This window comes from Alnus glutinosa, chromosome 6, assembly GCF_958979055.1.
Source record: "Alnus glutinosa chromosome 6, dhAlnGlut1.1, whole genome shotgun sequence".
NCBI lineage: Eukaryota > Viridiplantae > Streptophyta > Magnoliopsida > Fagales > Betulaceae > Alnus > Alnus glutinosa.
Window position 1 is genome coordinate 25,214,085 of NC_084891.1, and position 72,089 is coordinate 25,286,173.

At 35.9% G+C, this 72,089-nt stretch overlaps 4 protein-coding genes across 5 annotated transcripts; 1 reads left to right on the forward strand and 3 right to left on the reverse strand.

Moving 5' to 3' along the window:
- Nucleotides 1-542: 542 nt before the first annotated feature.
- On the reverse strand, nt 543-35,349 carry LOC133870421 (calcium-transporting ATPase 3, endoplasmic reticulum-type). 2 transcript variants are annotated; one of them, XM_062307542.1, is made up of 34 exons: nt 35,093-35,349; nt 34,719-34,769; nt 34,543-34,576; nt 34,098-34,115; nt 33,436-33,572; nt 32,839-32,913; nt 31,849-31,894; nt 31,100-31,159; nt 30,902-30,982; nt 27,219-27,304; nt 25,724-25,825; nt 24,305-24,358; nt 23,603-23,704; nt 21,364-21,422; nt 19,483-19,627; nt 17,517-17,624; nt 16,066-16,218; nt 15,819-15,923; nt 14,368-14,564; nt 13,789-13,900; nt 11,679-11,777; nt 11,444-11,589; nt 11,306-11,363; nt 10,529-10,621; nt 9,850-9,900; nt 9,414-9,545; nt 8,928-9,029; nt 7,957-8,011; nt 6,952-7,037; nt 6,297-6,445; nt 4,606-4,711; nt 4,420-4,473; nt 1,747-1,795; nt 543-962 (listed from the first exon to the last, which is right to left on the reverse strand). In XM_062307542.1, the coding sequence occupies exons 1-34, from the start codon at nt 35,123-35,125 to the stop codon at nt 895-897; spliced, it is 3,006 nt and encodes a 1,001-aa protein (XP_062163526.1). In that variant the 5' UTR covers nt 35,126-35,349; the 3' UTR covers nt 543-894. The 2 variants fall into 2 exon arrangements, with proteins under 2 accessions (XP_062163526.1, XP_062163527.1); XM_062307543.1 differs by lacking the exons at nt 543-962; nt 1,747-1,795; nt 4,420-4,473; nt 4,606-4,711; nt 6,297-6,445 and having other exon boundaries at nt 6,954-7,037; nt 8,933-9,029.
- Nucleotides 35,350-43,191: 7,842 nt separating this feature from the next.
- LOC133870644 (WD repeat-containing protein PCN) lies at nt 43,192-52,664 on the forward strand. Its single transcript, XM_062307809.1, has 11 exons — nt 43,192-43,525; nt 43,618-43,761; nt 44,245-44,548; nt 44,669-44,732; nt 44,892-45,005; nt 45,132-45,294; nt 47,924-48,077; nt 48,250-48,848; nt 50,172-50,353; nt 50,908-51,168; nt 52,197-52,664. Exons 1-11 carry the CDS (start codon nt 43,364-43,366, stop codon nt 52,507-52,509), a joined length of 2,460 nt encoding a protein of 819 aa, XP_062163793.1. The 5' UTR covers nt 43,192-43,363; the 3' UTR covers nt 52,510-52,664.
- Nucleotides 52,665-55,431: 2,767 nt separating this feature from the next.
- On the reverse strand, nt 55,432-56,882 carry LOC133872061 (protein SOB FIVE-LIKE 5-like). The gene is made up of 4 exons (XM_062309569.1): nt 56,319-56,882; nt 56,122-56,205; nt 55,953-56,028; nt 55,432-55,855 (listed from the first exon to the last, which is right to left on the reverse strand). The coding sequence occupies exons 1-4, from the start codon at nt 56,691-56,693 to the stop codon at nt 55,827-55,829; spliced, it is 564 nt and encodes a 187-aa protein (XP_062165553.1). The 5' UTR covers nt 56,694-56,882; the 3' UTR covers nt 55,432-55,826.
- A 7,857-nt stretch (nt 56,883-64,739) lies between these two features.
- On the reverse strand, nt 64,740-71,469 carry LOC133872060 (heptahelical transmembrane protein 4-like). Its single transcript, XM_062309568.1, has 4 exons — nt 71,096-71,469; nt 67,916-68,189; nt 66,984-67,281; nt 64,740-65,783 (listed from the first exon to the last, which is right to left on the reverse strand). Exons 2-4 carry the CDS (start codon nt 68,185-68,187, stop codon nt 65,130-65,132), a joined length of 1,224 nt encoding a protein of 407 aa, XP_062165552.1. The 5' UTR covers nt 68,188-68,189; nt 71,096-71,469; the 3' UTR covers nt 64,740-65,129.
- Nucleotides 71,470-72,089: the final 620 nt, after the last annotated feature.

Genomic DNA, 72,089 nt, shown 5'->3' on the forward strand with positions numbered 1-72,089 from the left:
TTTAAAAGTGATAACCATATTTTACGGATACAAATATTGCTAATAACCGTATCCGCATCCACATCCACATTTTCACCCATACATATAACCCTTTATACACCAAAAAGGTAGTTACATCAGCATGCTTTACACAAAAACTTGATGTATAACCCAATATAGATAGAGTTTCCAACAATTTTGATTTTCGGATTGCTAGCAATTCAGACAATAAATGAGACAGAACTCTTATGAGGCTCACCTGCCCCAGCAGGTTTCAAGCAGCGCACCCACCTGTTGGGATAGGCGGCCTCCCATGGGAGGTCTCTCATTTTTTGTCTAAATTGCAAGTTATCCGAACAACAAAATTGCCAAATATCCAAATCCCCCACTATTGTTATTTTGGGTCAAGGTTTCATACAGACCATCCAGCCTCAGTAGTCACTTCGACTAGATAAACCATAAACCCATGGAAATGTATCAAGTGATATCAATGGCATTCAACTAGTGAAACTTCTCATTTTCAAAAAAAAAAAAAAAAAAAACACTAACGAAACTTCTCGCTATTACTAATTTTGTAATAACTATATATATAAACCTATCATAAATAGCCTTTTTCCCCATTCAAAAAAAAAAAAAACCTATCATAAAATATACAAAGTACTTAGTGTACAACATATTATGGCATCTTGTGGATAAGAATGCTCACAAATTACAGAGATAAATGGGGATATCCTGGACATATGCGGCGTACGTCATCTTGTAACTCCATCTTTGCAGTGTGAATAAATAAATGAGAGATCATGATGAATGAAGTACTCTCCATGTTCGAGGGATGTCCATAGAGGGCATGAAAAGGATTCCATTCCCATTGTAATTAGGACTTTGTGTAAAATTTGGGTAAGAAGGTTCGATATCTTACTTATCACGAGATTCCCTTTTTGGAAGTAAATCTGGCCTTCTAAATCTGAAATTGAGCCTTATACCTACAACAAGAGGAACAGCCATCAATAAGATTATCTAATATATATCTATTGCTGTGATTGTTTGCATATATATATATATATATATGTGTGTGTGTGTACACATAATGCTTGGCTTGGATGCTATTCGAAAAGCATTGTTCCCGACCACTCCTACAAATGCTTTTTTAAGCCAATCTCTACTACTAATTAGTCCTAAAGCACCCTTCCTTAACAACTTTCTCCTCATAATAATTTACGAATTTCGTATATTTCCGTTTCTTGACAGTGAAGACTAGGATCATGAGCTTATTTTCCAAGTTCGAACAAGTTGAGAAGATCCCTTTTTTTTTTTGCCCCCATTTCATCACACGGGAGGACATGGGGACATAAGAAAGAAAATAGAGAGATGGGGCTTCTCTCGCTTTTGACATGGTGGGCCTTGGCATAAGGCCCACCTGACGGGCTATTAGCTCAGCTTTTCTCTCTCCAATTTCAAAATCTATCCTATAATTCTCCTTGTCCTCTCAGGTAACTAGCATTCTTTTTATTCATCCATGATGTAATACAATTTACTTTCAACTATTAACTTCTATTTTTCATTCAAGCTCATGCATTACATGTGCACTACGGGCTAGTTCCAGATGAAACCTGCTGAAGGCATTTTAGGAACAAACCCACTAAGCCATGTTGTTTAAAGATCATTATAAGAACATCAAAAGACCAAAATTCAAGTAAATGGACAATGAATTTGATGTCCCTAGCATTAACTGTAATAGTCAAGGCCGGATAAAAGAACAGACATTACCGTTGGAATTTCTTGAGAAGAACTTCAGCACCTCATCAATGATAATAACCTACAGCAGATTGAAAGTGAAGCTTTAGAATAGGCGGAAAGAATGTATATTGGCAGAAGAATTGCTTTATATAGAAGTTCTAGTTATAGAGCATTTAAAAGCGCTAACTATAGAGCATGAAGCTTTTTCTATGATATAAACAAAAATAATAATTTAATCAACCAATAATTTGTTTTTAACTTACATATACTAAGAATGTTCTACGTAAATATCCATACATAGAAGTGCAATTGGAACATATTCAACTGGGTTATATAATAGGCCTATTCTAGGGTAAGCCCTATTAGTTTTGCATTGTGGCCCGAACATAGATTATTTGATTTTTTTCTTTTTTGGATTTAGCTGCTATAATGGTCCTCTTCCTCTAATAATACCTCTATTTAAAAGTTTTGACTACAATTATTTTAGTAATTCGATTTGGGCCTTAACGATTTCGTGCATTTTATGAATAACTATTACCTATACTAAATGAACATTGCATTTTATGTCCAAATTCTGTAAGCTTTCATGATAAATATCATGAGGTATAAGTTCTTAAGATTTTTTACTTTTCAAATCCTTAAATTTATATTCAACACAAATCAGAAATGGTGAAAAGACTTTTTTAAAATATTAATCAATTGGCCTCTTACTTATCAAAAAAAAAATATTAATCAATTGGTCAGACCCAATATATGTAGAATTGGTTAAAGAACCCTAAAAGCCATCAGGACCTAGAATTAAAAGAAAGGAATACTAGAAAGTCGGGTCTATAGCCGCCCCTATTTCAGGTTGACACAATAACTCAATTGCATCAAAAAGCTGGCAATAAAGATTCTTTAATTTTTTGGCCAGTGTCAATGACATACTTAGAAATAAGATCGACAATTTTTTACATGACCCGCGAACTCGATACAAACCCAACACAAAATTAGCGGGTTAAGGTTGAAGGTATGGCTAGTTTAATTAAATAGGTCAAATTAGAATTGACCTATATAGTCTTATACTCATACCTCAACACAACCCGAACACGACATGCGACATTTAGAACATACAATTTTTAACACGACTCGCAAACCCGACATGAATCTATCACGAAATTAGCGGGTTAGGGTTGAGGGGTCTGACCCGTTTAATTAAATGGATCGAATTAGGGGTGACCTATATATTCTTGTACTCATGCCTCTACACAACTTGAACCCGACACGCGAACAAAAATTGCCACCCATACTTAGAAAGAAAGACCTTTGCTGACAAAAATTAAAAAATTAAAAAAAAAATAAAAGAGAAAAAAATAAAAGGAAGAAGAAGAAGAAAGAAAAAAAGGGTCTGAAACTGCTTCAAGTTTGAAGGTTAATTTGGCAAAATCAAATTTTATTCCTGTGGAGAATGTTGATCAAGTGGAAAGGCTAGCCAACATTATAGGGTGTGGGATTGCTTCTTTGCCGGCGAAGTATCTTGGTCTTCCTTTGGGGGCTTCCTATAAGTCCACTCATATTTGGGACAGGGTTATTGAGAAGATAGAGCATCGACTGGCTAGTTGGCAAGGTTATACCTCTCCAAGGGTAGTAAAGTCACCCTTATTAAGAGTACTCTTGTCAATGTGCCTACTTATTTTTTTGTCTATGTTCCCTATCCTGGGGAGTGTTGCTACTCGCTTAGAGAAGTTGCAACAGGATTTTCTTTGGGATGGAATGGGTGAAGAGTTGAAACTTCACTTGGTAAGTTGATCGAAGGTGTGTACCCCAATTTCAGAAGGGGGGCTGGGTATTCAAAATTTGTTGATGTTCAACCATGCTTTGTTAGGTAAATGGTTGTGTTTGTGGCGGTATGGAATTGAGAGAGATGCTTGGTGGAGAGCGGCGGTGAATTCCAAGTTTGGTAGTTTGTGGGGTGGGTGGTGCTCCCACAAGCCTGTAGGTCCCATTGGGATGGAACTGTGGAAGAATATCAGGAAAGGGTGGCGGATTTTCTCTGGTTTTACTAGATTTGAGGTAGGGGATGGGATTAGGACAAAATTTTGGCATGATCTGTAATGCGGGGATATGTTGTTGAAGGAAGCATTTCCTGTTCTTTTTGGTATTGCTCGGGTAAAGGATGCTTCCGTTGCGGATAATATGGAGGTTTTGGGTGGCTCTATTCAATGGAACATGAGCTTTGTTAGAGAGGCACATGATTGGGAAGTGGATGTCTTTGCCTCCTTCTTTTAGGTGGCTACATTAAGCCACGGAGGGGCGCCTTACGCTTTCAATAAAACTTTATTTACTTTTCAAAAAAAAATTCTTCACATCTAATACCCCAAAACTTACTGACCAAAAGCAAAGTAACCTTGTGCAGCAACTTGTTTTGACCATACAAGGAAAAGAAAGTTTACTTGAGTAGACAGGTAGCTAAGCTGAAAATGTTCTATTCCTAGTAACCTTGTGCAGCAACTTGTTTTGACCATACAAGGAAAAGAAAGTTTACTTAAGTAGACAGGTAGCTAAGCTGAAACTGTTATATTCCTAAAATTTGAAAGCAGATAATGCACCAGAATTTGAAAGCAGATAATGCACCAGAATAATAGCTCAAGTAAGGAAAGGTCCTAAGCCAATCATTTGCATAAAATAGTTAAAACATAGAGAACATGAAGATACAAGACATACAGGAAATGAAAGATAGAGGACAAGTCTCCACTCAGCCCAAGATAACGGTGTTACCTGCGACATAAAACATTTCAGTTCATCAAATTTACAAAAAACAGGAAGAAAAAAATAAAATAAAATAAAATAAACCAAAACCATCACTTAAAGAAAAACATAAGTGGATTGCGAATAAATGAAACAACTTACAGAGAAAAGAACCGAGAGCGGATGCACATACAAAATTAGTATGTGAAGGATCATAGTTAGGAAGATTGAGGCAACAAGCCATAAATTACTCCAGGGAGGAATAACACTAAAATTAAGCACAGTTAAAAAAAGGAGTTAGTTCTAATGCTTTTTTTTTTCCTCAGTAAAGCACATAATCCACAAATGGAAGCTAGAGAGAAAAGGAAGAACTTATTCTTTTGCATGCACAAAAAGCTGTAGAGTTAACTCAAGTGACTAGCAGGCACATACATATATAACTGCATGTGTGTGTGTGTGTGTGTGTGTGTGTGTGAGAGAGAGAGAGAGAGAGAGAGAGATTTCAGCATTGACACATTAGTTCTGGGTTGACAATTTTTAGGATCCAAGAGCTAACTGAAGGAAGGAGCAACGGCTAGGAGTTTTCAACTCCCCCACTCCCACTACTCATTTCTGCACCCCTCTTCCGAAACTAATCCCAAGGGTCTCCCTTACCTACACCAAAAACAAAAACAAAAAAAAAAAAAAATACAGAGATGTTCTTCTCGTAGTATCCTAGCCTAAGCAGAGTGCAGTCAGACCATGGGTTTGTCACTTCATACTTCAAATAATATTCAGAAAGTTCAATCTCTAAATCTCCCATAATAAAGAACTCACTAAAACCTTTTTTTTTTTCCACAGATTTAGTCAAAACTGGTTGAATTTGCTTTAACCCAGGTACCCAAACTCAACTTCAACTACAAACATCTTTGATGATCATGTCCTCAAAACTTCTTATTACACCCTTTTTGGCTGAGCGTTATGAAGACACTGGAACAGAAAAAGAAACTAAATTTTGAAAAAACAACCTCCAAACAAACTAAACATTTCAACTAAAACAAATTAAAAGAAACAAATATATAAAATCTGGAAAGTAAGATTTTTCAAGATTCCAACTGGGATGAAAATCTGAACAAGAAATTCAATTTTACTCACAGAGCCAGGTTATCTATTAAAAAAAATTGAAACCATGCTTCCTTCCCCATACATTTTCGTATTGCATAGAACATGGAAAGACATAAATTTAACAACACACACCTATGGCTAAGAGGTAGGACATAAGGATACTAATCAACATGGCTTATTTTATTCAAACCATCCAGTAAAATATAATCAGCAAGAAGTATGGGCGCTAAATTATAGTCTACCTCTGTTCAAAAGATGCAGCCAGCTGATTTAAAGTGTAGTATGCCACGAAATTCAAGTTAAAGAGAACAAGAACAAATCGGATCCACAGGATAAATTAAGCGAAAATAAACATGGTGATACTTGGTGGTCATATTTTTTCCTCTGATTTCAAAGAGAAATGCTACATGTACTTAAATTTTTACTAATAGAGCCTTACTAAGATGAAGTGAAGCTTATTTATTGGTACCCGTAGCATTTCTTTTTATTAATTGTTTTGATCATCTTTAATGAATAAGCTCCACATCAGTTAGTAAGGCTCTCTTTGTAACAGTTTAAGTACTTGTAGCATTTCTAGATTTCAAATGCTACCTTAGTGGGAAGAGCTAAAATACATTCAAAGCAGGAAAGTTCTTTTGGCTACTTGTTACATTAAATTATACATGTTTTCAGCAATCAAAATAATTGACCTGAGGCTGAGGCAGAAAGAAAAAAAAAATTAAATAAGAAAAACTAATTTAAATACTCACAGAAGAGATTGATTTTCACTGAGATTATTCAAAGCATTGAACATCTCAACGACAACGAGCACAGTCATGGACACAGTTGACGGATGTCGATCATCAAATATATTGCATGGATAAGTAGTCTCCCTCATTGCACAAGTGTCAAAATTCATCTGAAATCACAGATATAAGAGTTCAATAGCAGCAATTTCAATGAAAAGAACACTGTTACTCAATACACAGACCAGTAAAGAGCAACAGCTTTTAACATTTTTAAATAATTTACACTGCAGAACAGGAAGCAGGAAGCAGGAACCAACAAGAGATGAAGATAATCTTCCATTTGCTATTATGCTTAGTCTTTTATGAGATTGAAGAATATTAATCAAGTAACCCATAATCTAGTTTTTTTTTTTTTTCCTTTCTGGTCACATTGGCTCCAATATGAATGTGGAGGATGCATTATCCGGCTTATATCTCAAAACAATTACAGTTAACACAGAAAATTAAGGAGATCATAAAATTCAAACTTCTCAACGCAGATCGCTCCAAACTAGCTTAAGGAAGCCACAAACCAAACCAAGCGATACTTAACAAAACCACATAGGTCCATTTATGCCCCATTCCAATAAGCACAATTAACCAACAACTATATTCCCAACATATAATGAATTCTTACCAATTCACTGTATGGTAGTTTGGGGCCACTGTCAGCATAAACAAACCACCATATGAACCCCGCAATAGTGGCAAGGCCAACATAAGCTGCACCAACCATATTATAATTCATACACCTTCATCAGGACTCACATAAGAAAATAAACAACAGAGTAATATGCCGTAACCCTGAATAATGCCACACAATTGTCTAAAGAAATCGCATATTAAGAAAGTCCAAATGCTAAACCATTTATCTAATGAAAATTAGTTTTTCTTAATACAAACAAATTAGTAACCCCTACCCTCAGGATTGTTATACAACATAGCATCAAAAGGCAGTAATTATAGGATTAGTTTTGAGAAAAATTAAGTTATGAAAATATTCAATAAAATCTAGTTGTCTCTTACCTAACTCTCAGCTAGATGGTTATATGTTACCATATTTGCAATATTTTTTTCTAGAGTGCAACAAATAAAAATGTGAACCAATATACATCAACATATGCAGCCCAACATGACAATTTTTATCGGAAAAAATTTACCCACATATAAAGCAGATCAAACTGTTGATAAGTGGTAATTCCTTGTGGCTCACACAAACAAAAAATAAATAAATAAATTTAATTGGGGGAGAAAACACCAGCACAGGAAGAAAAGAAAAAAAAAGGAATTGAGTGTAATTGGTAAAGGGTAGCCAGCCTGAAGACATTTATGAAGAAAATGCAATTTGATTATAAAGAGGGAAGACCAATAATACATATGTCCGTGTATAAAGAGGAAAACTCAATAATACATGTCTGCACGTGTGTGTAGTATAACACCCCCACCCTAGTTTGATAATGTTGAACGCACCATTATACTGGAATATGGTAGGCCATTTAGAAACCGTAATTAAATAAGACAGAATGGCACATATAATCAGAAAAGATGTCATTTTATATAGACAGAGTCACAGAAAGGATGTCATTTTATATAGACAGAAAGGATGTCATTGCAAACAATGTGCTATGTCATTTATGACTACCTCCAATTACCAAATAACGGAAGAACAGCCATCCAGTGACAACGGCTTCATTTACCTGCACATTCCGAATTCACAGCGTTACACCTTGAGAGAAGTGTCTTAACATGAGAAGTAAGTCTATTTCTAATCATGTATGAAAAAAAAAAAAAAAAAAAAAAAACATTTAACATTCATAATAACTTAAATATATGGGCAAAGGAAAAAAGTCTAGTAACAAAAATAATACCCCCAATGCGTCTTGTCATATAATTTGCACAAAACAAAGACCTCACACACACAAAAACATATAAGAAATAAAGGAAACAGTAACAAACTGATCAGTTGTGACATCCCAAAAAGTTAGTTCCACATCGGATGAGTAAATTGTGATATGTTACATGGATGCTAAGTCCCATATTTGTTCTTTACTAAGTGAGACTGAACTTTATAAGAAATTTCAAGGAACTTCAATTGTAATATTAACTAGTCTTTTTGGAGTAATAGCATTGATGTGTCTTTCCTTAAGGCATAATAAATGGTATCAAAACAACCTAGTAACATCATGCGGTGTTGGGGCACTGCGATATGATGTGGGCTTTGACGAGGATGTTAGGGATTTGAGTGGGGAAAATTGCGACACCCCAGAAAGTTAGTTTCACATTGGTGGGTGGATTGTAATATGCTACATGGATGCCAAGTCCCACATTAGTTCATTACTAAGTGAGGCTAAACTTTATAAGTGATTATAGAGAGCTCTAATTGTAAAATTGCCTTTTGAAGTAATAGCGCAAATATGACCAACGCTTTTCCTGGGTCATGACATTAGTTGCAAATGTTGCACTATCAAAAACATGAAAAGCTCAAAGCCATTTTTAATTTCTCATCTTCTTGGCAACCAAATGGAGGCTAGAAACAAGTTAAAAGGGAAAATTGATAGAGGCAAATGAATAGATACAAATCAATAAACTCAACAACAATGAATAACACAACACCTTACGAGGTTTAGCCTTCATCACATCAGAGTCTTGCTTATTGAAACCAATAGCAGTGGCAGGCAGTCCATCAGTAACCAAATTGACCCAAAGCAATTGGACCTGGATTTAGTATTGGAGAGAAGAGGGAGATCAGATGTTCAAACCTTAACTCTATGCATTTAAGCAGAATATGAAAACTGGAAAACTGCAATGGGATTCAAAATTTCAAATGATTGCTTCCAACGAGGTGATAATTAACATCATTTTGCTATCTTGAAATAAAGAACAAATCAGTTCTCAAAATCACGCAGTAGTACTATGCATGACTCCTTCACTAAAATTTGAAATCTATACATGTTTTATGCACATATAACTATGAAGTCTCTACTTTTGCATTGAAAACCATTAAAATGGCAAAACTATACAAAAATAAGTAGTCCTTTAGATTTTTGAGATAAACCGATTTGACTATGAAGATTAAATCATGTACACTAATAAACTCACAGGGGCAAGAGTGTCAGGTATTCCAAGTACAGCTGCCACAAATATGCAAACTACTTCACCAATATTTGAAGAGATCATGTATCTAATGAACTGCTTAGTGTTGTTGTATATGGCCCTTCCCTCTGCAACAGCCTGCCCATGATTAAATAATTAGTGTCATTTTTTTTTTTTAACAAAATAATTAGTGTTATTGTATATGGCATTTCCCTCTACAGCAGCCTGTCCATAATTAAACAATTACAAAGTTGAATGGCATTATGATACTTTTTTTCTTTAAAAGAGAAATTAAAAAGAAAAAAAAAATAATAACTTGTTGATAAACAAGATTGTAAGGATAAAATGCATACAAGGAAAAGAAATAAATACAAAGGAAGAAAACAAATATAGAGAAGAAAATGGCGATATTTCTGATAAGGATGAAGAGAGACTGGCATACCGCAACAATTGTAGCAAAATTGTCATCAGCCAATACCATATCTGCAGCACTCTGAAAACCCAACAATAAAGACAATGAGAAAAATGAAAAAAGAACTACCTTTGGTAAATTTTCTAAAAGAAAACCAAGCATGGAACTAAGATTGGCTTACTATGCACATATACTGAGATTGAGGACAATACTTTTTTCTGGAAAAATAGGATAACATAATACTATTATAAACCCTAATGACTTTAGGACCAAAATTGCAGAATTAAAACCTAGGTTTAGATTGTCCATGAACAAAACAAGGATCAAATAAACATTAGGCAAATACCAAACTTAATGTTTCCTTCCGGCCTTCATATGTATATGAAACAGGTATTCTAAGCCAGAACACTATTTTTTAAATTTTCTTTTTATGAATAAAGCCACAACACTATTATGGCACTCAGCTTCTTCATCATCCTGGAAAGTTTACTTTTGTGGAGTCCTTCCCAAGAAATAGGATAGCAATGAGAGACTCCAGTTGGAAAAAGTTCTAGAGTTCAAAACTCTGAAGATTAATCCCACCGGCTAATGATATCTCTCTTACTTATCAAAAAAAAAAAGATTAATCCCACCGGCTGGATGGTGCTCATCCAGTGTGTGGTCTGGGCTTCTCTATCACTTTGCGCGCACACACACACAGAATTCATACCTTGGCAACAGCAGTTCCTGAGCCCATGGCAATTCCTATATCTGCTTTTTTTAGTGCAGGTGCATCATTGACACCATCACCGGTCATCGCAACCTAACAGATTCAAGTAATTGAGTCCAAATTTTCAGGGAAGTGAGTATAATAAATAGGATTAGTGACATATAATGCCAGATAAATTAATAGATACTGATATGAAGAGCTGCAAGATATGACCACTCAACTTTAAGAAAACCTTATCCAAACTATTTGGGTCAGTTGCAAGAATCTGGCCAAGCAGTCGCATCAACAAGAAATTTTAACAAATCAAAGCCAAAGCCAAAAAGAATAAACGATCTACCACATCTTTCCCTCCCAAAACTCCCTCTTCTGCACTTTTCCCTCTCTCTTCCAAATTTTCTCAATTTAATAACTCCACATTAACATCCATCTTAAGAAGCTTTTCCCAAAATTTCATATAGATGCAATAATAAACATGGTCAGCCTTGTTTCTTCCCAAGAAAGAGAGAAAAAAAAAAAAAAAAAAGATTCGCCTCAAGACAAAAGAAGACCTCCATCAATGGAGATTCAACAAATTATAGCACCTACACTGCAAAATGACTAAGCAACAACAAGCAGGCAAAGAGAAAATTCTACCCTTAAAACACTTATTCACTAACCTCTACACTCTCAAGTGAACAAAACAACTCAGGTACTGACAACAAGCAATAAATTGCACCAAGACCCGGCAATGAACAAGATATACATGTAATCACAAAATTATTTAGACGATAGACCCACCACTTCATTTTGGTGCTGTAATGCCTCGACCAGCATTCTTTTATGAGAAGGTTCAACCCTGCCAAATTGGAGGAAAATGTATATTGAATACCAAATCTCCCACTGGAATTTATGAAACATAGACAGCACAAGGTTTACCTGGTGAAGAGTGCCATACGTTGCAATGCCAGTGTTTGCTGCAGCGCTGGAAGTTCTTCAAACTCCGTAGCAGTGAAAGAGCGTCCAGAAAAGTCTACAAGGTGATCAAAAGCACCTATCTTTTGGCAAATTGATTCAGCTGTAGACTGAAATTGTGTCCCGAATCCCGAATTAATGAGGGAAGCATAAATATGAAAAGAATAACCCTATTTACAGGTCACCAATTTTGAGTTACCTTGTTATCCCCAGTGACAACTATAACACGTATGCCAGCTGTCATGCATGAAAGCATAGCATTTCTCACTTCCTCTCTGGGTGGATCGAGCATTCCAACCTTCAAAAAGGTAGAGACAAAATAATGGTCAATTAAATATTTTTCAACAAAATCTAAATCTAAAAAAAAAAAAGAAAAAGTACCACATGGTTCAACAGGAAACAAACTGCTACCAAAAGATCCGACAAACCAAAGTAAATATGAAAATAAATAGAAGATATGTAATAGAGATATATCAGTAAAAAATTGAAAAATGGTGTAGAAATAGATTGTTTCAGTTTTGTATCCATCACCAAAAGGGGGATCCAGAAACAAGTATTGTATGATTCTGAAAAATACACTTTTAGCAGTCAGATATTACACATGCCAAAAACAATTAACGATTCTATACAATCTTATTCTTCAAGGTTTCTAGAATGAGTTCAACAAAAATCCCAATATCCTAAAGTGAGGATGCCCATAAGGCCACCAAAAAAATATCACATCAAGCATATGAGACTCATGACTTAGTTATCTGTTGCATGGAAAAGAGTTCCTCCCGTCAGAAGCATGAAGAATTTTCTGATCCCTATGAATCACAAAGTAGATGATGAAAATGATTACGACGCATTCTCCTGTATATACTTTCCTTGATCCTAATCTTTTTTTTTATATATAAGTAATCACAGTTTACTAAAATGTGCAAAAGGCACAGTCTACTAACTCCCCACTCTTCTTACATATACAACATCAATCATCCACCATAACATGTCACTTTCTTAGATTATCCATAGTATCTTTCCTAGCACAGTCAACCAAGCAAAAAACGTTACTCTCAAAAGAGCTCTATTTCGCCAAGTAATCCTTCAAGGAAAATGAGTGCTATCATGGGGAGCAAAGACACTCTAGAATGATCTAACATCAAACAACTATTTTTTGGAAGATATTCAACAAAGCTTGTCTTCACCACCGTGTCTCAATCTAAAGGAGTACAACAAATTTTTTTTATTTTTTATTTTTTATTTTTATTTTTTGGAGTACAACAAATTGAAGATTGAGGTAAATACATCAACCTCCCAATCGTGAGCTACTCTGAGAAAATTAACATTCCACTGATGAGAGTCACTAGAGAACTCCAAATGATCTGCTACGGCTTATCCTTACTACGGGCCAAACTGAATAATTCCAGATAAGCTACCTTGAGGGCATGATCCTTGCACCACACGTCATGCCAGAATCTAATTTTGGAGCCATCACCGGTTACAAATCTAATATGACTAGAAAGCTCCCCTAGCCCCACCGGATATTCTTCCATAGCCCTATCCCATACAACCCATGAACCTCTTTTGAACAACACCCTCCCAACATACGCTAATCACTTGATCCAACACTAATCACCCTCCCACCGTCTTCTTCTTTTTTCCCTGTATTTCTCTTTTTCTTTGTATTTTGGGTCTTTTTCGACTTCCGTTGGCTTGGGTTGTGGGTCTCTATTGGTTTTGGGCCTGGTTATTTTTTGGGAGGGTTGTTCGGGCTTTCTGGTGGGTTCGGGGATTTGCTGAGTTGGGTTGGGTTAGTTTTGGGGCTGGTTTGGGTTGTTTGATGGAGGCTTCTACTGTATTTAGGGTGTTATGTGGGCTTTGGGTGTTGTGGGTCTTTGCGGGTTTTCTAGGGTTTTTTTTGTGGGCTAGCTGGGATGTTCCTCTATATACTACATGTGTACTTAGGGGCGCCTCAACACTTTTTGAATAAAATTCTCTTACTTATTAAAAAAAAACACACACACACATCTATAAAGCTGTGCTTTGAAATCACCCGATCCAAAATGTGGTTCACTTCAGTTCCAATACACTAATTTTGATTATTCGAAAATTCAGTTCATTTCCAATATACTAATTTTACTTCTCTTCACTTCAATTCACATTATAACTCATAGTGAAAATTTTACTTTGTATATAAGCCTACTCCTGTCATTAGGCCACGTTCACATCCCACTTCCACATACTAGAACGATCGATGTTCTAAGTAGCTTAGTGCAAGAATTTGATACACACACCATATGAGTTTTAAATGTTTTGAAAAGAAAGCATACCAACCCAATAAACGTAAGATCCTTCTCATCATCAAAGGAAAGAGTCTGCTGACCCATGGGCATCCATTTCAAGGCAAGAGCCAGGCATCTTAATGTCTCTTTTCCTGCAAAACTGACCGATAAATGTGTGTTCATACTACTAAAACATTTTTAAAAAAAAAATCCGAACACTTGACCAAATTATAATATCAAAAATTATGCATAAATTAATCCCATCCTAGAAAGTTTAGCCATAGTTGCAGTAACTCTGAAATAACCCACATTAGCATCAATGTTCAGCACCAATAATTGTCTTTGAACCTTCACTATAGAGGAAAGAATTTAAACAAAATTGACAAGATTAGGTTAATTGAACCCAAATATGCAATATGTGCAGAGAAGTTTAATGGCATTAAATCAAACTCATCTTTAGACAAAAATGTACTAACGTTAGTTTGATCTCATTTTTCTTTTTTTTAATCTTCAAAATTACTTAAGGTATATAAGAAACACAAACAAGCACAAAAAGAGTCAACAATGACAAGAACAATCAGGGAAAGATAGAAGTGGTGTAAGAGTGGTGCAAAAAATTAATCAAACCTGTGGAACCTTGATTCCAGCTCAGCTCGTATATCAGCAGTCAGTGGAACAGTCTGACCATCATCATTGCACAGAATATTTGTGCTTCTAGAAAGGATACTTTCTGGAGCACCTTTAGAAAACATAATATGCCTCTGCTTTCGGCTACAAATGACACTCATCATTTTACGATCCCGAGAAAAATCCAAAACAGATATCTACAAACATCATTATCTCAAATTTACATCAATAAGAAAATAGCACAATATTACATTAAATAGTAGATGCTTTGATAAAATATTCTGTATTGCACTAAATTTAAAGAAATCAATTCTATTTAAGACATCATATTTTATAACAATACAAACTAAACAGGAAAATTGTGAAGAAAAAAAAAAAGGTTTAACCATTGTAATATCTGGAAAAACAAAAAAATTTATAATACTCAGCTTTAACACTATAGAATATTCCTTCATCGAAAAAAACTCGGGGCTATTTGGAAAACTTTTTTTCAAAACTCTTTTCGCTTCTTAAATACTGAAAACTCTTCTCAAATATTAGTTATCCAAATGGATTTTCAGATGTGGCCCCCCATCACTAATACACTTTTCAAAACAAACCACAAAACTCTTCTCAAAACACAAAACACATTTTACAAAACATTTCTCAAAAAATAAAACACAAAACACTTCCCAAAAGATAATTACCATGAACTTCTGGTGGCCCCACAGTGACCGCCATGAACTTCTAGCAGCCCCGCAGTGGCCGCCCGATCTATCCGACGGCCCCACAATGGCCACTAGGACCGTCTGGCATGGACCCCGCAATGGCCACCACCAGGTTGCCACCATCGTGGAGTGTAAATTGCAATAGTGTTTCTTTTCTTTTTTTCTTTTTTTTTTTTCAAAACCACTTCTCAAAATTTGACCAAACAAATTTTGATTTGTGGACCCCACATACAACACTTTTTTCAAATGTAGCCCCCACCAAATCAATTCTCAATTTTTACACCCAAAACACTTCTCAAAACTTTACCCAACTGATCCCATATTCTTCATCTAAAACAAAGTGACTCATTATTGTATTGTTTCAACAATCCAATCAGGCAGTATGGTCTGGAATTTAAAACCCAAAAAAATTAAATTTTGGCAAGTGATGATTTCCCATCAAAAAGAAAAAGAAAATTAGACAAAAAAACCAGTATTGCTATGTACTTAGAAAACTATATCTTCCAAGGCCCCCTATATATGTTAAAGTCAAACGAATAACCAGAAGTTGATATGTAAACAGTGTAACAAAGGAAACTAACAATGACCATCAGTGGCAATCCAGTGACATGAATTAACATTAAAGTCAACCAAATCCACTAATTTTTAAGTCCAACTGGGTCAATATTAACATATATATATACACACACACATATGTGTATGTGCATAATTGCATAGCATGTAGGAACCAATTACAAAGCAAACCTTTTTAAATTGGTTCTCCCAGTAGTGATTACAGTAGGATGCACGCTCATGCCTGCTCAGCATATTCAGAGCAGAAGGCAAAGAGTCAAATCCAGGAAGGCCAACCTGAAAACATGAATCAACAAAAACAAACAAGTGCATGATAAAAAGGTGTACAGAAAAAGAGTAACAAAAATAAGAATAAGCAACAACCTCAGTAATTAGGCAAGCTGGATAGCTTTAATAAAGCTGAGATCAGAAGTCGAACCTTTTCTGTCAGGACTCGGAGGGCTACTTCAGTTGACTCGCCAATTTTTTCATAGTTCCCCTTGTCAGGATTATATTGTAAGACAGACTCGTTGCAAAGGGCTGAACACATTGCTATGTGCAGAAGACAAGGTAATTGAGCTGGAAATTCGAGCTGTAAAACAAGCCAACATCATATCGACGCATTACCAAAGAGGAGATCCTGTATGCATACACAAATATACTACCATTTCTATACTCAAATTCTATTTTTTATTGATAACCGGGGTGTCCGGGGCTTCGCCCCAACTAGATCCCCACAACACCGTGCAAAGCGCCCCCCCCCCCCCCCCCCCCCAAAAAATACTCATTTCTAAAAACTCTAATACCAATATATTTATTAATCCCTCCTATAATGGATGTCTTGAATTGAAATGGCACAATGTTTAATAAGAAAAGTATATTACTCTTAATTTCCCCAGATATGGGTACGACTTTTTAATGAGTATATTGGTTTTTCTTTTCTGAATAGCCATGGGCAAAATGGGTAGACATGGATATAAATTTAGCAACTTTTGAGAGTGGACACTCATTTTGGAAGAAAAAAAAAAAACACTCATTTTGATACAGAGGGAGTAATTGTTTACTTGGAAAAGAGAAAATGATTCAGTATAGTGATTCCGAAACATATATCTTTACTATTCTCCTCTCTTTTTTTAATAATATCTTTACTAATCCATTGGAAAAGCAATTCACCTTAATTTCCATGTGACACACTTACATCTAAGGTATTTGCAAGACACTAATGCTTGTGCATCCATGCAGTGAACCTGCTGGCCTTACAACCATTTAAAAATTATTTAGAGAGGGGGGGCTCAAGTTAATGAATCTAAGCATCCTATTAGCACATTCTTTATTATTCTTCACATACTTTGAGGCATCTTGACAACCCTGAAAATATCACTCAAATGCCAAAATATCTATTCTAGCTTATTTTTTATAACTTAAACCCCAGGTCACAATCATATCCTATTCTGCTGAGATGTAGTTCAACTGACAAATAACTACATAAGCTGAACTGATGGAGAGTCAAAACCATTTGCATATCTAGTGTACGGTATCAGAGATATAAGTTTCACCACGGGCTTGACCACTCCACATGAATCTTCACTAGTATCCCCCTATTAACTACGATTCTGTCACACTTATATCATGGATAAAAAAAAACACCATCTAACAGGAGCCATTTTGTAAACTAAGTTTCTGTTATAGAATGATCAGGTACAGAATTCACATAATCTACCATTCAAAAAAAAATGCACTCACCCCGAATCTTATAATTGAAATGAAAAAACAAAGTGTAATCCCAAAATGTATGAGTCAATTCTTCAAAGAGAAATAATCGTCACAAGTAGCAATCAAGGTACCTTGGACTATGTACATATATTGCAGGACATACAAAAAATAAATTACCTTCATCCCCGTGCTGTCAAAGATAATGCCTTCTGGTGCATATGTTGTCCCACTGACACTGTATTCAGAAACCACAGGACCACGCTCTACAGAACGAACCACACAAACCTGGCCAGACAGAGTAGCAGAGCCAAAATTTTTGCTTAAAAAGACAGCTTAAAAATTACACCACAGATAGTCATGCATCATCAACAAAATATGAATCAGAGATTTTCTATGTCAACTAAACAAGTTGTTAGGAAATAACCATAGTAAAACTTAATTTTATTTTATAATGAATTTTTTATTATGATAAATTAAACCAACCTTCCTCGACGGTTAAGAAAATGTTGGGACTTACCTCCTGTTTTTAGAAATGGCACTTCGCCTCCTGAGGCTGCAATTTTTTTTATTTTTTTTTTTTTTTTGTCTTGAGTTTCCTTGTCATATAATCAGCCTGGTTAATAATGATTATCTAGGATTACTTTGGATGGGAATTTAATTTGAAAAAGAAATATTTCAAATTATAAAAAAAAAAAAATAAGTGGCAAGTTCATGACATTTCCCCAAACCTCAAGAAAGATTAGTATAATTTATCCTTTTATTAATTAAAAAAAAAACTGCAGTAACTGGAGTGATGGGCTCATGCTTCTCAGTATTGACTCATATTGAATTAGCACGACCCAACAATTAAATTCTTGGTGGGAATCACCAACTTTATAATGTTTTAAAAACGGCTCACGCTTTTTCAATGATCTTGACAATGACATAATTTTTGTTTATAATGGCATCATAATATCAGATTGGAGGGAAGATTAGAATTAGAGATTGATAGAAAAGCAAGGATATGGGCTTGTGTGAGTAATCAAATATTTTTCCTCTAAATTACAGAAATGAAAATATAGGAATAATGGGTCACCATACTGCATAGTGAAAAGTATCTCTTATGATGACTTAAGAGAGACCTACATAAGTACTCGTGTATACATATATGTACATAGATGTTTATCTATGTATTTAAGCATAATTTTGTTTGTATGTTTGTATGCATGTATAATTTATATTTGAATGCATGCATGCGTGTGTGTAGAACAATACATTATTCAGTCTTTAAGCGAGGAAAAAAAAAGACAGACATTATTTTAGTCAGAAATGCCAAATCTAAAACAAACCGTGATGAAAGCCAACATATAGGAATGAGAATCACAGCTCAGTGATGGACAAAATATAGAAACTTGGCAATCATAGCATATGGAATATAAATCATCAAGGCACCAAAAGCTCTTAGCTAGATCACTTTTTTGCTGTCGAGTTTTAATCAAAGGCCAGCTATAACTCTTAGCATATGTGTGTATGTGCATACACATACAAAGGAAAATTACCACTTGGGCTGTAGGTTTTCACTGCGGCATATATTTAAAAAAAAAAAAAAAAAAAGGAAATGACAGTGGGAGTGATTTCTGTCAGAGCATGTGCCTGCATGCGTGCATTCATCTTTATATGTGTACATTACAAGATTTGATGAAGACAGCATGCTGCCTTGCAAACCAAGATGTAAAGAAAAAGAGATATGCTACCTCGCATTCTTTGGGCCATCCGCAGACCATCTCTTTTGCAAATCAACCATTGGATTTGTGAGACACACATGTGGGTCCCACAAATCCAATTGTTGATTTGCAAAAAAGTTGTATAGAGATGGACAGCAGATGGATCAAAGATGTAAAAAAAGCATTTCTCAAAGAAAAATCTTGAAAGTGCTCCAATTAAACAGTGCAGGTTTGTAAACATGAATTTTGTTTAAAATATTAATGAATGATAAAAAGCTTGGCATGAATTTTTCAATAATTCAAAGATCAGAGTAAGGTGCAAGGAGACATAACCAAACCCACCGTGGATTAAGAAATCCCTTGGCCTTAATGAAAAGGTTGGAAGGTACATAGATCAAAAAAGACAATTTGTTCAATTTTTTATGTCTGGGGAGAATTACCTTTGAGACAGACATCATATTGGTAGTCAGAGTTCCAGTCTTGTCACTGCAAATTACTGTGGTGCAGCCTAAAGTCTCCACAGATGGCAAAGACCGTACAATAGCATTCAACCGAGCCATTCGCTTTGTTCCAAGAGCCAAACACCTACAACACGTCGAAAAAAGACCATATGTGAAGCAGAAAAATTAGAAATATATGACTGGTCTTTTTTTTTTTAATATATAAGTAAAGGAAATTCATTAAAAGCACAAGAGGCGCAACCCAAGTACACAGGAAATATACAAAGAGAAACACCCAGCAATCATGAGCCAAAAAAACACAAAAAGAGAACACAAATCAGTATAGCTAGAGACATGGAGAAAGGCAGTAGCACACATCCACTCAAATAGGGATTTAAGAAAACAAGTTCGTAGATCCAAGCTCGTTCTCTCTCGATCATCGAAGCTTCGAGTGTTCCTTTCTCTCCAAATGCACTACATTAAAAATGAAGGAATTGTGTTCCAAACAATATTGATAACATTCCAGTCGACCCTTCTATTCCAACATGCCAAAAGATCTACCACAGGCATAACCCACTCTAGCCCAAACATCTGAAATATCAAGATCCATAGCTCTCCCACGACATCACAATGAAGAACAAGATGATCCGTGATTTCCCCACTCTTTTTACACATACAGCACCAATCTATCACGATAATGTGACACTTGCGGAGATTATCCAAAGTGAGAATTTTCCAAGGGAAGCTGTCCAAGTAAAGAAAACCAACCTCAAAGGAGCCTTAATCCTCCAAATGCTCTTCCAAGGGAAAGAGGAGCCAAAGTTAGGAAGAAGAACCTTGTAAAGGATTTGAACTCAAAAGGTCTTCTTTTTTGGGGCATCCAACAAAGCCTAGCATCGCCCTCCCAACCCACCCTAGCAGAATACAAAACATTGAACAAAAAGGAGACGGAGTCCACCTCCCAATCATGCACCAAGCTAGTGAAGTTAATGTCCCAATGAACCGTATCATTGTCAACACTCCTAAGGTCAGCCACCATTGCATCCCTATTCCTTGCAATGCAAAATAACTCCGGAATATAACACTAATAACTACTCTTATTAGGTAAGATGCACATTGAGTTGCTCCAAAAAATAACCTCAGAAAAGCCACATGAAAACAAATTTGAAAATAACATCATATTGTATTTCTCAAATCCGGGTATGTATATAATTAGATGGAAACTATCTCATAGAAAAAATAATGTAATGTTTAGACATATAATCAACATGCCACATTATAACACAATTTTAAGGTAAAGCATTCAAACCTCCCATCAGAAAAATAGTAAGAAATAATTTTATATCTTAATTACTTCAAAATAAAATGAAACAATTTTCAGTTCAAACAGAGCATAGAAAAAGAGGAAGAATAGAGAAAAGAATTATACAAATGAAAGCCATTTTCTAAAATTTCTGAAACAAAAAAGTTACAGCTAAACCTGTCCCCATACAAACATCACTCTTTTTTACATAGAAATATCAACTTACTGATGCAAATTTTCTGGGACTTCCTAAAATAAGAAATCTCGTACACAAGTTAATGATTATTTGAATTCCAAAAAAAGATGAAAAGTAGTTAGTAACCATTTGCACTCTATTCCATGGTTGAATTCAATAAGAAAGGGCCATGAGAACCCTCCATATTTGAGTAATGAAAACAGAGTGCAAATTTTGTATTGGCACCAAAACATGCTCTACTAAAATTGAGTTCTCGCATCTCTCCAGAAGTTTATTTGGTCTTGAGGCAGCTCTCATATCCACATAGGACAGATAACACTCCCATGTCAGAGTATCTTTTGCAACATAGTAGATGTGAACCAGAATAAGAGAAAGTACTCACGTTGTAACAACAGCAGGAAGCCCTTCAGGAATTGCTGCAACTGCAAGAGCAACTGCGATCTAGACAGGCACCCAATTTTTTTTTAAAATAGTGAAAACATGGGAAAAATAAAAAGAAATCAATGCAGCCATCTAAATCAAAACTCAACATACCAAAGTAGAACGTAAAATAACAAAACAAGAGACAAACATAACAATGGTGTTTTGTTTAGGATAAACAGACACTTAAACACCAAAACATTGAACATATGAAACTAAGTATCCATAGCATCAACAAATCCATGGCAGCCCCAATAAAAGATACGTGATGATGTGTATAAAGAATATCAAAAGCATTATTATCATACGATTCCACAAGGTATGAACACATTTACAGAGAAATTTAATGGATCGTTGTCTTCCATTAACATAACTTCTATACATAGCAAACCAAGTGGAATTTGAACTCCTCACCAATGCCACCCGAAAAAAGTCCCGCTACAACTTCTCTATGTGATTGGCAACACCAACCACTTGGGAACAAGAGACATGAAGTAAGCAGTTAGCTTAAGTACTTTTAAATAATCAAGGTAACCCTCCCACCCTTTGACAAATACATCCTCTTCCATCCAGCCAAAAAGCGTTCTATGGAATACCATTTTCAGCCTTGCAGGGTTGTCTTGGGTTATGCCTTGTCGGGTGGTAGACCTTTTCGCTTACTAGAAAGGGCAATTTGGTAGGCATCGGAATGCTGCAATGTGGAAGATGGTTCCGCCTAGCCTTATGTGGTGTCTTTGGAAGGAAAGAAATGACTGGTGTTTTGAAGACCGCAAACGAACGGTGGTGGATTAAAGGATTTTTTCTTCAAGACTCTTTACCACTAGACAATTGCTTTTAACTTAAATATTTCTAGCTTTTTTGATTTTCTTGATCCTATTTCTTCTTGAAGCTAGGTGAATCTTTTGTACACTTCTTGTCTACTTGGATTGCGCCTTTTGTGCTTTTTAATTAGGGTTAAATGCATTTCTCGTACTAGTGGTAAGGGTCATTATCAAACAGCTACTTCGGTTTCACAAAATACCACAGGCAGTACCTGTCGTAAACCGAAATACCGACTTCCAACTTCTATCCAGGTTCCCTCCATTTTTTTAACAGAGATCCACGTCAATGCGCTTAAAAACACAACACTTGTCCTAGATGAATTTTTAATATTAGACAAACATTAAAAAAAAAAAAAAAAATCTGTTTGCCAAAAATAAATAAAATCTTGTCTTTCATATGAGACTGCATGGGAAATTCCAAGATCTAGGTGTGGATATTCAGGGGCAAGGAGAAATACATCATAACGGATCTGTTATCTGAGTAATGAATTGTGTACTGTTACATGAAGAGTTAGATATTTTGATCTGGTTACTGCATGCAATGTCATTATATGAAAGTAAGGAATCTGGTTATTGCATGCAAATGATCATGCTAAATTGAGGCACCAGATCAAAATATCTAACTCTTCATGCAACAGTACACAATTCATTACTCAGATAAGAGATCCGTTATGATGTATTTCTCCTAGCCCCTGAATATCCACACCTAGATCTTGGAATTTTCCATGCAGTCTCATATGAAAGACAGGATTTTCTTTAATCCACTGATTTTCACTCAAGTGTCCAATAAACAACGCAATATAGGTCCTTGGGACCGTACTGTCTTGTTCAGTCATCCAAAGAACCAAGGTTCAGCAAGAGATTTTTAGTGTCAGAAATTTTATTTAGTTGTGAGTCCTAAATTTAAAAATACTGGTCCATTCCAATTGAGAGACTCAGATTCTTCTTTCAAAAATATAAACAAGTATTAAGTAATTGAATGGAAACAAGAGATTGCAGAGAAACTTCCCAAAGTGTTAGCACTTTTAATCCTAAGAAAAATGAAGGTCACCATGTCCATATCTGACAGCTAATCATCCATTCAAATTTGATCTATGGATTGGGCTTACTCATTGACAGAAGAAACAAAAACACACACACACACGAAAGAGGATTCAAAGCACCTATATAATCTTTATCAACAAATCATCTCACTCCAAGGTGACACCTAAGCCTGAATTAAGCTGTATATCTGAAACCAAAGATACAGCAGCTTCCTGCCTGATGCTAGTGAAACTTTAAAAAAGCTACATTAGAGTAAACAGAAAAGAATTGACACACCAAAACGAAATTTCATTGTCAAAGCAAATAAGGATAGGAACCTCATTCATGAAAAATTACCTTGAAGTAATGAATTGCACCACGCAAGAACCCACCATGAGCAGGGTCACGAAAGTGACCAATATTTACAATCCAAACTAGTACACAAATCCCTGCAATAACCTAATAACACAACCATTGTTAAGATTTCATCAAATAGCAACTAACAATTAAAACTTAAAGTGAAGTGAGATCTGAAGATATGTGAGAGAAAAATGTTAAGAAGAAGGTGCAAAAATTCTATTATATGTAAAACACATGACCTTGGTAAGAAAGAATAGAAAATCCTAACATTTGACCAAAAAAACAAAGCACGAATCATGAATCACAGAAGAAATTCTATCCTCAGAAAGCCCATCACCAAATTTTGCCACTTAACAAGATAAAAAGAGTAAAATCCTGATATAGATCCAAGGAGTAGTCACTGATTAAACAGTTTCAGATCAAAGATGACAGAAGCGATTTTGCTGCTCACTATATCCAGACTCAAACAGGACCAGCTTTTATACAGAGCCATTCTGTCCACACCCAACTCATCCACTCTTACAGCAAAGACATGTAATAATAGCAAAATATCTTTCATTTCTCCAAGAAATCAAGCTTACCAAGGATTTAGTTCCACCAAAGAAAACAACATCCCTTGAAAATGCAAGTATAAGACTAACAAATATGGGAAAACTATTACATAGAAAAATGAAGATTGAAGGCAATTTTTGCAATCACCTTGGCCAAAAAAGTACCGAATTCATCCAGCTTCTTTTTCAATGGTGTTGCTTCCTGCAAACAGTTGTAATATCAATAATGAGAATGTAAAAATAGTCCTCATGTATATAGAAATACAATCATATTATCTTTCCAATTAGAAGGCAAGAATTGTATTGACCTCACCCCAGGCAAAAATTGTATTGACCTGACACCTCATATTATATTTCCACTATAAAGCGTGTCGACTTTTCTCTTCTCCGATGGGCTTGTCAAGATGGTTTTTTTTTTTTTTTTTGATAAGTGCAAATTTATTAAAAAACAGCGTAAGGCGCCCCTAGTACACACGGAGTATACAAGAAGCAACAGCCTCACCACCGACCCTACAAGATGGTGTTTTATTGAATCCAAATCGTTTGAGTTGGCGGAGGGAAGGTCTTCTGTGTTACGGATTTTTTAAAGGTGCAGGGGCAACGTCCGTTCCATTTGCTTGGGTAAAGTCAATTTTTTTGGTTGTTAGCCAGTGTAGAGTATCTGATTTTAGAGGGAACAAAGGTGTTTTGGAGGCGTTCCAAAGTTTGTTTTCCAGCTCTTCCCGCCCAACATTGCTCTAATAAGCATGGGCAATTCTTGGTTGCGGAGGTAGACGGAGAGGACATATCCTAGTGCCGAAAGGGAGAGATGGCAAAGGGTGGAGGCCCTTCGCATCGGAGCTGCGTTCAACAGTGCAATTTCTCCAATCGCTATATGGTGGTGGGTCAGCTGGGGTTCGTAATGAAGGTCGTTCGTCATTAGGCATGGGCTGGGCAAAAGTCAGTTGATGCTGGTGTTAAAATTTCCAGTGGAGGTGGGTGGGAAGAGGCCGTTTGTAGAGGCACTTGCAGGACCAAGGATTATTCCGACAGTGTCCTCATTGACGAAGGGTGTTTCTAGTAATTCCTGTGTACTTGGGTGCGCCCTTTGGTTTTTCACAAATCATATAGCAAAGCACAAATCAAGACACCTCATATCTATCCAGATAGTTGCATTTTATTAATGTGCACATCCAATAAATTTTATGGAAGCGTATTGCTGCCAATTGGTATACTACCAATTTACTTAGTAGGAAACAGCTCAGACCCACATCTATAAGGGTCCGACCTCTGCACCTATGTGGTAAAGTGCCAAAGCATAAATGGCAGTAAGAATCTTATCAGCAATAGACAATCTTTTTTTTTATATAAGTAAAGTATATTCAAAAGGCGCAAAGGGACGTAACCCATAGTACACAAAACGTATACATGAAACCCCAAATTCAAGGAAAACAATAGACAATCTCTAGAAGCAAAATTGCATAAGAACAAAAAAGAACAATAAGTGCTTGTCCAAACAAAAGACATCAGCAATAGAAATCACTTGAATACAAATTACAGTCCAAAGATGAAGATATATGATGCTTACATCGTCTGTTTGCAACATTGAGTCACGTATGCTGCCCATAGCAGTGTTAGTACCAACTCCTACCACAACAGCTCGTGCCCTACCAGCAACCACTACTGTTCCCTGGAAATCAAGATATGCAGGAACTTGTTTATTGCCAGTAAACTTTTACAAAGCATTAAAATTCATAAGAGCTCTTGAAAAAAGATGCAAACAACGGAAAACTCCAGGAAAAGGGGAAAAATCCTTCAAAACTCTTTGTCATAAGATTTCAAGAATCAATAAATACCAAAAAGAATATTCTGGAAATTTATGTTCCTCCCAACTTTAGACATATAACCATATATTGTTAAAGCAATAATTTGAAAAATTAAACCGTGAAGACTCCAAAAATCACACTAGAAGTAGAGTACAAAATAACTAAATGCTTCAAAGCAAAGCCATCAAGGGGTGTAAAACAAGATCTTAAACTGAAGCGGCTTATATCATAAGCTTTTGAGCACTAAGTGATAAATCGAAAGAACCCCAATCTTTAAACTCTCAACTGTAAGGGAGATATGCTCTTAAAATACATAAACCACCAGAAAATCAATCATATAACCACTTCAAACCCTCAAATAATGCTCTAAGGTGACATACAACACCCTGATTGTAGTTTTATACAGAGGGATATGGGACCTATAAAACCTGGACAAAATCTATTCAACTGATGCCAATAGGAACATGCAATCTAGTAATTCCAGATTAATCTGTCAAAAATATATTTTCCAAACCAAAAATGACGTGAATAACAAACTATGATGAATACCGAACTTGTGCTATTCATACATATTGGTAATGGACATTGAACAGACTATTCAATTTTCATATCTTTATAAACCTCTTTATACTAAAAAGACCTAAGTTGTATTCACACAGACAGAATAAAGTTAAAGATAGATACACTAAATACATATAAGGAAGATAGAACGAACAAAGACACACAAACACACACTTACATGTGTGTGTGTGTGTGTGTGTGTGTGTGTGTGTGTGTGTGTGTGTGTGTGTAGCAATTTTCATTAAAAAAAATCCTACAAAATTATATATCAATTCTTAATGTATCCTAAGGTACGCAGCGTCTTAGAGAGCCTAATTAAGTCCATGGATTGACAATGAATACAGTGAAATGTCAATCCACAGAGATAGACCAGAGTCTGACTTAACCAGTGATGATTACGCCTCTCCTAAATGGATCAATCTCCATTTAGTGGCTACTATGCAGTATGCACCCAAACTGTTCAGACATTAAATATAATTAGAGCTCAAATCAACCAGAAAGCCAAGTAATGCAATCAAAACTTAAGTTCCAAATTCTTAGGTACTATTTTTCATGCCAAACTTCATAAAGAGGCAATATCTCTTACCACCATTCACCTAAAATTTATATCCATACCACAGCTAAACATCAAAATCATCAACTGTGAAAGGCCAATTGCTATCAGACCCATACTACAACAATTTTTCAAACATTTACCGAGAAAAGAATATTTGTCTTGTCTTGGTATACAGCATTTGTTGCTTTGGTGGACTCGAGCTCTTTTTCCACAGAGCAGCTCTCACCTGTCACCATTAAACAAAGATTTCAGATATATCAGATAGTACATACGCATATAAACAAAATTTGAAAAAATAAATAAAGAGAAGCAGAGCCTAGCACATATTTCTATAGACCCCTTCTCAGTAACATTCACACATACAAACTGCAAAGCAACTAAGATGCAGGTAGTCTTAGTAGGTGCATGCCCATACAACTTAAACATGTGGCAATTTATACATATTTCTAAAAGCTTTGAATTCCTAAATTTTCAAAGCATAGTGTAACTAGCCTCAAGTAATAGTACAGCATAACAATCGAAATCATTCATGTGAAACTGACTAATAACAGTGTAGATAGTATTAAATAACATTCACGTCAACCACTTAAATTTTGGTCACACAAGCATAAGTTTCCAGCATTTTAAAGGTCATCAGTACATCACTATGCAGTACCACTCCTTTTAAAAACTATATCCTGTCCAACCACACCACACCTAGATGTCAACTTAACTATAGCTGGTCATAAGTGTCAACAGAGAGAGAGAGAGAGAAGGGAAATTAACAAAGTCAATCTCTGCCTCTAATCAGAAATGTGTGGTAACGAGCACGAAAATCATAAAATATGCCACTACAAACCTAATAATGCATCCGATTTCATCCGATTTCTTTTGTAGGTTGTCTTTTGGGTGTTATTTCGGTTTCTAGGTTTTGTCTTGGGGTCTTTTTGTTGGGTTTTTGTTCGGGTTTTTTCGGGTCAGCTTTGGCTCTCCTGTGTATACTTCCTGTGTACGTAAGGGCGCCTTACGCTTTCTTTTCTATAAAATTTTACTTACTTATCAAAAAAAGCATATGCCTCTCTTGAACCTAACATTTTTGTGTTTCTTTTTTCCCAACAATAAAATGAACGAATAATTCATCCATTTATATGGGCATATACCTGTAAATAATTCACACAAGACAAAATATATAATGGTAAAATCCCACAAAAGTACATGATAAACTGAGATTCCAAACACAAAGTTAAGTTCTATGTACAATGAAGCAAGAGTTCTACCGCTTGCAAGCATAAATGAACCACGTACCTTGTTAATATGCTCAATTATCATCTTAAAAACACCATAGGTAGAACATAAAGGTGATTTAAGCAAGGGAACTAAATTCTTGCAAATAAAATGAAATATACCAGACTTTAATGTATATATAAGAATCTCATCAATTCCGTCCAAATATGATAAAATCGTAGAGGTATGCTTTTCACCAATCTATTAAAATGTCGGTTAAGACATATACACTGAAAAACTCCCATTAGGATCCATCTAGCTGAGACAGTCAATGGAACAGAAAAGACTGTCCTAGGTTGCATTTATAAATTATGTGATATTCCTCCAATATCACACTACTTCTGTCCCACAACAAGACATTTTCGGAAGAAGAATTAATTGCCTTAAAAATTCAAAAGTAAATGTTCTCCCAAAATTGCCCTTGTATTATTATTAGTGTTATGAACATAAACAACACAAACTTCAAATGATGATGAGGATGAGGATGAGAAGCGAAGATGAACGGGTTGGTTTGGTAAAGTTTTGAGAAGTATTTGAGTTGTGAGTCTTGAAAAGAGTTTTCAAAAAGGTAAAAATTGAAAATTGATTTGGTGGGGGCCACATTTGAAAAGTGTTGTATGTGGGATCCACAAAAGAAAATTTGTTTGGTACAATTTCGAGGGGTGTTTTTGAAAAACAAAAAACTCATAAATATTTCTACATAATAATTTTAAAAAAAAAAAGCAGTTGCTCCACAGCAGCGGCAGTGTTCATCCCCGTGGCGGTTGCCAGACAGCCCCAGCCACCACCATGGCAGTTGCTTTTTTTTTTTTTTTAAAAAAAAAAAAAACAAATATTTAATAAGGAACATCCACACCTGAATAAATGAGCTTGTGTTTAGTTATTTTTTGAGAAATTTCTGGTGTTTTATTTATTGAATAATGATTTGCAAGAAGTGTTTTGTTTTTTTTAGAAAAGTTTCGTGGTTTGTTCTGAAAAAATGTGTTAATGGTGAGCCCACATTTGAAAATCTGTTTGGTTAACTGATATTTGAGAAGAGTCTTTAGCGTTTGAGAAGCGAAAAGGGTTCTTGAAAATCTTGCCAAACAAACCCAACATTTTTAACTATGATTTTTTCACCGGGACTTATCAAAGGAGATGAGACCAACAAAATTGGGAAAAAGTAGCACTTATTTAAGACCAGAGAGACAAATAACTAAACGTAAAAATTACTAAAGGCAAACTTGTCAAAAACAAAAATTATTAAAGGCAACACTTATGAACCCAAAATATATATTGCATACCTCTCCCTTCCTCCTAAATAGTTTGTCCACCTTAGAAATCCAACTTTTTGAGGGGATATCATCTCCTACAATCTCTTTCAAATAAAAGTTTCCAAAACTATCCTCCTCAATTTAAACTTTCTTTTATAAGTAATCAAGATATCATTAAAAACTTAAGTCACCCTAGGTACACAGAAAGTAAACACGACAAAATACCTAACTAGGAGAAAATATAACAAAAAAATCATGATAACTAATCACCAAAGGAGAAACAAAAGATGTTGTCCAAAGATACAAAGTATAGAAAAATAACGACTTAAGCTCTTCTAAAGTCCTCTCACAGTTCTCAAAACTTCAATCATTTCTTTCCTTTCATAGACACCACAAGAGGCATGAAGACACTATCTTCCACACAACAAAACAAAGAGCGCTCTCATCAATCCACCAACACACATATAAGTCATTACTCGTCTGGTCCATTTTGTTTGTTGCTAACTTTTCATAATTTTACAGAAAAACGAAGTACCTGGTAGTATGAGACTATTGTTTAAATATCTATTAAAAAATGATTGCAGGTGTCTTGTGAGTTGGACACAAATAACTACCACCAACAATATGTAACGTTATAATATATTATCAGTCTTACTTCTTCCAAGAGATAAACATAATAAAACTCACAGAAATATTAAAAAGTGGCAACAAGACCTAATGTTGCAAATCCAATTTAAAGCATATCATGTTACAAACAGTCCATCAACAGAGCTCATTCCACAAATCTTGCAGTAAACTCCCTAACAGCGTAAGAACACAATCAGAAAAAATAGGTACTTAACTGACCTAGTTGACCATGTAACTAGTGAAATTGCTACATATTTTTTTATAAGTAATCGAAATTTTATAAAAGGCACAAAGTGCAACCCAGGTACACAAGAAATATACAAGAGAAAAGCTTAACTAGGAGTAGAGTGAAATTGCAACATTTTTTTTATAAATGAAATAGCTACATTTTATAAAACGTGTAGGTAGGTAGATAGATAGATAGATAATGAGTAAGTTGCCCCCAAGGAGAGGTGGAGGGAGAAGTAAATAGGCTACAATTTCCTGTAAATTTCCTGTCAAAGGTTCAACAAAGTAACCTGACTCCCGATATCACTTTGGAAGGTATATTTTCCATTACTCAGTCAAGAAGCATTTTGATTTTGATTGATCCTTTGCTTTGCAGATGAACATATTAACACTAGAAATCAGTAACAACAATTAATTAACTTACAAAGTGTTGATATATGAAGCAGAGATACCTGTAAGAATTGCCTGATCAACACGCAATTGATTGCTTAGCATCTCAACCATTCTCATATCGGCTGGAATTTTGCATCCCACTGTTCAGTTTAAAAAAAAAAATAATAAATAAATAAATAAATGTGAACTCCTTTAAGTTCTTGCTAAATATGTGTTGATATAAACCTATTTGCATTTAGAGCATGTGCCTGACTCACCACTAACGTCCACAATATCCCCTGGAACAAGCTCTGTTGCTGGAAGTATGGAAAAGCAACCTGCAACAGAGAGTTTTTACATGAGGACTGGGTAAAAAAAAATGATATATTATAAGTAAAATTGACAGGCTTCAAGCAATTTCACGAAGGTATGTGAAATACTGCCAGCATAGATGATGGAACAAGTACATGTAATAAAGTGCAAGTAAAATATGCAAAAAATATCCATAAGCCTATAAAACTCTGTCCATCCAACTAACAAGAGACCTTCCCAATTTAAGCCAATGAAAAAGATCACAACAAAGATTAATTCCCAAAAACAAATTCCAATCAATCTCGCAAACACATGACCACACTGTAAAATTTCCAATGGCATAAAGTTCATATTTATGCTCCTGATAGGAAAATATCAAGAAACAGAAAGAATCCTTTTTTTTACTAGTAAGAAACAGAAAGAATCCTAACGCTCAACAGCTTTCTAAAGCTCAATCCCTTGCTTGTTCTAACTCACAACGGCTTTCGCACGTTGGCAGCTCAATCTGTTGCTTGTTCTATAGTAAGGGGCATTTTCTTGCTCGTTAGCGCTTTAGATTTCAGTTCACGTCAAGAATAGAGGTTTTTTATGTAGTTGCTTGTAGTTTGATTTTATTTCGTCAAGATTTTATATCGGATCCATCAAGCAAATTATATTGTTGAAGCATAAACAGCATTAACATTCATAGTGTGGTTTCTTCAGCTGCACACTTTACCATTTCGTAGTACAGTTGCAATATCAGCTTGGTAGGCACGTAGCTCCTACATTAAAAGAAATAACCAAGGATGTCAGAATAAGCTTAGTACAGTAAGCAACATATAAAGACAAAGAATTACATTAATTATCCTACATAACCTTATCATCATTCAAAAACATTTAAAACACAAGACATTTTCCATCTACGTCCAGCCCCCACATTCAGCAACTCAGCACACACTATAATTTGTAAACAACAAAAAATGCATGATTCTTTTGTGGGCTTGGATTTATTTACCTAGCCAAAGACTCAAGTATTCCTGTTATAAAGATACTATAGGAAGAATTCGCAAAGTTCAACTTGCTAAAGAGCCATCATTATGGGTAACCAGAAAAGAAGCAAAGCTACCTTGACACCTTCAGTACATTGAATGTCTTCTCTTGATTAGTATTGTAGATACAGTACTAAAATTTGATTGGATCAGAGCCACTTTTTGGTTCAAAGACATTTTGACTGACAGATGTGCAGACACACACACTATTCTTTTTTACTTTTTGAAATAAAGGTATTATAAGGTTCAGAGTCAGTTATTTCAACCAGCACCTGTTCGCCATCCCATCACCTAAATGATCCAATATAAGTTAGCTAGTACAACACAAAATGCCATTAGCCAATAGCCATTCCTCCTCTAATACTGTTGTCTCAAACAAAGGAGGCAAATCTGTCAAAGTGACCAAAATTGGGTGTATATAGACAAGAGTGATGACTTGAATTAATTTATAATATGCTCCTAAACTTCATCAAAAGCTCAGACAGCTTATACAAGACTTGATTTCCAAGTCGAGAAAAATATTTTATATAACTTGAATTGGCCATAAGAGTGAACTTATAAAAAGGAAGATTCAATTTCTGTTCAGAACAAGTACAGATATCATAGACTAGGCAAACTTGTCAAGATGTTTCCGAGTATTAATGTGAGTGTTGTAAATTTATAACCACATGACTTACCTCAAGGGCTTTTTCAGCATTTGTTTCTGTTATTACTCCTACTGCCGCATTTGCAGCCAGAATCATCAGGATAACCTGCACATGTAACAAAATCAACACAGAAAAATATTAAGACCATAGATTATCTATTTTTAGGTGTAAACAAATCTAGGTGAATATGCATATCTTATTCATCCTCATGATAGAGCTAACCAAAAACAAAATTCTCATTGTTAATCTCAATATAATTTTTTTTCCAAGCAGAATCAACGTTTAAATGTCGCAGGATTGGAACATATCAAATGTTTTTGCTTTTGCAAAAGTTCACCAGTTCAAATTAATCAAAATTATGAAGAAGATATATGTATACTCCATGTGTAAAAAGTTGTAGTCAGAGGAAAAAGGAGAACAGGCATCAAAGAACTTCACCAAGCATCAGAAGACCGAAAACTAGATCCTGTGAAATGAGTTATTTATCAAAAAAAAAAAAAAAAAATTACGTACAGATTTTGAATGACAAAAGTTCTTAATTAACTAAATGAGCACTATTCAAGCATATTTTCAGAAAAGTTGTAATAAGAAACCAGCTAGCAAAAGTAAAAGGTTAATGTATCCTACAGAAGGCTCCAAAAATGCCATTAAGCCCGTCTCTCCATCAATCAAAGCCAAAATGAATGAAATAACTGCGGCAGCAATCAGTATCTTAACGAGCAAGTCATCAAATTGTTTCAAAACCAACTTCCAGAAGGGAGTTCCTGCGTGTGCAAAATACATGAGTCAGCTCATTATAGGAATTTCCATCTCTAAACAATACTCGGTCCATCCCAAAATAGATGGGAGTTTACAAATACACAGATTTAAATGAAACAAAATAAAATTTATCATCTTCTTAAAATACACTTAGGAGGGCCAAGAAAATGGGTCTAAATTTGAAAGCAGTAGGGTAATATGAGAAGTCAAATAGACAAATGCCTTTCAATTTTTGGAATTCTTATGTATATGAGACAGCCCAAAAAGGAAACCACCGCATCTATTTTGGGATGGAGAGAGCAAGAGCCAAAATGGCCAGGGAGACCCATCCTCTCTCATTGTCAAATTGGCTACTGCATGTCCCCAGCCATTTGGCAATGGGAGTAGCGTGTCCTGTTAACAATCACCATTCAGGAAGCCCCAGGCATGAATGAAATAGTACAAACAATTAAGAAACAACAAAACAGACTTGCTTCGCATAGATTGAAAAAGAAAGGTTTGGGTGTGGAAGAAGGGCATGCATCACTTACTTCTCTCTTCAGGCAGCACTGTGAACCATATGCAAATCATGCAACCAAAGAGGAAAAAAAAAATACGTTAGGAAAAAGGTAAAACAACAAATCTCAAGTTTCACACTCAACATGGTTCATAAGGCAACTGCAACCAAAAAAAAAAACTAAACTAGTACACATGAAGGCACAAACCAGTTCACTCAGCTCACCAGTGCTTTGAATCAAATACCTCGTGGGCTATAAAAAATTTTAATACCTTTTTTTTTTCTTGGACGACTTGAGAACCAATGATATTGAGAATATTACATATGGAACCTGACCTATTGAATATTAATCCAATTCCTAAAACACGTCATACCACACAAAGAGAACACATACACCCAATGATTGTGATCCTCGCATGTTGCCCTGTTAGATTTTGTACTGAAAATGTCAGATTCCATGTTAGGAACAGAAAACGTACCATTTTTTCCATAAACTCTAGCGTGTCGTGCAACCTACAAACAAGAGAATAATTTTACTATGGTACCGCAGCAGAAACCTTTGAAGTTTCAAAGCCAAAATGGGATCTCCAAACTTAAATTTCAGATTATATAAATGAAACCATGATGTCTGCTCAGGAAACAAATATCTGCGCACCTGATCCTCGCTAAGACCTTTCGCCGGGTCCACCTCAAAGAAATCCAAAACCTGGCCCAAAAACAAAAAAATTCCAGAAAAAAGAGCATTAGAACAGTCTCCGAGAACTACTGGAATAGTAGCAGGCTATCTGTCAATGCAAGTGGCATGTCTCCGCTGCAACAAGGCCGAATTCGACATTCCGAATCCAATGTTCTTTGTTACGCTTACTTCTTGCGAAGGAAAAAGATGAATGCTTAGGCTCAGTTCAGTAGCCGAGGCAATCTCCGAAGAAATTCTTTTTCACATTTTCGCATTTTTCTTAAGCGAAAACGGTTTCCGGACTCGGCTAAGATTTTTCAGGCCAGAAAAGTTAAGCGAGGGATGTGAGTTACCTCAGTGACAGATCTGGCGTAGGCGTCCTCCATTGACAATTTGGATCGGAAAGAGAAGCTCTCGGGGGTTTTTTATCAGAGCAAGAGAAACCAGTGCCTTGCGGCTTCCTCTGCGTTTGAATTGTTGCTTTCTTCTGGATGTTCTATCAGCTCGTATGTGGAAACGAGGTTCTCTTTGTTCACGGAAATAGCGTACCAAAGATCTAGAAAAGAGAGATCGCCTTTGGGTTCGACCGCAGACGTTACATTTAAGCAACGCACGGGGCTACTGCTTTATATGCGCTCGAGTCTCGACCGCGCGGCTCACGCATGGAGCCCATTTGTACTTGCGCCCGTGGGAGGTGTGAGGATGAAGCAAAGAGGAACGCGACGTCTTGGGCTGGGCTTAAGTTAGAAATTGAACGAAAAAATAAAGAAAGAAGGTTAAAAAATGTATCAAAATGATTTTATTAGACTCTCGATGGGATGGGCTTTCTTTGTGTAACATGTGACATGTTTTATTATCATCTTAGTTGTTGTAGTATGTGACAGAAAAAATCAAACAATAAAATGGTTGAGCATGCATTTAACAATATTAGGGAGAAAAAAAAAATTATATATAAATATATATGCCCCTCTCCCATCATATATTTTCCCCTAATTCCTACCAAATTAAATGGAATTAAATTCTACATTATTAAGCTTGAGTTATACGAACCAAATAATGTTGCAATGGTGTCAATGCAAATTGAGTAGCATATAAAAAAAGCCCATTTGAAAAAGATTGGTTAATATTTTTGTTTAAATGAGTGATTGGTTAATGATTTATCTTAAAGCTATATAAAAAGAGTGTATCCTCTCCTAACAGTGACTTTTCTTTTGTCTTGTGAAATGACCTTTTTGTCCTTTTAGGATTGTAAGGAATATTTGAGACTTATTAGGTATTTTTGTATATAATTACTATTTTGCCTACTATTCCATTTTTGTTGTGGTGGATAAATTTTCTAAAATGGCTCATTTCCTCTCATGTTCTAAATCATACTACTTGTCTTGTGTGGCCACTCTTTATTTTTTCCTCTAAAGTCGTTCGTCTCAATGGACTACCTCAAACAATTGTCTCTATAGAACTTTAAGATATATTTGAATAAATGTTGTTGTTGCCTTATCATACCCATGGTATAGGCTTTGTATTTATAGAGTAATCAGTTACATGAGATAGATGGTTATAGATGTAAATCAATAGATAAACTATACAATTGAATTCTCCTATATAATAGGGCACGATCCTTGACTTCAAACTGTATGATCGTTATCTTGTTGTTGTGCTTTACACTTATCCTTAACACGCTCCCTCAAGGTCAACAATAGAGGAATAATGTTGAGCTTCGAACGAAGATAAGCAAACCGGGCTGATGAAAGTGGTTTGGTGAATATATCTGCAAGTTGATCACCACTAGAGATAAAGCAAACCTCAAGAGTTTTCTTGGTGACCATGTCGCGTACAAAGTGGAAATCAATCTCGATATGCTTCATTCATGCATGAGAAACAGGATTTGAAAATAAATAAGTGGCACCTATATTATCACACCAAAGGACCGGTGATTTCTATTTAGAAACCCCAAGTTCTTGAAGCAAAGATTGTAGCCATTGAAAGTCATATGCAGCATTGGATAGAGCTTTGTATTCGGCCTCAGTACTAGAACGAGCAACTGTTGCTTGCTTGCGGTAGCTCCATGAAATAAGGTTGGGGCCAAGAAAAATACAGAAACCACTAGTGGAGTGACGATCATCACGGGATCCTGCCCAATCAGCATCAGAATATGCTTGAAGTAATGTAGAGGATGAGCGATGAAAGACAAGTCCAAAAGAAATAATCTGTTTGAAGTATCTTAGTAGTCTCTTTACTGATTGCTAGTGAGAAACCAGAGGTTTATGCACGAATTGAAATAGCTTGTTAACAATGAACGAAATATCAAGTCTCGTGATACACAGATATTGAAGTGCTCCGACTGTGCTTCTGTAAAGAGTGGAATCTTCAAACGATTCTCCTTCAAATGCAAAGAGATTAGTAGAGGTGGCCATGGGAGATGCTACTGGTTTGGCATCTACCATTTCGGTGCAACTAAGAATGTATAAAATATATCGGTGTTGGGACAAAAATATATCATCAGAATTGTGGAGAATCTCTATACCAATAAAAAAAAAATTAAGCGACCAAGGTCTTTGATGGCAAAGTCACAGTTTAATTGGGAGATCAAATCATCAACAGCAAATGGTTGTGAGCAAGTGATGATAATATCATCCACATAAATAAGAACAAACATAGTTAGTGCAGCAGTTTTGTATATAAAAAGTGATGAATCAAATTTGGAGCCTTGAAAACCAAAATCAATTAACCGATAACTTAGGCAAGAAAACCAGACCCGTGGAACTTGTTTAAGCCCATATAGAGCTTTCTGTAATTTGCAGAGATATTGGGGATACTGAGGATGAATGAATCATGGGGGTTGAGTCATGTAGACTTCCTCAAATAGTAGCCCATGTAAGAATGCATTATGAACATCAATTTTACGTATAGTCCAATCACCAGAGATTGCAAGAGAGAGCACTGTGCGTACTGTAGTTGGCTTGATCACGGGGCTGAAAGTTTCGCCAAAATCAACCCCTAGCTGTTGGTGAAAACCCTTTGCTACAATCCGTGCTTTGTATCTTTCAATGGAGCCATCGACCATTCGTTTGAAGCAAAACACCCACTTGCAACCAACAATATTTCGAGAAGCAGATGGTGGAACCAATTTCCATGTATTATTCTCTAACAAGGCATCAAATTATGAGTTCATGGCCTGTCGCCATTTTGGATGCTTAACAGCATAAGAATAACATGTGAGTTCAACCAAATCCAAGTTAGCCACGGTAAGTAGAACACGAGCAAGAGGATACCTTATAGTGTCATCAGAGGGAAATTTTGGTTTGGAGATATTATTTTTGGCACGAGTGATCATGGGATGTGTATTTTCAGGAGGTTGAACATCTTTGTGTGAACAAATGGGCTGGACATATGTCGAGGAGGGTAAAGACGTGTTTGCAGAAGTGTCTTGGGCAGGTGTTTGATCATGCAAAAGTTGAGATGACATGGACAAGACTGTAGATGTTTCTTGGGCACTATGAGAGACGTGCAAAGGCTGAGCATTATCAGGGGTAGAGTCACGCATAGGCTGGACATTGAGAGATGAGCTGCCAGGCGTGAAAATCGGATTTGCAAAAAGTGAAGGCAGCTAGCTAGGCGTCAAGGCAGAAGGGTTAGCACGCATGATATGGGGTGATGTGGACTCCTCTTGGGCAGTATGAGAGACGTACATGGGCTGAGTACTTGCTGTGGTAGAGTCCAATATAGGTCGAGGAGGTTGAGATGTGGTGCCAGGCGTGAAAACCGAAATTGCATTAGGAGAGGACAGCTGGCTATGCAGCAAGGAAGGAACAGGGATGACTTCTGCATTTTGCAAAGCATTCACGTGATACGCCATTGGGATAAGGAGATGTTGTTGATCAAAATTTGAAGATGAGGAATTTGAATAGGAATTCACGGAAGCTTGCGTGAATGGGAAGACATCTTCTTGAAAAACGAAATCATGAGAAAAATAAACTATACTCGTAGGGAGATGTAGACACTTAAATCATTTATGAAGAAGACTATAACCTAAAAAGACACATTGAACAGACCTAGGTTGCAATTTATTTGTATTGTAAGGTTTGAGTTTCGGCCAGCAAACTGACCTAAATATTTTTTTAAAAATGTAATCCGATGGTATTTTAAAAATAACCTCAGAAGGTTATTTTTTACAAAGTGCAGTAGTAGGCATACGGTTAATTAAATAATAGGCAATGACAAATGCATCTTCCCAAAAATTTTGTGGGACAGATGCATGAGATAGAAGATTTAAACCAGTTTCAACAATATGACGGTGTTTACGTTCAATAGTCCCATTTTATTGATGGGTATGGGGATATGAGATTGTATGTGAGATGCCTTGCTTTTTAAAAAATTGGTGAAGAGAGCAGTATTCACCACCCCAGTCAGATTGGACAGAAATAATTTTTGAGTTAAAAAATCGTTCAACATAAGATTGAAACTGGAGAAAAATAGGAAGAACATCACTTTTGCGCATAATGGTAAAAAGCCATGAATAGCGACTATAATTATCCATGAAATAAACATAATATTTAAAACCAGTTTTCGAACAAACAGGGGAAAGACCCCAAACATTCGTATACAATAATTCTAAAAGAACTTTGTTACGATGTAAAGATCTGGAAAATTAAAGCTGATGACTCTTGGAACTAAGGCATGCAGAACATGACAACGGATCCTTCTTATTATGCAAAACGGGAAGCTTGAAAGATGAAAGGACACAACGGACAACACTAAACACAGGATGACCCATACGAGAATGCCAGCTTGACACATGAGCTCGTTCACCCACCAGAGCAGCGGTGTGAGTTGATTTCTTTACTGTAAATAATAACGAAATGGTGTAGAGCTCGTGATTATTTTGCCCTTGCAAAAGAAGTTTCCCCGTAGCTCGATCCTTCACATAAAAATGATAAGGATGAAACTCAAAATAGGTTTTAATGGCTTTGGTAAATTGATGCACATAAAGTAAATTTTTTTGTGATCTGTGGGACATGTAAGACATTATTTAAATGAAATTTAAGAGAAGGGATAGAGAGTTGGGCAGTCCCGACATGTTTGATAGAGAGCCCAGAACCATTAACAACACGGATTTGATCAGAACCATCATACTCTTTAGCTGTTATGTTGATATTTGTAAGATTAGATGTCATGTGGTGGGTGGCGCCAGAGTCCGGATACTAGTTGGGTTCCCCTAAGTTGTGAGGAGCAGCTATGTAAGCTTGCATGTTAGATGTGGTGTCATTCTAAAAGGAATCATCAAATCTGTGATAGCAGTCAAGGGCTGCATGACCAGGTTTATGACACACCTGGCAAATGAGGCGTGCACCAAATGAGAAAGGACGTGTTCCACACCCCCTGCCTCGTTGATGGTGTGAGGAAGAATAGCTATGTGACGTGGGACCCATGGAATAATTAGAAGGGCGAAATCATCCACCATGATTTGAAGGAAAGTAAGTGGAGTTGAATCTACCTCCACGTGATCCTCTATTGAACCTTCACCTAGCAACATAGTTAGCACCTGTATGTGATAATTCTACCGTAACACTAGAATAGATAGCAAGGCGCAACTCATGGGTAAGGAGATGCCCAAATAAATATTCCATGGAGAGGGGTTCCACACGAGTAGACACATAGGTAACAAAATAATCAAAATCGACTCCAAATCCTGCAAGAAGGAAGGATGTTAACTCAAAAGAGCTAAGAGGCCAATCAACCGCTACAAGGGTGTCGACAAGACTCGTGAACGTTTAAAAATATTCAAAGATGGGGGAGGTTCCTTTCTTTAGAGTTGAAAGCTGAAGATGGACCTGCATAAGCCGTACATGGGAATGAGAAGCTCAAAAGTTCCCCAAACTTCACGGGATGTTGCACAATTGACAATAAGAGTTAGCATGGATTCAGTCAAAGATGATAGGAGAGATCCAAGGATCAACTGATCATGCGCGGTCCAAGTCATGAATTTTGGATTGTGGGTTATTACCTCAACATTAGCATCAAAAGATGTGAAAGTTGGAGGTGGGCAAGACAAAGTGTCGTCTACAAACCTAAAAAGAGAATGCATTTTGAGGATGGGAACAATGATTGATTTCTACAACCTGTAGTTGTCCTTATTGAGTTTTTGCTGGATAGAAGTGTGAATGGACATCGCAGTAGAGACAATATTTGCATTTGCGACTGGTAGGTTAGCCATAGGAACGATTGATGAAGAAGAAGATAGACATGAGTCAAGTATTGGCTCTAATACCACATAGAACTTTAAGATATATTTGAATAAATGTTGTTGCTGCATTACCATAATCATAGAATAGGCTCTGTATTTATAGAGTAATCAGTTACATGAGATAGATGGTTACAGATATAAATCAAGAGATAAACTATACATTTGAATTCTCCTATATCATAGGGCACGATCCTTGATTTCAAACTGTGTGATCGTTATCTTCTTGTTGTGCTTTACACTTATCTTTAACTCAAACCATGATGTAAAGTTTGTCAGCTATTTTTAGAAGACTTGTTGGACAAAAATTGGAACAAAACTTTAATTTTATAATGCTTTCCATTCGCAAATGGGCAAACAAACCGAAGCTATCAATCGAAGTCTTGGAAACCTCCGACATTGCCTTATGATTGACCATCAATCCTCATGGGACCTACCTCTTTCCTAAGCTGAATTTGCCAACAACAGTTCTATCAACCGAAGCATGGGATGTTTCCATTTGAGATTATCATTGGCACTAGGCCTAAGGTATCCGTTTATATATATAATAAACCGATTACTCGGTTTTCTAAAATTCTATAACCGGTAATCGCAACCAGAGTACCCGGTTACCCGATTGTGGTTATTTTCGGTTTCCTGGTTAATGGTTATTGGTGGTTATTAAAGGTTATTGGTTGTTAGTGGTTAATAATCGCCCCATTTGTACACTCCTAGTATTGGTATGGATCCCCTGCTACACGTGGCACAATGAGATTGAGCCTATAGGACTCGTGAACGTTTAAAAATATAAACAAAAAATATGATTTTAAATTAAATCACAAAAAATGAATCGTTTGGAAAAATACGTTTTTAAAAAATTGCGATTTGAAAACGCAGAAATCTATCTTTTCAAATTGCAGGCAATTTGGTGTTTTTTCGAAAACATAAAATTTGAAAAGCTAACATGCAATTTTAATTGCCAATTTGCTATTTTACCATACGCTTAACTGCGTTTTTAAAAAATTATTTTTTTTTAAAATCACACATTTTAAAATCGTTATTTTTAAATCTCACTTTTTGAAATTGTAAATCCAAACGGACTCTAAAACTCTACAATCAAATATTCTATGCCAAACACTTAGGCCTCGTTTGGTTTGCGGAATGAGTATTTCATTGGAAAAATAAATATTTATTCGCGAGAATAAAAGAGAGTGGAATTGAATAATTATTCATAATCTTTAATTTGGTAACAACACATTCACTTTAATTAGAAGCTAATCAAAATTACTAAGAAAAACACCATATTATATATATATAAAAACTTAAATTAAAAAGAAAAAAGAAAAAAGAAAAATGGTGGGTGGCCGCGGCCACCCCCAATTGCTCTGGGGGTGGTGCGACCACCCCCGACGCCCTATGTGGCTGGCCGACCATTGTGTAGAGGGTTGGGTTTCATTTTCTTTTTCTTATTCTTCTTCTTCTTTCTTTTTTCTTTTTTTTTTTTTTTTTAAAAAAAAAATTGAAAGGAAATAAAAAATAAGAGTGAGGTTTTTTTTCTTCTGAAAATTGTAGTCCAATCTCATTGAAATAGCTATTTCTCTCATTTTAGAGGAATCAGTATTCCTTTTCGTAAGGGAATAGTTATTCCAATGAGAATAACTATTCCAAAGAATAGACCCTTACCCAAGGACAGAGCTAGAAACTCTTATGGGCAGAGGCTAAGGGCAAAAAAAAAATTATTAGTAAGGACCAGTAGGCTAAATTTTATTTTTTTATCTTAATTTTTTTTTTACCTAATATTTATTTTGTTGTTTTTTGGAATTGAGGGGGGGCCATGGCCCTTGCCAGTCTCCCCTTAGATCCATCCCTACCCCTACCAAATAAAAGAATAACTATTCTTAAAGAATAATCATTTTATTTTAGGAGTTTATTTCGCAAATCAAATGAAATTTTTTAAAAAAAGAAAAAAGAAAAAAAAATTCTATGCCAAACATGTCCCAGTTATACTCGTTATGAGTCGTTAAGGACAAAGAAGTAATCCGGAAGTTGTAGCGAGCTAAAACTCCACCGAACAAAAGCCCAAAAGCTTAGCTTTATTTGCTTATGCTGAGCGGCCTTGTTCTCTTCAAACGCCACGTGAACAAAAGGATCATGCTCGACCCGATACCCACAACCGGCCCAATGACATGACGGGTCGTATAAGACGAACGCAGCGCTTAATGCCTTAAACCCTCAAAAACCTAAGCACGCCCCTGCGTCGCCTTCGCAGTTCGCACACCTCTCCTGTGATGCTCTCTCTGTCGCTTCTCCTTCGTCTCTCACTTCTCCCACTCACTCACAGTGAAAACCAACCATATATTTAGTGCTCGATTTGCTCGGCGGCTTTGTGTTTTTAGCCAGAGAAATGCTGGAGGCTTACAAGAACAGCTCAATCGACTGGAAGCCGTCTCCGGTGGTTGCCCTAGCCACCAGTTCCGACGACTCCCAGGTCGCTGCGGCTCGCGAGGATGGCTCGCTCGAGATTTGGCTCGTCTCTCCCGGCTCCGTCGGCTGGCACTGTCAGCTGGTACCGCAAGTTTCACTTTTGTTTTATCTTTCTTCTTTGGTTAATATCATATTCATCAGATTGATAACGTATTTGAAACGTTTTGTGTGAAGACGATCCATGGAGACCCTAATTCAAGGGTTTCGTCGCTCGTGTGGTGTCGAGCTGGTTCAAAAGGCTTGCCTTGTGGTCGGTTATTCTCGTCTAGCATCGACGGGTCGGTTTCGGAGTGGGATCTTTTTGACTTGAAGCAGAAGGTATACTGAAAAGCACTTACATTATTTACCCTTTTATCACTGTGCATATATTAAAAATTTGTATCCTCAGCAAAACAAGCTGAATGCTAATTTTGGAGTACACACTACAACTATAGCTTTAATCCCTGAAAATAAATGATGTGCTCTGCAGTGGTACTATGGTAGCTAGTCATTGCGCTTAATATGACTGAAATAACGGTCATTGTATCTGAAGGTAAATTTGTAAACCAAATGAATCATAGGAGAAACCGTGGGGGCAGGTCTGCTGCTGGTAATGTTGCAATGATAGGCAAATTGCAAGAAGTACCAGCAGCTGGGATTTTTGTGTGTTTCAATCTTTTGCAAACCATAATTTATTATGAAAAGAGGTTTTGCAGCACGAACCTATTCTGTTGTTCGATTATTACTGAATTGATGTGCTTAAACCACTTGTTGTTTCGAATGAATTATTAGATCGTATTCTAAACTTATGTGTATTTGCAGACTGTATTAGAGTCAATTGGGGTCTCAATCTGGCAGATGGCTGTAGCCCCCTCTAATGACCATTTGCTTGATACAAAGCCTAAGTCTGAGCATATTGGAAATGGGTATTTAAATGGCAAACTAAACATGGATGATCACGAAACCAGTGACAGTGAAGATGATTCTGACTCAGTTGAACTTCATGAGCTAGCTGTTAGTGAGCTACCGCTTGTGGCAATTGGTTGTGATGATGGTTGTGTGCGAATATACAGTATCTCTGACTCTGATGAATTTATTTACACAAGATCATTGCCTAGGGTCAGTGGTGAGATATCTTCTTCTCACTGTATATGCTTGCTGTCTCATTGATTCTTGTTCTTCTTCTTCCTTAAACATTTATCTCAATTCTAATTGTAGAGAAAGTTTGTCCTGTTATTATTTTCAGGGCGTGTTTTAAGTGTGACCTGGAGTCCTGATGCGAGTATGATATTTGCAGGGAGTAGTGATGGGTATGTATGCGAGCTTCAGTATGCCTGATTGCTAAAATTCTGGCACATGCTTCACTATCATGCTTGCAGTTTCACTGAACTTTGATAAATCTCTCATTCCTTGTTGAGATTAAAATAATCTATCATGTTTGCTACAATGGATTTTCCTCCCTTTTGCAGGTTTATAAGATGCTGGGATGCTAAATTTGGTCATGAGGTCTACAGGATTACAGTTGGACTTGGAGGTTCAGGTAGTGGACCTGATCTTTGTGTATGGTCCTTACTCTCTCTGAGGTAAAAATGGATGCATTTTTGTATTTTTGTTTTTCATTTGTGTGTGGCTTATGAGCGTCTGGTCCATTTTGTTTGTTGCTAAGGCATTGGCTTACATTGCTAATATCGAGTGATTTGTGATTTTAGGTGTGGGACCCTTGTTAGTGCGGACAGTACTGGTAGTGTCCAGTTTTGGGACAGTCAGCATGGGACTCTTTTGCAGGCGCATTCTCTTCACAAAGGTGACGTATTAGCTCTGGCAGCAGCTCCCAGCCATAACAGGGTGTTCTCTGCTGGTTCTGATGGTCAGGTACAAGATGTTGGTCCTCTTTGGAGTTGAAAATTATATATCCAGTTTGTCTATTCCTCCACAATTAACTTGATTGTCACACTTTTACTACTTTTGAAATATGAAGCTATTTAAGCAAACAAATGTATTGGGCATTACATTATTGCTTGATACTTCCAGATGAAATGTGGTGGCTAGTTTCACATAAATGTCAATATTTCAAAATTTGGTCCAATTCTTTTATTCCATTTAAGTGTTGATTAGGACTGGATTGTGCCACTGCAAAGCAAATGAAAATGGAGGATTTTAGAGGCTGATTTATGTGACCCGAAGGCTAGTTGTCAGGTTTATCTGACAGTGACGATGTGCTGCATGTGTAAGTGAGTTATATATTGTTCATAGAAGATGAAAACAATGAAGATGTTTAGAAACAGCAAGACAAGGTGACATTGTGAAGAAATTTTATGAGACGGTCATGTGCTTTTTTTTTTTTTTTCAATACTATTATCATTTGGCTTGGATTATTGAGCTTGGGTTAGGCTTCATTGGTTTGTTTAGAGAGCTCAAAGGCTCAAGCTTTGTAAACCTAGTTGACCAAACCCATATTGGTAGTTTTAGAACTTAAGGTTTATGGCCTGTTACTTGTTAGATGTGACTCGAGTACATTGATTAAGAGTACCCTCTCTAATTTGCCTACTTATTTATTATTTATTTTTTTGTCTCTTTTTCCCCTGCCCTTCGGGCGTTGTCAATCGCATAGAGAAGCTTAGACGAGATTTCTTGTGGGGTGGTAATGGGGAAGAGTTCAAATTTCATTTGGTGGGTTGGACCTAGGTTTGTTTCCCTGATTTTTGGTGCTTGGGGATTGAGTGTCTGAAATTTACTCATGTTTAACCGAGCTCTCTTGGGGGAGGTGGTTATGGCGCTATGCTATTCAGATAGAGGCTCTATGGAGAGAAGTAGTGGATTCTAAATATGACAGCTCGTTGGGTGATTGGAGTTCTAATGAGGTTGGTCTCTGGAAAAATATCAGGAGGGACTGGGGAGGATTTTTCTAGATGCGCTGGTTTTGTGGTGGGGGATGGTTCTATGATTAGATTTTGGCATCAAGTGTGGTGTGGAGATCAGGCTCTTAAGGTAGCTTTTCTGGAGTTATTTGGTATTGCTCGCCTTAAGGGTGCTTCAATGGTAGACCACTTACAACTTTCTAGTGACTCATCAATGGAATGTCAATCTTATCAAAGCGACGCATGACTGGGAAGTGGATTTCTTCTCCTCGTTCTTCAGGCGTGGAGGACAGGCTTTGTTGGACCCCTTCCAAGAGAGGTTAGATTATTCTATAATTTCTTTATCCCCTATCATAGTGCCCCCTTTCCTTGGAGGAGTATTTGGTGGAGTAAGGTTCCATTGAGAGTGGCTTTCTTCAACTGGTTGGCCGCTTTAGGAAAGATCCTCACTATGGATCACTTAAGGAAGCAGAATTTCGTAGTGATGGATTGTGTTGCATGTGCAAGAGGAGGGGGAAATTGTAGATCATCTTTTAATTCACTATGAGGTTGCTAGGGTCTTATGAAATTCTATTTTCGGTCTTTGTGGGTTAGAGTGGGGTATGCCTTGTTGGGTGGTGGATCTCTACGCAAGTTGGAGAGGGCAATTTGGTAGGTTTTTCAAAGTGTAGTAGTGTGGAAGATGATCTCACCTTGCTTAATGTGGTGTATATGGAGAAAAAGAAATGATCAAAGTTTTGAAATTCTGAAACGGCTGTGGTGTAACTAAAGGCCTTATTCTTCCAAACTCTTTTTCTGGTTATGCGTTTCTCTTGTATACTTCCTTTGTACTTTTCATGATCAAAAACTTCTCTATAGCTCTTTAGGAGAGTATTATAATTCAGAACTTGTATGATTGGTATAGTCACTTAGTTTGCTTCCATATGTTGTTTCTTCAGTGGGACATATTATTGGCTATGCTATTTGTCATACGCCCATTCCACTAGGCTGGCGTGGCCATGTCCATTTTTCATACCATGTCAGCCTTTTTCCTTTTTTTTTTAAAAGAAAAAACAAAAATGGACAGAGTCACATCAACCCAATGAGATGGGGGTATGACAAGTAGAATCTCTCTCTTCCCCTAAATCAAGGCCTTCAACCTTGTCCCCAATTTTGAACGAATGGAAAACAACTTTCCAGGTCTTTTCAATGATAAATTGTTGTTTCGTTTTTGCAAATCCATCATCTTCCTTCCTCCAAACATGCTTCTTTTCCTTAATTTGTTACAACAATTGCGGATTAAGGTCTGCATATAAATAAATCAAAGTGGAGGTTTCCCCTTTGGCATTCTTCTCTATATATACCCTGTAAATTTTAAACATGATGACAAATCCCTAATGTGAATGAAAACTAAGCTTCTTGTTTCCTATTATCTTTTCTCTCAGTTATTCTGTTTTGTTATTATCCCTATTTTTTCAAAATGTGAGATTCTGTGCTAAGGATCTGCCGGTTTCTGAAACAGTTTCGTCACCTTTGAATCCCCTAGAATTTATGTATTGATCTAGTCTTTATGCATCTTTTCTTGTCCCCCCTTCCTGTCGGAATTTTTAGCTTTTATAAACTTGGTTGGTCAAGTGCCCTTTACTAATGTTATTTGTTTGTAGGTTATTCTTTATAAGCTGTCTAGCGAAACAGTTGGACCTACTGATGACAAGGCTTCTTCTATAGTGATGAAGAAATGGATCTATGTTGGTTATGTGAGAGCCCATACACATGATGTCAGGGCTTTGACATTGGCTGTTCCAATCAGCAGGGAAGGTTTGTCAATGACATTGTTGTTATTATTGTTGGTGATATTAATTATTATTATTATTATACATACATACATATCCTTGGTACATGTATATATGTTTATGTTTCCAGTAGTTCTTTATAGTTGACATTTTTTGGCTGTTTCCCAATTCTAAAATTACATTACTCTAATTGGCAGATCCATTGCCGGATGAAAAGGTAAAAAGAATTCGATGCAAGGAGAAGCCCATTGAATTTAGTTACCATAAGTGGGCCCACATGGGAGTTCCAATGCTCATCTCAGCAGGTGACGACACAAAGCTTTTTGCATACTCTGTGAAGGAATTCAGCAAGTTCTCTCCTCATGATATCTGCCCTGCACCTCAGAGGGTACCCATTCAACTGGTGCATAATACGGTTTTCAATCAAACACCATTGCTTCTAGTCCAGGCTTCCCATTGGTTAGATGTTCTGTGTGTACGCACAAAGGGTGTTGCCTTTTCTGACATGGCATGTGGTCCTTCTGGTGGCCATGCCGTGACAGATCTGCTTGCTCGAATTAAGACTAAGGCATCTCGGAGGATCATTTGCAGTTCTATTTCTAATTCAGGGGCACTTTTTGCATATTCTGATCATGTGAGACCCAGCCTATTTGAGTTGAAGATGCGTGGAGTTGGGAAAAATACATGGACTGTTAATAAAAGGCAACTTCCTCCAAAACTACCATTTGCCCATTCAATGGTTTTTAGTTTTGATTCTTCTCGTTTGATGATAGCTGGGCATGATAGAAAGATATATGTAAGCTGTTCTTTGGCTACACTGTTTTGTTTTTTTTTTTAGTGTAATTTTTCTTCCTAGTTTTTGTATTCTACAAGGCATGCCCCTTGTGGGAGGACTTCTTAGGGTTTGTCCTTAGAGGCTGAAATCCTCCGAGTGGCTAGTGTGAGGTTCACAGTGTACCTCATGCCTTGCCCTATGCCTTCGTCAAGTACCTAATTTGTGAACCTAGTTAAGTTCTCAATCATACTTGACAGATTAAGGCTCTAAGCTGTCAAGATTGACTTTTATGGTGAAACTATTATTTGGGATAGTTGAGGATGTATGTGTGAACTGACCTTGATATTATGTTTTAGTAATACTATTGAATATAAATTTCTATTACTACTTCATGACTAACTGCTGGCTGAACATTAGTGTTAATGGTAAATGTGCACACATGCAATTGTAATGAAATTGATATGTACATGCTGTAGTAGCACATGGTTTATTTCTTTGCCTTTGGTTTTATGAATTGTAATTTCTGTGATTTAATATAATTGAGTATTGGGCTTAGTGTATGCCTATTACTTATGCATAGATTCTTAATTCACACCTTTGCATGAAAAACTTATTTGTAGTTATGCTCTTTTGCCTGCACGGACAAGTTAAGGAAGATTTGTAAAACAAAGTTGTCTTCTTAGAGTTTTATAAGGTTTACCTCAAGATTCATTTCTCTATAGTATGAGAAAAAAAAGTGCACCTTAATATTCCTAAGAGTAAGCTCTCTCTTGCATGTAGTTTGAGGCAAATGCATTAGGATTAACTTTTTTGGTTCATGATTTTATCACCATGTGCATGAACTGGTTGGAAATATAAGCCTCATATGAACAAACAAGATGCATATGACTCTCTGACGTGCTTGCAGCAATGCTGCACTAAATAAAGGTGTTGTCTGATATTTTGTTGCGTGTCTTTCCATAAGTTCTTTACGTCTCATTGGCATAATGGAAATCCATGGCATTAATCTTACCCTTTCCTTTAAATTACCATGTTTTTAAGGGTTAATGTTTGAAGCATTGTTATTTTTATTTATGTGTTTTTCACCAGGAGTATAAATTATTTTCCCAAACATATGTAGTATTGATATATGCTTGTTAATATGATGAGACATTTAAATTATTTTCCCGAACATTTTCCCGTTTTGAATTCAAGAAGAGTGAGACTAAAAGCTTTAATAATTATACTGTGGACATTCATCCTCCAGAGACGTAGTTTACTGTCTGTGGTTGAACAACTTAGGTGTATTTATCTGCACACTATTCAGCTTCTGTTTCTTGACCTTTATTCTTCTGGATGCTACAGGTTGTGGATGTGGGCAGCTCACAACTAGTACATACCTTCACACCATGCCGCGAGTTGCATGATGAACAACTACCACCTTGTGAGCCTCCTATTACAAGAATGTTTACAAGTTCTGATGGCCAGTGGCTAGCTGCTGTCAACTGCTTTGGAGATGTTTATGTATTTAATCTGGAGATTTTAAGGTTTGGAACAACACTTTGTTGTGCATTTATTTACTGATTGTACTTTTCATTATTTTCTATTCATGAGATCCAGACGTCATTAGTCATACCTTAGCAGAGCAGGTACCTATGAAGATTCATTTATAAATTGTCTTGAGAATTAGTGTCTAACTGGTAATGATTATAAATTGTCTGAGAATTAGTGCCTGTAACTGGTTATGATTTTGTTTGCTTACAAGTTTTGTGTGCTTATTTTGGGATATGAAGATTTTAAGTATACATGTTTTTTGCTTTTATTTTAATGGTAGACTCTAACTGGTATTAGATATTGGTCACTATCTGGATTGTTTTATGGTCATGGCTGAATACTTGTGGGGAGGATTAAGTGAAAGTAGGCATGAGGTCGGAGAATTATTAAAGTTCTGATTTTGCTGCATTACAAACTATTTCATCATTTAGACACGGGACTATAGTCTTGTAGAATTATTCATTAAAAAAAAGAACTATAGTCTTGTAGAATGACCTTGTGCCTTGACATTTCTTTGTTGTAAACTCTTTTTGGTTCTGTGGAGCAGGCAGCACTGGTTTATTTCAAGATTGGATGGTGCCTCTGTTACAGCTGGTGGTTTTCCTCCAAGGAACAACAATGTGCTTATTATTACAACCTCTTCAAATCAGGTCTATGCATTTGATGTGGAGGCCAGGCAATTGGGGGAGTGGTCAATGCAGCATACATTTATTCTGCCGAGAAGATACCAAGAATTCCCTGGGGAAGTCATTGGACTTTCTTTCTTGCCCTCGTCAAATTCATCATCTGTTATAGTTTACAGTGCCAGGTGCTCATCTCTTCTAGTATATGTTTGTAGTTTTGTTGGGCTCTTAGAACAAAGGAAAATGCTAAAATGACAGATAACAATGGGCAAAAAGCAAAGTATCTACACGCCTCAATGATCTGGCTTAATCAGTTAAAATTTTGACTTATGTCCTAATAATATATGAACTTGTATTATTTCGATTACTTATCAAAAAATATATAAAGTTGCACTCCTTTTCTAATTCAAAAAGTAATACCAGAATGAATAACGTTAAGGTTGATTGTCCTAAGAAACTGTGAGACCTCCAGAATTTGGGGATTTCTGCTTTAAAGTTAGAATGATTCTGTCTGCATTGAGAACTGACACCTCATGCAGTTCAGTATTCCCAAATTCTCCCCATAAATATGCGATAACTTTTTGTGTATTGAATATTATGAACGTACTCACATAATTTTCTTTGAAAAGGAATGTTTTGAATGTGCATTAATGGCGTTTGTGAGTGTATCAGAAATTTCCTTTTTGGGATTGAGTTTGAATTATACTGTGCTTGTCATAAGTTGGCATATCCAATACTAAGACGGGTTCCACAAATAATTTGGAATCCTTTAAACTTTTATATTAATATCGTAGTTATAACTTTTTGGGTTGCGTGAGAAGACATACGATTTGTTGGTTGACATCTGCTAATCTGGTTGGTTGATGAGCTTCTGATAATGATCAACTTTGCAATGACGGATGCCATCGTCTTGATTTCTAGTTGTTCACAATACTAACCTTCGAAATCGGTGGAACATGCTAGGTTATTTAGCAAGCAGACTTGATGATCATAGAGCTTTTCCTAGTGAATGCAATTTTCACTTTATTTTGACACATCAGAGACTGTGCAGGGAAAGACAACATAATTATTCTGATGGATTTTGCTAGCAGTTATTTAATATTTGTTTTATTTAGAATATAAAGGGGGCTTACTATTTGTTTCAGAAGTATAATAATTTTGAGGCTCTCATTTTCAGCGATGTCTGAAATTTACAATTTTGTTTGTGCTGTAGGGCTATGTGCTTGATTGACTTCGGGATGCCAGTAGATCGAGATGAAAGTGAGTTGGTAAATGGTCAGGATACAGCACTGAGGAATTTACAAAGTACTCCAATTAAAGGGAGACTGAAACGAATATTGAGAGATGGTCAAACAGAGACTAAACTCAATGGTAGAAAAAATTTTGAGTTTTTTTCTTTCAGAAACCCTGTTTTATTTATTGGACATCTTTCCAAAAATTCCCTGTTGATCATAGACAAACCATGGTTGGAAGTGGTTAAAACTTTCGACACGGCACCTGTTCACAGACATATATTTGGGACATAATTGCTTGTCAGAAGGGTTTGTTGACAGCCTTTTGGAGGGAAAGTTCAAGTCACCGAGGGTCTAAAGCATGTTTTGTATTGTATTATGCCCCGAATAATTTTGTTAACCTGTTAAAGTAGTTATTAATTCATTTTAATATATTAGATCATTCCCAAGATTGATGTGTATGTTCATTTCCAGCATTTGTCGAGTCTTACGTTTGTATTTACTTTGGCTTTCATTCTCCAACCGGTTGTAAAAGAATGTCTTCTCTCTTTTTGAAGAAACTAGAAAGGTTTGGGAACCGCAGCTAATGGCTGACTCTTGTAAAAGCTTTGCATGTTCATTTCGCTATGATGCATTCTTTATTCCACCGGAGTAGTATTTGGGAGAGAAAAAAAAAAAGATGAAATTTCAGTTTCCGCTGGGAAATATCATGAGATAAAAAGGAAATAAAGTAAGCTGTCATGGTGTAGGGGTTCTGACCATCTCAGTTGTTAACGCAGCTAAATGAGAAAAAAGGGAAATTGATTTATCCATCCATCTTGTAGTCTGTTTTTGAGTGGTAATTACGGGTGGATGTTTCGTGTTAGTTTGTTGATTTTTTTTTTTTTTTTTTTTTTTTTAAATTTTTTTTTGAGAAAAGTTTATTGAATTTGGGTGTTGAGGTATGGATATAAGTTTGTATAAATCAATTTTAACTCGATCTATTTAATTAAACGAGGCAGACTTCTCAACTTTAACCTCTTAATTAATGTCGTATTAGGTTCGTTGGTCTTGCAAAAGGTTGCCAGCATATAGTAAAATTTAAAACTAGCAATTAATCACCTAATGTTGCTCTCATATTCCAACGAGATGCTCCCTAGCTTGCTGTCCAAATTGCCGTCGAACAGTTATTGGGGCATACTTTGGACGTACACACGGTACCCACAGTAGAAGGGAAACAACAAATGGTTGTTTCATCCCCCATGTGCGTACCCTGTCAAATGCTGTAAGTTTGACTACAATTGGAAGGCAAAGGATTATTGAGTTATTAAGCAATATCAGGATTGTATTTGAGTTATTAACCCAAGAACAAAACTTGGGTCTTCTTGACATGTGGTCAATCATATCTTCTTCGTCTGTGGATTGTATTTAATATTTTCAGAATCACTAGAAGATTGATAGGAGACAGGTGGAGGGGATTGTCCTTTTCCAAGATACGGTGCTAATTCTGTGTGGATTGGAGCCCCTTCTTTCCCCGCCAAGACAAATTCAATAATGCACCAGTGTTTTGCATGTATGGATCATATTTTTAGCGGGTAGCTATCAAAGGGTGGTGTGGGGCATTTCCTTTCGGTTCCTTTTGGTGGAAAGTGAAGCTTCGCTTTTGGTTCCTGCCATCGGGAAAATTGTTTGTTTCCAAGTCTAGGAAGGCTTACACAGTTGCCATCGCCAAATTTACCCACCCAAAGTTTGTTGTGAGCTAGGCTAGCTGGCAATAGCTGCATGCAGTAGAAAATAAAAGTGAGCCACTGATTGGCCTTGGCCTTGGCCTTGATGATGCGGATGCCCCATCTCACTCGCTCACTTTCTGTCTCTCTGTGCGTGTGGGGGAGCAAATGGATGGTTATCCAGCATATCGATCTGTGGAAAAATGAGGGCTCTGTTCTTCAGAGGACCACAACTCTTTAATGATGAGCTTTTTCTTTGTTTTCTCCAGCCTTCTCAGTAACTGGCATTTTCCACTTTGGTAAGATTTTTGAGTACTTCCCAACATGGTTAAGCTCCTGTCTCCCCTTGTTTCCCCTTGTTTTCTGGTTTAATCATTAGAGCAATTATGCTTGTAAATTAGCTAGTCGATCTTTTTCCACGATTATTCATCTTCATTCTTCATATTTCTTTTTCTTGTCTTGTTATCATTATGGGACAATTACGCCCTTCTACTCCCAAACTATCATAAACGCCCCAAATCAAACCTTCAAAGCCATTTTATGTCATATATCATATTTTTATTCTATAATGTCGGCGAGATGGCACTTTGATCAACCCTTGATTTTTTTTTTTTTTTTTTTTTTATTTTTTTTTTATTTTTTTATTTTTTTAAATTTTTTAAATAATGATTAATCTAATGGTTAGTTGAGATTGCCACATCAGTACTTTAGAGAATAATTGTAGACTAAAAATGCGATATCTACTATCTAGCTAGTGTTACTCCATTTTAAAACCTCCATTAACTTCATATGTTAAATATGATGGAAGCATGCTCATGTGCTTGACAGTGCAATTGATCTATTTAAAATGCCCTAACTGCCCCTAAAACAAACAAAAAAAAAAACATCCATTCATATTTCATAAGCTCACATATAAGGTTAATCTCATCATTTCAACTTTCAAGTGGGTGGAATGTACGTGTTCGTCACGTGAGGAAATTTTTGGTCCAAAAGGGCTTGTTTGGATAACAATTGTTTTTTAATTATATTTTATTATTTTTCAAAAGCATGTTCGGGTTGTTTTTAGAATTCAAATTCTACTAAGATTTTAATCAACTTTTGCTAATTTTTTTTCAAGTTTTTTAAACCATCCAAACATAATTTCAAAAATTAAATTATCTCGATATTCGCAATTTTAAATATAATACAAAATAGTCCAATATAATACAAAAAAATCACACATCCAAACGAGCCCTTTAAGGCTTGATCAAAGGGATGGTGTAAAGTGATATTCAAACCTTTCTTTGGGATGCAAAATGCCAAAATTAATAGTTTAAGAGATTTTTTGAAAAAAGAAAAAAATGATAGTTTGAGGATGGAACGTTTAAAGGATTCGGATTTTCAGCAATCTTTTGGTCTAGATTGTTAGCAATTCAAATAACAAATATGAGAGAATCTCTATATATAAGACTCGTATGCTAAAGTAAATGAGTGGACAATCTAAAATTTGTTTAAACAAATAGGTCACATTAACTCTTTCACATTTACTATACAAATTATTAGCCATCCAAACAACAACATTGTTGAAAATCTGTGTCTCGAATTGTGCATGGCAGGACCTGAAGAAGACCCGCAGGTTTTATATGTGACAACTATTGTCTATTGATGTCAAAAGGAATTGAAGAAATGATTTATTTTTTATTTTTTTATATTTTTTTTAATGTTCTCAGGTTGTTCCCCACTGCATTGACAATAAAAGATAAAAAGGTGGAGTAGAATTAAAAAAAAAAAAAAAAACAGAAAAAAGAAGAAGAAAATAAAAAGGATGAACAATATCCTCTTGAGATCTCACGCTATCTTTTACAGCCATCTAATCTCTGTCTCTCTGTCTCTGTGCAACAACTGCTGCAGTAGAGACTAAAGATGTCATTTCCAATTTCTTCCATGAAAACCACCTGCCAAGAGAAAAAACAGAATTTCTAAGTCAGCATCACATCCTTGAAGCATTTCTACATGAACCCAAATCCAAAGCACAAATGGTGGGCCATGCACCTGCTTCTTCTGAAGCTGGCTTTTCAGCATAGGAGGATTCAAAGAAGCTAAAATGCTTCTGGAATGCAGGTTTTCCCTGAAAATATTCGGAAGTGGCGCAGCTTAAATATTGTAGGATGATCATATTGGATAATTGTAATGGAGAAAAACAATCAGGAAGAGTAGGAACCTCAAAATGTGTAGCAGAGAAACCCTGAGAAAAATTCAATAAATTCTCCATTGAATCTTGATTCCTATACAGAGTTGTATCCGCCTGAAGAATTAGCAAAAAGCCAATCACTGATAAAGTTTGTCACAAGCGAAATATTGCTAGAAACATGTATTAGTATTGAAATAGTACTTCATTAATTTATTCTATAAACTTGCCTGCCGGGGAAAGCTCAATGCAGGGTAGCTAGCAGTGTCATCAAGATCTGAATGCCGTCGGTTTCTGCCATGTTCTTTGGCCTTCTTTTTCTTTTTGCTTTTGCCGGCAACCTCGGAGCGCGAAGAAGAATAAAAATGACACCCATTGTCATGAAAGCACTCCTCGTCATCTTCGTGGTAATGTGAAGGCCCAGAAGAAGCATCAGAGACCAACGATAAGTCCTCTGCTTTCTCCTCCACTCTTGCTTCTTTTCCTCCATATTCATGAGTTTCACCAACTCTGCTGAATTGATTTTCTGAAAGAGAGGATTGGTCCAAGTACCGAGTCCAGCCAGATTCACACCCACTACTCCATTGAGAAGGTGACATATCCATTAATTCTCTCAGTTTCTCAGCCTTCTTATGACAAAAGATATATGAGGAACTATGAGCTTATAAGTGAGCCTCTCTCTCTCTCTCTGATCTCTCCCTGTATCTTTGGTGCTGTTCTCTATTTAAGCAGAAAAGGAGGACAGAGGCAGAAGAAACCAAGCGGATCACACTCAAATCCTAGACTGTGTTTGTCCTATGCTCTATCCTTTCGCCTTCTTATTTTTATCTGTATGTGCATGAATCGAAATGGCCAGTTGGCTAGGTCGGTAGGTGTGTGCGTTTGCGTTTGTGTGTGTTGAGAGAGAGAGAGAGAGAGAGAGAGAGATTAGATAGTGGTGATGATAAGGGAAGATGTCATTCTTCACGTACAAATGTAATAATACTCAGCTTCTGTACTGCAATTTTTGCTCTTCTTTCGATAAAAATGTAGAAGTATATCAGTGACGAGACGATTATATAATTGAAATATCGTGTCAGTAAAAATTCTTAAGAGATGAATTTTACTGACGCATCGTCAAGTTATTTAGCAGTTATATGATTCATTAGTCATACAACTATCACATAGTGAAAACTAGTGTTTTTTTAATAAATTTTAATCAAATAATTAATTTTTACTGTTATATGGTTGAGTTGTATAATAATTTACTAATTAAAATTATCCAATTTACAGGACATAATACATATGCCATTTGTACTTATTTTTTCTGCTGTTGTCAGAAGTACTCTATAATGGACAACACAATTACACAAGAAGGCATGCCCTCCCTAATAGGCTTATAGCCTCATGCCTAATGAAAATTGAATTCATCTCATGCAATTTTTAGCCGGCTGTAAAAAGTTGAAGATTGACAGATTTATGCATAGCCGTTTGTAATTCCCTTTTCTTTTTACTAATCAGTAAATATATCTTGTCCCTTTGTTTGGTTTTGCAGGGATCTAATGCAAGTTTCAATTTATGGATGTCATCATGTTACTACACTTTGTGTATGCCATCCGCGATAGATTATTTATAAAGTGCAGTTTCACTTAATAAAAAATTAATATGAAATTTAACATTCATGCATGCAGCATTTTTATAATCTATATATTCATTCAATGTGTGCAATTCACCTACCTAATATGTAACTAATTAGCTTTGTTGGATATTACAATTTTTCCCACTAAAATTTCTAACGAGGCCGCATGGTGTAATTGATGTGTTTGGAAACCGAGTAGGATTAGGATTTTACTCGGGTTTTTTTCAAAACCTGCCCACCCGGTTTTAACCCGTACTCAACCCTAATTCATGCCCGAATTCAAAGTCAATTTAGGAGGAAAACGGCTGACACATATTTGGGACCCACGCGTGAGAAAAATGGTCTCCAAAAGAATCAAAAGAACGCGTGGGTCCCACTTTTAAATAATTTAAATAATAATAATTTAAATCAAATAATAATTTTTAATAATTAATAATTTTTATTTCAATTATTATTTCACACTATTTTTCACAACACCAATCATTATCAAACCTCCGATAATTTCTTACTATTAAAAAACAATATTTTTCAATCTTAAAAATCCAACACCTAAACACAAATACAAAAAAGAATATAAATTCTACTCATCATCCAAACACAATTTTTTTACCTCGAAATCTGCAAACAGAATAAGAATTCAATTCTGATTTCAAAAATTCAACATCCAAATGGACCATGTTATTCTAATATTATTTTTTGTGACTCCCGGAAGCATTAACTATATATATATATATATATATATGCATTATCACTACAAAAAGACTAGTTAAATTACAATTGAAGCATTCTGAAATCTCTTATAAATGTCAATATCACCTAGTAAGAAACCAATATGATACTTCATTTGTGTCCATGCAACACCATTATAACCCACCACTCAATGTAGGCAATCCACCTACCCAATGTAGAACTTAATTATATGTTCATATTAATATAAGCAATTGCCACATATTTCACCATGCATGTTTTGACCAATGACTTGATAATTTCAATTTTTCCACAGTCGATCCCACCATATAACAACTTCACTAATTAAAAGCCACACAAGCTTTACCATGCATTCCTTAGCGGCCTTCCTTGAAAAATTTCTCCACCTCAGAGATCTAGTCAAGGAAGTCTTCAATAAACATATTCTCATTAAAATTGATGATAAGATATATCATGAATTCAACTGATACTCTTTGTAGCCTCTACTCGCACCGTCGTCCAAATGAAGGATAATTATAATAACTATAGCCCAAAAAATGCCTTTGAATAGGTTACAACTCAAAGCCCAATACTTAATTAAAAGAATATTTGAAATACAGAGAGTTTTTTCCACACTATTCAGCAGTACGTATATATGCCCTAAGCACACACTATATATATATATACAACATCTACTGGACAGTGACTTGATCTATATATGAATTTATGACTGTTATATGGATGAAGAAGAGGATAACAAGCATACCATGCCCCAAACCGGTTTTAACATGCCTAGGTTTTAATCACATGATTAGGGTTTCACGTGTAAGATTAGGACTTTCAGTGTATTGTGTGTCTAATAATATTAGAGTATGATTTGCAGTGACGTACAGATTATATGATGTCCGAAAATGTGGATGAGCGATCATTTATTCTTGTCAAACAAAAAATCATTTTAGGAGGTGATACACGTTATACCACGATTTTCAATTAAAAAAGAAATTTCAAGAAATGGAGGATAATGCTTACGAAATGGATAAACTCTTTACAAATGTGATATTTTCCGTTATAAATGATGAAATGTTTCTGACATAATGATGACTCAAATGATTTATGTTATGGGCCTAATATTTCTATATATCAAATGATTATAGTTGCAAATGATAACTGTATTTTGAAAATTGAACATATACGATGGATTGTCACGTACGAATAGTGGGCATGAGTAAGGTATATAGGCTTGACCTTATAATCTATAGTTTTTTGCCTTGATAACTCTTTAAATAGCCATGTTACCATATATATATATATATAGTAAGATAATGGTGGTTTTAAGAAGGAAATCCTTTCTAAAATCCACCCTAGCACGCAAGTCCAAAATGGGCCCCGCTAAGATCGGCCAGTCCTTCCTACAAACAGAAAAGTAGAAGCTAGCCCTGCCTTTCTCATGCAAAATCTCCATTCATTAATTTTGTGATTATGATTGGATAATGGCATTTTTTTTTTCGCTAGAAGGACACCCACTCCTTACCTCTATTTTTTTATTTTTATTATTATTTTTTTAAGCAAGTTGAAAAAAGGTTATAGGAAATCAATTAAAACACTGAAAAATAAGTAGGCTTCTGATAATTGATTCAAAACTGAAATTACAACAACCAAATAGTAAAAAATAGGTCCAAAAAAAAAAAAAAAAATTATAAAATTTATCCCGGGGTTGTGACAAATAATTCTGTAAGGTTTCAAAAATGACAAAATAATAAAAATGTATGGTATGCTTATATAACGGATAACTCATTTCGGCTGATTTCCAGCAATTTTTTCGTTGGGGTCATTGTGAAAAATTGCACATTTATCTTCAAAATAATAATTGCGAAACATATTTCTAACTTATTGCCTCTTCCTAATCCTATTGATTGTTACGGGTCTCCATCACTACATGTAAATAAAAAATGGAGTTGAAGGTAATCGGTCGCTTCAAATTGATTAGAGAGGGTGGTCCATAACTTTGGGGGCGAACAATCCCTAAGCCAGCTAGAGGGGGCGGCCGAATCACCCCAAAGACCTAATGTGAGGGTGGCCGACTACCACCAACTACCATTAACTCCCATTTTTATTTTTTATTTTTATTTTTTAAAAAATAAAAATAAAAAAAGAAAAGCCTTTGATGGTGGGGTGCCGAGAGACTCGTAACTTTATTAACCTGGCTTTCGATAATTGATAACGACAATAATATTGTTGACATTGTTTGATTTATTAATTAATTAAAGATATATTTCTAATAGAATCAATTATGGAGGGTCCCATTTGGTATCTCCTTTTTCTATGAAACTAGTATATCATGGGCTTCGCCTGCACCATGCGCTTGCTAGCTATAATCTGGTCCCCAACAACTCCAAGGTCAAACATTGCCAGTTGCCAGTTGCCAGTTGCCACTACCGCCACCCCCTCCCCTCTGAAATTTCAAACCCTCCCCCACGATTCTCCCCCTCCATTGGAGACATCTTCAAACCCTTTCCTCTCTTATTGGCTAACCCAAACAAATACCAGTCCATATCCACTAATTAATCTAGCTTTCCGAAGAAAAAAAAACACAAGAATATATGCGCTTACAAAAAGGTCACGATTTCTCATTTATTTGTACGTCTTTGTCCTATTAGTTTGATTGCGTGAATAATTGAGAGAGCCAAAAAGACTGTTCACATTGAAACTCATGCTCCATATACGTACAAATTCATGTTGCCGTGAGTTGAAATTGGTCCTTTAAAGCTACGTGGATCTTTGAGGCCCTCAGGAACTTTGAAATGCATGTGCCACAATACTATACGTGCCATGTGCATTAAATGCCCGCATATCCCAAATTATAAGATTCTTTCCGATCACTTCCAAAACAAACAATTTTTATTTTATTATTTTTAAGATTGTTCAATTTCGATAAAATTTGCTGCATGTTCCGATCGTTTTCGAACAACAAATGTGAGAAAAATTTAACAAGATGAGGGTTTTTTTTTTTTTAATATATATATATATATAGTGTTTGAATTATTAGCATTACTGTACGGATTTTTAACTGTTCAATTTAGATATCCTGCTTGCTTTTGGTTACTTTTTGCCTTTAACAACAAGAAAGTATATATGATTTTGACACTCGTTTGTCAGTCCACTGGAGTTCAAAGTCTTCGTTGAAGCAAAAAAGTCGAGCAATCTACGGGAGCTAGCTAGGCAGGTTGAGAATGACGAATTCGAAAGTCACTCCCAAAATGGGATCGACCGTCCATTAATTCTAGAGAGGCTCGATCTCAAACCTTTGGAAGTGAGCTGCTGATGATTCTCATAATTAATCATGATTCACAAGCAAAAAAATCATAATTTGTTTTTCTTGATCTAAGGCATCAATTAGCTAGGATTAATTGATGCCTCATCAATTGCGATTGGCCGTCCTATTAATTAATTAATTATACAAAGAATACAAATTCAGCTAACTGTTTACGTAAACGTCACATAGCACAATAACAAATTAAATTGTTTAGTGACTGATACTGTAAATGACATGTCATGTCATGTTGTAAAAAACTTTATAGTAAAAGTTGTGAAACCGAATCAGAATTCAAAAATCTTAATTAGCATAGTTTTATTGTTAAATTAAGATGTTAGTAGTCCTGCTGTACTGAGATTGGATTTCTTAATTAATTAATTTGCCTTTGATAAGTGTAACGATCCATCCTTAATGACATAATATTGTTCACTTTTGATTCTCCGAATCAGACTACTCTAAGAGAAGCACGTTTGACTGCGAAATTCTGATAGGTTCATGACCATCACGGTTTTAAAACGCATTGTATCAAGAATGATATGTTTATACATATAAGCACATTTTCATTTCCAAGCGATGTGAGTTGTCACAACAAAAGTAATGCATTTAATTGTGAGAGGGAAAAATGATGAATAGAAAATAACCATTAAGGCCTTGGGTGTCAAGATTGTTCACGAGCGATCGATCCAGTTACTATAACAGTAGCTGATAGCATATATATATATATATATAAGTACAGATCATGGCATAGATGGGCTCCGCAGCAGCATATATATATATATATATATGCATGGCAGGAACTGGTAATAAATGAAGTGCGATGAAATAATGATGTGAAGTAAGTTACCATGTTGAGCAACAAGAGGGCAGCATGACAAAATGCCATGACTGCATGTCTGTCGAAAGCTATCCGGGGGTTTTGATCTGCGCGCACGCTCACCATATTTAATTTTTCACGACAAGAATTTGTACAAGATGCATGCGTGTATCTGAAGCCATATCCGATGTTAACTGGAAAGAAGAGCGTAAAGGCCGGAATGTATGTCGTACATCTCAAGGGCTGTCTGAAGTGTCTTTATTTATTTATTTATTTAAAAAAAATGATATACAGGGAAAGAGAAACTACACACAACCTGAAAGAAAAGAAAAAAAACAGGAGAACTACAGAGATAACAGCTAAAGGAGTTGTTTGAATTTTGGCCATAGTAGCCTATGCCGGCTAAAGTTGTCGATGTCCACATTCAATCATATATAGTAGTCGATGTCGGCTAAAAAGTCATTGCAATCTAAGTTTCGGTCATAACAGTCGATGTTCCAAATCAGATTATAGTAGTCATTCTTTAGCCCATTTGATGTTCAAGATCAACGATCGCTAATAGACTATTCATCTTGTGAGGGCATGATAAGGATAGAAATCCGGCCTTGATAATTTGATTACCTTAAATTAATGAATTTAAATGATTTGATTAAATTTAGGGATTTAGTTTATATTTGAAATTATTCAAATCTTTGTAAAGCTCTATAAATAGAGAGTATTGTAGTACTCAAATCAAATATTAATGAAAGATGTAGCCTATAATGCTTTAACGTGTAGATGTAGGTCATATGCCAAACTACCTTAATCTCTATGTCTTTCTCTCTTTCCTTTCATCTCTTTATTTCATAGATAGAAATTTCCTACAAACCGGTTTGTAAGAAATTTCATACAATCCACATATAAGAATGACATGTGTCATTTAAACATGTGAGAAACATATGTTTTTTTTATTTTTTATTAATGCTATTAAAAAAGCCTGGGAGAACCACGTGCTATTAAAATAATTTGTGCTTCTCATATATTAAGGGACACATGTCAATCTTATATGTGAGTTGTATGAAATTTTCTACAAACCGGTTTGTAGGAAATTTCTGTCCTTATTTCATTATGTTTTGGAATAAAATAAAATAAAATAAAAAACTATCTATAAATTCATTAAAAAAATATGAAAAAACCAGGGGTGGAAATTTTATGATTTTTTTTTTTTTAAGAAAAAAATAATTAATTTTTGTTTTCGAATTTATTGTCATATTGAAAAAAATTTAGGGTCATTTTTGTCTTTTTGCTAGGTTTGGGGGACATTGACAATTTTTTGATAATTTGGGAATATTTTCTCAATTGAAAGTTTGAGGGGAATATTGTTAATTGAGTAGTAGTATAAAAGGGGTACATGGACTTTTTCATATATATAAATATAATAAGGGTTATTAGAGATTACCACATCAATGCTGTGAAATATTTGTGAGATAAAAATATGGTATTTAGAGTGCTCACCAATGAAAGATGGCTACCAAATTGGTTTTCTTTTACAATGGGCCCAAGAGGTGATGGGGGAAAGTCACTCAACAGAATTGCTACCAAGTGCCAAGCAGCCAAGCTGGTTATTCAACACTCACCTGCTCTAAGCCCTTGTCACCTGCAACAATCATTTGCAAATTGCAAGCCATTTCTGGCGGATATCCGGGATCAAAATTTCTACAATAATGTCCATACAGAATCTATAATTAGTCATGACAACTTCTTCATCCTTTTTTTTTTTTTTTTTGGAAGATTAGTCATGACAACTTATACTGATAGAATACCATATGGGTTATGTATTATTAATTATTTTATTTTTTTTTATGTTTTTGACATGTCCACACAAGAGGGGAGATGAGAGATCCGAACTAGTGACCTCCGCTTCATGAGGCGTAGTCCCTAGCCAATTGAGCTACCCCTTGGTGGCTAGTACGTGGTATCCCCACTATTTTAGAAATTTTCTGATAAAGTACAGTCCATATGTCTCATGATATTTAGTGTGGTTTAATTAGCCACAAATTTTAAGTATTCAGTAATTTACTCCAAATAAGGAATTATTTGTAGAATTTAAATCAGAATTGATCTTTATTCTGATTCTTATTCATTGATCGGAAGAATAAACAAGGTAAAATTCTGATTAAGGTCCCTGACCCGGCCTCCTATAAATACAGAGCATGTATATTCCATTGCAACAATAGGCATAGATCATAAAATACCTCTCTACTAAAATATTTATCAAAGTTTCTATTGATGAGGTTATTGGATTCAGTTGAGCAAATATGACTGCGTATTTTAAGCATAACAATATTTGTTTTGTATGCTAACACACACCGTCGGTATTGCAATGACGGCTTTGGCTGATACATGCACCATGCCAATCAAGAGTTTCCATATTGTGCTGTTGGGCATGTCCTTGCGTTAATTTTGTACTAAAATATTGGAGGGCCATGCAGTTCATAAATTGGAGATCCCAACCACCTGACAACTTCACTCAATCATGAGGTTTATCAGAAAGAACAACCTTATAACAAATTCAGAGTGAAGACACCCAACAAAAGACCCATCATCTATCAGTCCCGAGGGGTTAACTCTTAACAACTTCCCAGGTCCCGCCATCTGAGGTAGACCAGACCAGCTTGATACTGTGTGTAGGCCCCTGCCACAACCAAGACATGAAAAAGCTGGTGACTATGGCCTGCAATATCAAACTTGCCGGGTCTCCACCGCTCCGGTATCCTTGTCGCATAAATCAACGCTCCTAATCCATATAAAGCCCCCATTAATATCTCATAACCGGTAGTCTGGAGGGCCTCCGGCAGATGCTTGTACAATATTAGCTTGTGAACTATAGGTGCCACTCCTGACATGCTCATTCCAAAGAAGAGGGAAGCTCGGTAGCCCCGGAACTTTGGTTTATGGAAGGCTGGGAGGGAAGAGAAAACAATTGTGGCAAGAGCTGAGATTGTTATGATGCTTAAATAGAGGTTGCAGAAGACGGGGTCACACATGAAAGAGTAGTAGACAGGAGGGTAAAAGGAAGTTGCAATCAGAGCTGCAATGCCTGCGTAGTCAAGTCTGATCATTATGCAAGAAAGGTGTTGTGAGTGGCAAGAGAGGAGATGACACATGCTGCTGGCTAGCAAACAGAACATAGCTCCACATAAGAAGATGAAGAAAGGCCACCTTGTGATTGGCTGGATCATAAGGGGTGCCACCATGTTCACCACATCATATTTCACACCATGCTGCAATAATGAAACAAGTAAAGGCATTACTTCCATGGAGGTAGAGCAAGCTAACAGTGAGCTAGAAGAACCATTACCAAAACATATTTGACATTGTACTACCAGAAACTTCAACTAAGGAACACAAACAATTCATCAAAATGTACTTTAGGATAATGTATGTTGTTTAAAACTTCAAAATCATGTGCATGAGCCTGCAAGAGGGATCGGAATTTTCACCCATTGCTTAACAAACTAAAATACCGATGCAAAATAACCCTTATCTAATCTATTTGCCTGGGTCTTTCTGCTACTGATGTTTTTGATGAATATATTGTCTCCTATGATCAACTGGTGGTTCTAAAAGCAATAGGAGAGGAATAAAACAATAGGAAAACTCCAAATTAGTTTGCAGAGATAAGTGCACGTTATTTGTTGATACCAAATTAAACACAATACTGTTAAGAAGCAACAAAGTAAAATGCACAGAAATGCTGACCATGAATAATCATAATTAGAAGGCACAAAAATAATTTAGCTACAAATTCTTTAGCCTTTAACTTGTTGAAAGAAAAAGAACCGCAAACACAGGCTGACTTGAAAAGAAAAGAGAGAATCAACCACATTACTGACCATGCCTGAGCGTTATACCAGCATAAAGAGGTCTTAGTAAATGGCCTTATAAGACAACAACTCTATTACATAACCATCACCATGCAATTAAGCACTCTTCTAGCCTGAGAATTCTACTTGGAGAATTCTTTCTTATGCTATTCTTACAAAAAAAACAAATATCTATACAACACCTTTTAGTGAACATACCAGTACAAAAAGTAGTAGCAGAAAGAAGACTTGGTAAATGACTGGAAATGACTAAAAGTAGACAAGAAGTAAAGCAGTCACCATGGAGTTGACTTTTCTTCTCACCCCAAAATACCATTATAGTAAGTTTAACAGTACAAGAAGTACTAACCCTTTTTTTTTTTTTTAATCTAATAAGCAATTAACCATTCAACTTTGTGTGTAAAAATAAGTTTCTAACATTTCAGTTTCTTAATGTCAGATATCGATTCACTGAGTCCGAGAACCTTCCAAGTTTCTTCTAGCAAACCTCCCACATTATCTACTTCTTCTAGTCAACCACTTAAAACTACATTCATAGGAAAAAAAAAAAAGAACAAAAAAGAACAAAAAAGAAGAAGAGAGAAATAATTAATACACCTGGGGGAACCGATCAGGCAAGCACTTGGTGAGGAGTTGCACAATATGCCAATCTGAGAGTGAGTAGAGAAAATCCGCAGATGGAAAAGATGTCCGTAATTCATCCTTTAATTTATGAAAACCAGGCATCTTATGTAGTGAAGGAAGGCACTTCAACAGTTCAGAATGAATCTTGTGCAAATCAGCTCCTTTGACCATGTCAGAAAAACGCTGGAGGGATTTGAGATCCATGACAGTAGGGGCTTTCATTGCCGTGTATATGGTCAGGCAGAGGAAAAGGAAGAACCCAATCAAATGCCTGAAACAAATGTCAGTAACGCTTGAGACTAATACTAGATATGTTTGTTTTCACTTGTTTGATATTTTCTGAGCATCAAAGATAACGAAACAAATATACATATTGGACAAGGTAGTGAAATTGAGGAAAAGTACTAAAAAAAAAGATGGAAGCTCTTTTACATTAAGAAAAGGACCCAGAAAGTCAGGAAAAAAAAAAAAAAAAAAACTAATCCAATTATCAGTATAAAATACTTAGACCTTCATCAAGAACAGCCTTAAGAAACCAAATTAATAAAAACATATTAAATGGAAAAAATCTTCAGATGTAGCTGATTCTTTAGATCGTTCAATTCCTTCCATGGGATAAATCTGAAAGATTTTATCACACACTTAACAAAAAATACTCGATGAAGAAAAGCCAAGCAAAAACAAACATGAAGGAGAAAAACAAACGTTCCGAAGAATATAAGGTTAAAAGAAAAGAATACGATATATTTACGCATCTGCTAATTTTCTCTTACAACACCCATCAAATATCAAAATGTAACCTTGAACATAGAAGTACAGCATCAGCAATAAAAAATATTTCAGTTAAAACATAATAAGCATTAAACTAATAGAAGCTTTTACATTTTTAGGGATAAAGTACTCACGTCCAGATATTAAGTGTTTCATTATGAACGGAGAATATGCTGAGGAACACCTGCTTCAATGGCCACTCAGATCGGTAATAACCCAGAATGAACTCATTGTCTCTTAAAAACCCTGGCAATGAGTGGTACCCAAGAAGCTGATATTTGACTTTCTTCCGCCATCTCTTTTCCTTACCTTTATGCAAACAGACGCTATCCCCACCGTCGCAATCGAATATATTATAATATGTCTCAGATGAAGCAATCCACTCCCCATGGCCGTCACCTATCATCTCTGCAACCCAGAAGAAGCAATGAGGAACATTGTCAAACAGTCACAAAAGAAATTAACCAGCAAATGAAGTCGAGCTCATGTTCTTTCCTACATATACAAGTTATATTAAAAACTCAAGTACTCAACTACTGTTAGATATTGACTCCACAGATTCTTCAAAGGTACTGTTCTGAAAGATTTTTTCGTCAAAACATGCTTACCATATGCATATTAACCCTTTATTTTATGTTATAACTATTATCATTTGATTACTAAACAAGTTATCCTTGCTTTCATCTCAAAAAAATATCCAAGCCAAGCTGACTGCCTGTAGCAAGGTGCCAAGCACATTAAGTTAATGTTAATGGCCTGCATTATCTGTCATATAAGCTGATCTCCAGTGTTTGCTCTGAGACCATTTTACAGACGGGAAAAGGCTAGATTAATAGTAAATTTCATAATTTTCCATAGAAATGCTTTGCGGCAACATCGAAAACTAAACAAAGGATATAAGGAATGAAAATCTGTGTCGACAAAGTGGGCTAATTATATTAGGTTCTTACAGCTTACTGTTGCTTCGATATGCTCCCAAAAGATTGCTATCTTGTAAACAATTTAGTTTCTAAATCACTAAACTAGGGATTATGTTCAACTCCTTTTTGGCTTGAATTGCTATAGGCACATAAAGAATAATGTTGACACTACACCAAAATGACTGAGAAGTTCAAAACATAAAGAAGCCACTAAAACATGGCATAAGTTTAGTCCTTTTTTCTTTTTCTTTTTAAAATGATAAAAGTGGAGGATGTTGAAGTTGAACTAATCTTAGGATACCAGAAAAAATCAATGAAAAACAAGGGAGCTGTTTCTCAATTATGCATGTAACATAATTAATTTTTCAAATGACAATTAGTTTAACAATCTAACAGGGCAATTATTGCAACCCCCAAGTAGAAATATCAAAAGCAACAAGGACTACTTTTTGCTGTCATAAGTAAAGCACAAGTGGAGACATGCAACAATTAGTTCTAATCTATGTTCAGATTAGTACAAATTAGATAAATTTAGCTTCCCTTTTTTGTTTTTCCAACTAAGACATTTGTAATAGACTGAACTCATGACTTCAGCCTTTACCCTTTGTTTTTAGGAGAGGAGATGCCATTTGGTCCAAAGACCATTGCTCACTTTCCTTCTTTATCATTTTATTTTCAAGTACGTACCTCGACCTGATTTTTATACCTATTTCCTTAACTCTTTCTTTTCAGTTCTCCATGCATCTATATGCATTTTATAGCACTAATCATGCATGACTTCACCATCATTTAATCTAAATTCTAGTGCCCCATGAATAATGCCCTAAAACTTATCGCAGTCAGGATAACAATAAGATCTTCGTCTTCTTTTTTTCTTTTTCCTTCTTTTTTTTTTTTTTTTTTTTTTTTTTTCTTAAGATTGAAAAATATAGATAGAGCCCAATCTTTTATTAAGCAAAGAAAATCTCAAATTATCACTCAAAATTCAGATAATCAATATTATCAATTTCCAATCCAAACACCACAATCATAATTACAAAAATCCAAGAAATATAAAACAAATCAATACAAAGAATTTTGGTGACGAAGTGGAAACTTTTGAAGAACTCTTAAAAATAAAAACCACTCCCGGGACTAGCCAACCTCAAAGTAATTCCACTATAGAAGAAACGTTTGTTACAACCAATCTATAATCACAAAACCTTCGTAGTCTAGACACAGGCTTGCAACCCTAGCAAACGACTTGTTTGCCTCCTCCCATTGCAGTGCCTCCAAAACCTTTAGCCTTCTTCTATGGAATCTCCTTCACTAAAGAACTTGCTTGTTGCAACCAGGAACTCTGGTGAATAAGGGTTTTCTTTTTGTGGTTGAATGGTAACAAACAATGGAGAGGCTTGGAATATCTGTTTAGGCTCAAAGAGGTTTAGTTTCTCTTTCCAAAGTATTCTAAACGGTTGCCTCTCTCTCTTGAAAATCACGCAAAGTAGGCCTTAAATAAGTGAGGTAAAACTTGAGTTTAATAAGATAAGTCAATTCTAAATCAAAACCGTTAGTCGCAACTTTGATCAATCCAACATTGATCGTAGGTCGATCGTACTCTTGGGTTTCAGTACCACAATTGATGCACAAGTTCGATCATACTTTTTGTACAAGATTTTCAGACTTTTATTGATAGCCCTTTTTGACCTAGTAAACATTGGAATTGGAAAAGTTTTGTGAAATACAAAATTGTAGCCCTTTGAATCAGATTTCTAATGCACCAAGCTTACCTTCATCTGATTTCAGAATCAAAAGATACGGCAGAACTAGACTGCATTCATAAATTTGAATTCTTGAACCAAACTCTACCTTAACTCAAGTACTACTAAATATAACCCAAAAACTCAATGTTTTGACACTTGAATTTTCAACACAAATATAAAATCTAACACTAATGTGTAAGTTCTACCGTTAGATGTCTAGTATTTGAAATGACGATTATGGCTTCTCCTCTTTAATGATAGCAAGTTTATTGAACTAGTCATATCTTTACAGCAATTCAACTTCTCACAAATAATCAAAGTCATTCTGAGTCCCAAATGTATTCGTCTTTGGATGGTACAGCATAATAATCCAGTTCCACCAACCATACTCCAATATATAAGGAACATAACAAGACTAAGTCATTCGCATTTAAAAGGGGGTAACTTAGAATTTTTCAACTGCTAATTATAAGCTTTAAGGGGCTTCCACATTCATGTTCGGGGAAAAAGAAAAAGAAAAAAAGGACACTAATAAATGCGATATATATAAGCCAGTAATTCTGTGCAGCCCGATATCATATAATCAGAAGCTCGGTCACTACCAATGCCAGTGAAAAATATATTGAGAAAAATTCAGATAACATAGACATACCACAAATTGCAAAAACCACCTCCAAAGATCAATACCCCAGAATAGATTTCGATTCTCGACTTATCCTAGTCCCTTCAAAGGAACCCGCCGAGCAAAGTCTCGATAATAACGACGACCACCAAAACTTTCTCGGTGATATTCTCTTTGCCCGGAGAATTCCCTGGTAAAGAACATTATCCCAAGGAAACCGAAGAACCCGTTCCTCCAGACGACACTGTGATAAGAGAAAGCTGGTGGTGGTGGGCAAAATATCACAAAAACGAGGTGACAAGGTGGTAAATGAAAGATGGCCATTGGTCATGGTGGTGGTTATCTTTGGAAGAACAGGGCGAAATATCCAATGTTGGGGTTTGCAAGTTGGGACACAGACTGTGAAACACGTCCCCAATTGGCAATTTTGCGTTGGCAAAAACCGGTCAAACTCAATCTGGCGGTTTGATGGAGGGTCATTATTGATATTCCATAAATTACAGGGGAAGGACGTGCAAATATGGAATTTCAGGCAAGTCCCTGAGAGGGATCTACTTATCTTTGGCAAATATCGGAATCCTCTTTTGGGTTTATGACAAAATCACCTTTTTTTTTTTTTTTTTTGGAAAAGTTGATGTTTTATAAATCAAGTAGAGAGGTCTTGCTCATCTAGAACAATGCTTTGGATAGGATGAGGACACGACACTCCTCCGTCTAAACTTGATCTAACAGGTGAGACAAAGCTGTTTTGGCTAGCCAGTGGGTTGCTTGATAGTAATGTTAGATTTATTTTTTAAAAAAAAAAAAATTATTTCACAATTAATACAATTTTAACTAATTTTTAGATTAATCTTTGTTAAATAAATAATAATAATAAAAAAAAAAGTTTAAAAGGTTAATTGAGACTATTATATCAACATTTTTTTTAACATTTCTCACTTGCTCTACTAAGGTCTTGGAAATTGTTTAAGAGAAATCTTTCATTTGCATACTACATAGTACATTCCATTCAACTCTCATCTCA

What these genes read in the sequence shown, in the direction of transcription:
- LOC133872060 (XM_062309568.1), bottom strand. Translation starts at nt 68,187, where the DNA reads ATGATAGGTGACGGCCATGGGGAGTGGATTGCTTCATCTGAGACATAT. An exon ending in GAAACACTTAATATCTGGAC is followed by an intron (nt 67,282 to 67,915) that starts GTGAGTACTTTA and finishes CATTTGTTTCAG; the next exon opens with GCATTTGATTGGGTTCTTCC. An exon ending in TGCCTGATCGGTTCCCCCAG is followed by an intron (nt 65,784 to 66,983) that starts GTGTATTAATTA and finishes TCATTATTGCAG; the next exon opens with CATGGTGTGAAATATGATGT.
- LOC133870421 (XM_062307542.1), bottom strand. Translation starts at nt 35,125, where the DNA reads ATGGAGGACGCCTACGCCAGATCTGTCACTGAG. An exon ending in TCGGTACTTTTTTGGCCAAG is followed by an intron (nt 23,705 to 24,304) that starts GTGATTGCAAAA and finishes TTGTGTTATTAG; the next exon opens with GTTATTGCAGGGATTTGTGT. An exon ending in CAGGAACTGCTGTTGCCAAG is followed by an intron (nt 9,901 to 10,528) that starts GTATGAATTCTG and finishes TTGGGTTTTCAG; the next exon opens with AGTGCTGCAGATATGGTATT.
- LOC133872061 (XM_062309569.1), bottom strand. Translation starts at nt 56,693, where the DNA reads ATGGATATGTCACCTTCTCAATGGAGTAGTGGGTGTGAATCTGGCTGG. An exon ending in CATTGAGCTTTCCCCGGCAG is followed by an intron (nt 56,206 to 56,318) that starts GCAAGTTTATAG and finishes CTAATTCTTCAG; the next exon opens with GCGGATACAACTCTGTATAG. An exon ending in GCCAGCTTCAGAAGAAGCAG is followed by an intron (nt 55,856 to 55,952) that starts GTGCATGGCCCA and finishes TTCTCTTGGCAG; the next exon opens with GTGGTTTTCATGGAAGAAAT.
- LOC133870644 (XM_062307809.1), top strand. Translation starts at nt 43,364, where the DNA reads ATGCTGGAGGCTTACAAGAACAGCTCAATCGACTGGAAGCCGTCTCCG. An exon ending in TTTGCAGGGAGTAGTGATGG is followed by an intron (nt 44,733 to 44,891) that starts GTATGTATGCGA and finishes TCCCTTTTGCAG; the next exon opens with GTTTATAAGATGCTGGGATG. An exon ending in TGTTCCAATCAGCAGGGAAG is followed by an intron (nt 48,078 to 48,249) that starts GTTTGTCAATGA and finishes TCTAATTGGCAG; the next exon opens with ATCCATTGCCGGATGAAAAG.